The 71658-nt window shown below is 28.0% G+C and overlaps 1 protein-coding gene across 1 annotated transcript; it reads right to left on the bottom strand.

Annotated features, from left to right (window-relative positions):
- Window positions 1-11542: 11542 nt before the first annotated feature.
- Window positions 11543-60813, bottom strand: LOC107164935 (uncharacterized). Its single transcript, XM_015512951.2, has 4 exons — window positions 60204-60813; window positions 41414-41552; window positions 18714-19020; window positions 11543-12022 (listed from the first exon to the last, which is right to left on the bottom strand). The coding sequence occupies exons 1-4, from the start codon at window positions 60657-60659 to the stop codon at window positions 11902-11904; spliced, it is 1023 nt and encodes a 340-aa protein (XP_015368437.2). The 5' UTR covers window positions 60660-60813; the 3' UTR covers window positions 11543-11901.
- Between the last annotated feature and the right edge of the window lie 10845 nt (window positions 60814-71658).

Genomic DNA, 71658 nt, shown 5'->3' with positions numbered 1-71658 from the left:
TCTTTTTTATCCATGGCTTTTTTATCTAATGTATTTTTTATCTCCTAGCTTTTTTATCCATGACTTTTTTATCCGTGGATTTTTTTGTCCGTGACTTTTTTCCCCTAGATCCTTCATATACAATAGATGTTACAAAAAAGTAATTAGAAAAAAAAATAAAATTCTTTATCAGAATTTCATATCAAAATATTCCAATTTTCGTATACAAAAAACACACATACATTAATTCTAAAATAGTTTGACGCGTTTATAAATAATACATAGGTAATATCATAAAAAAAATACCAATTAAATAACACAACAAATCGTTTATTCGTGTAAAGGTACATTATGAACTTCTACAAGTGATGTGGTATAGAAATTTCAATATTTAGAGATATATTTGTGTTACTAAGATTTATCCTCAGAAATATCATCTGTTAATAATAAAATGGCTATACTGCATTAGTTCTAGGAATTCTATGTACATTTATAGGAATAAATGAAAATTGTTATGTTATTTAATTAGTTTTAATTTAGAATACTACCTATTAACGCGTTTATTTACAATATATAGGTAGTATTCTAAATTAAAACTAATTAAATAACATAACAATTTTCATTTATTCCTATAAATGTACATAGAATTCCTAGAATTAATGCAGTATAGCCATTTTATTATTAACAGATGATATTTCTGAGGACAAATCTTAGTAAAACAAATATATCTCTAAATATTGAAATTTCTATACCACATCACTTGTAGAAGTTCATAATGTACCTTTACACGAATAAACGATTTGTTGTGTTATTTAATTGGTATTTTTTTTTATGATATTACCTATGTATTATTTATAAACGCGTCAAACTATTTTAGAATTAATGTATGTGTGTTTTGAAAATATTTTCTATATTTTACAGGTAGTCTATTTTGTATGCGCTACAATAATGTACTTCGTATACGAAAATTGGAAAATTTTGATATGAAATTCTGATAAAGAATTTTATTTTTTTTTTCTAATTACTTTTTTGTAACATCTATTGTATATGAACACTTTAAATGTTTATGGTTAATTTATAACTTCATCCATACGATGAAATTATTCGTACATATGAGTGGTTATAACTACATTGTATGATATTATAGAGAGTTTGTGAAAGTCACGATTTTCGTATAAACTACAACAAAAGAAATATTAACTAACATCTATGCATATTGCATAACTAAATATAATGAGAACTATTTGTATGACAATTAGTTTTTTAAAACATTGTTCTTGAGTAAATGTAGAAATTGATGATTTGACTTATTAAAAAATGTTGCCACTAAGATAACAGTGAAAATAAACCGATAAAGAATATACCACCTTCTATACTATTTTATTTTAAGTACCATAATATAAATACTTTGATAATAGTCGTATGTATAGATGATGTAGACTATGGTAAATATATAATGATTTAAAAATCATATACAATTTTCAAAAATAAATATTTTATGACATGTCAAATTGTCAACTGTCAAAAATTTAAATTGTTTGGTTCAATGTAGAAAATACATATATGTATAAGGTTTTAAGGTATCTAATATTAAAATTTTAGAAGTAAAAAGAAATATTTTATTTTCAACTCAAGTTAATATGAAATTTTTCACACCCATAATTTAAGAAGTTAAATTATTAGTAGGGATTGGATTTACAAGTAAATTAGATTATTATGTTATATAGCAGTATAAAAACAAATCTAATCTAAATCTATGATAAAAAAAAAAAAAAAATGTTTAACTTAATATAGTGGACTTTACAATACGATTAAATAAATAAAATTATTAAAATATACATTGAATCATATATTATGTTGTAAAATGATTAACATTTAATTTAGGGGCCTATTACTAGAGCCACAACAAATCATTAGCATGAACAATTTTTTTGTCTTACTCCACAATGATTTACGTGGTCTTGCAATAACCGGGGTTATCGTTGGCTCTTTTGCAGCCCCATCAATAAAACCGACGTCCGTTATCAGTTCCAAGGAACTCACCGATTCAGATGGTTTTAACAAGCCACCTACAGATTCGACCTCACCGTACTGTTTAGAAATGTTGGAAATCGATACTGCTCGACTGCAAGGTATCGAATCCTCGAGACCATCAATCTCAGACGTTGGCTGATCCAACGGCGTAAATGGGACAAGTTCCATCTTGTCATTATCTGAAATGGTAGGCGTTATTGTTTCCGTATCCAACAATAAATTATAGTAACAATATGTCATACTTTCATTGAATATCAGAGTCGATCCTGCAGGCGGTTCATCTGCAGTCGAGACTGAATCCTCCAGCGTCGTCCATGAGTCACTGGACAGTGTATCCATTGCGACATCCTCGGGGCAGTCCTCGGTGATAGAAGATGTATGAATCACTGACATATTTGGCATTGAATTACATAAATCCAAAGGCCCATGACTTTCTAGTTCTTTTGGCTGATTTGTACGGATATCACTGAAAACCTGTAACATAAGATTGGTCGTGGATAGCACAAGCGGATCGCTGGCTGAAGACCTCTCCATCTCTGACACGGAGCTAACTCTTTCGAGCGTCTGCGAATCATCTGGACTTTCCAAAATGTTCTGTTTATTTCCCTGAAGATCGTCGGAAACTTCATGCATCTGATCATTTTTGGACGATGCGTTTTCTGTACAATCTCCTTCCGACATCTTCAATTCGCTGATAGACATTATCGTTAAATATTACGTTTATTTTTGATTAATTGAATTAAATAACACTTAATGTAGCTCGATAATTGTATAGGCACAAGAATACAAATATACTAAATAGCTTTTAATTATAAATGAACAATAACATATGATATGTGACCGTTACAACTAGTGAATTATGAATGATAAAAAATATGAATGTATTTATTTCAACACTTATTTTTACCATGGCAACAAGATCATTATTTATTATAATAATAATAAATACTAAAACTCTTTTACATTTTAACATGATTTATATTTTTTATCTTATTGAACCAAACTGTATAATATTAATGAGTAAATTTAAATACATATTTTATTTTAATATTTTTATACTACCTAAATACTGCCGTTTTGAATTAAATTAAAATATATTGATTGATTTTTGTTTTTCTATAATTTAGCAATTAGATGCGCCCATGCACCAATGTCCGCTTCATAAAAATAGATCATCTTAGCCTCGACGTTTATCGTGCAACGTCGCATTGATCTTACCAAATATTTGATAGATTATCACATTTATTACTACCATAGGTCGTATAATAATATTCCATCATAATGAATACTAATAATAAGCAATATATAGTTGTTAAATGTACAAATAGGACAAGACCCTGTGTATCGGTGGATATAATGATTTACGACAAACGTCGTTTAGGTTAAATTTTCAGACGAAACAAACACAAGATATTTGTATTTTTAAATTTTATTTTCGTTTCCAATGAATATCCCTGGGATCTCGATGTTTTTGACGAAACTAATAAAAATGATTACATATTAATATGGTATATGTTCTATGTACCAGCGAGGAATGAAATCCAGGCACGTATTTATGCCTGTGTATGTAGCCTGAGGTAAGAGTCCATTTTCTCTATTATAAATAAAAGGTATCTGGTCACTTCCCCGTATGACATGTCGTCCCCATCCATATTGTATTTATTTCTGAAATATTCAATCTATACCGAGATCGTGTAAATATAATAATATGTGTAATATAATTAATAAAATATAAGTAATAAAAATACAAAGAATTATCATAAAATATTTTAATGTTGTAGTTCCAAATAATGAGCGATTCCAATTAAGTACTCATCTAGATCACGTTCATCATATGTAGATACAATCTTTTCTATACGCCTAGCAATATCTCGATATTTTTTATTTTTTGCTGAAGGTTCCTGTCCAGCAATAAATTGATTAATTTTTACTTCAGTTAAATGTTGTTCTTTTTTAAGAACCTCAATAAGTCACCATATAGTAGGATGAGACACAGCTAACTAAGACGAAAATGCTCTATGCCAACCTTCAATATTATTGTTTGTTTTGGTAAACCTGCTTGTGTAGCATCATATTGGTTCGACAATTTCAAATCAAATATTGGAGGTCGCCGTATATTTCTTCGAGAGTTGGTCTCCCAATTCACATCTCATTAAAATAATCAATTAAATGGATTAATAACTCTTCATTGTCTACAAAAAACTGTTGAGACATTAATTTATAAAATTAATCCACTACATGTGGCACTGGAACAAAAGCTAAAGCCATTAGCTGTTTTATTTTCAAGCCAAAGTCTGCATCATTCATATATTTTTGACGTATTTCTGGAAGGTTTTGTATTTTTCACCAGAAAATGCGGTGATGATTTAAACGTGCCATCTATAAATCAATAATTGGAATCGCTCATAATTTAGAACTACAACATTAAAATATTTTATGGTAATTTTTTGAATTTTTATTACTTATAATTTTACATTTATTCGTATACTTATATTAGACGGAGATATGTCGTACGGGGAAACGTATTGGACGGAGAAATATCTTACGGGGAAGTGGTTACGGGGAAACGTGTGACGGGGAATTGGCAGACGGGGAAGTGTTTATGAATCAAAGATATTAATTACCCACAATGGAAGTAAAATTAACTTCGTTTTTATTACACAGTAATGTAATGTTTAAATTCACATACTAATATTTTAGTTCCTTTCAAGATAAACATTTAAAACTTTTATGAATTTTTCCTCAAAATAAATTTGGACTAATAATAGTATTATATATTATTGGTGAGTGCAATCTATTTAGAATCGTATTTCATTGAATCTTCGTCGTGACATTTTAAAATATATAATTTTTACTCGTCCATTTTATAATAATATTATATATTATATGTCTTTTTAGTTGTTACATTTATGGTTAGTCACAGTTCTATTAAATTGTTTTCAATTCAAATACAAATTTAGTAATGTAGATTTAAAATACTGTAGATAATATATTCTAAATCTATAATTATATTAACGGTTATAATTCTTAGATGCATAATATTATTTAATTGTATTAGTTTACTATAATATAGAGTTCAGTCATAAAATATCAAAAATAATAATAGCACTGTGGTATTATATTATATTTTTTAAGAATAGATGAACGATAAATTTAAAATGTTTGACTTTTCAAGGTTAACCATAGAGGATTCTGAAAAACTCATAACATATCTCTTTAAAATTATAGTAGTTAGTATTATGAAAAAAAAAAACAATGGAGATAAAAGATAAATTATAAACACATAATTTTATGATATATATGATGGTGACGTAGTAGGTGTTATGTAAATAAATAAATAAATAAGGCTGTCTTATAAAATAATAATATATTAACGTCAGAAGAATAACACAACAAAAGTTTTAAATAATTACTTTGTTGTAGAAAAATGAATAAAGATAAAATGTTCTAGACTCTAAAGTGTATTATATATTACATAAAAAACAAACAAATATATAGGTATATTTAAAAAAATATAATGACCTTAAAAGTATTTCATATACAAATATTTATCGAAATATGTATATATCAAAACCATAGTATTAAAATATTATGTTGGAATTGCGTGTATACTGAATATTTAATTAAATATATATATATATATATAATACCTAATTAATCAGCGAAATGTCATCAGTGGGTGGCTTTTTATTCAACACCGCACGTTCTGTATTCTCTTAGCACATAAACTTATTGTGCATTAGCTGTATAGATTGTATTTATTTCTACTGAAAAATAAAAGAAAAAAAAATATTGAATACTTAAATAATAGTAAATAAATTATCTCTTTTACCGAGAACCAATTCTTATATGATATAATATAATATTGATATTATTATATTACGTATCCTACTAAGTATGAGTGTAAGACGTGCAAACTATTTAAGTTGCAACAATTATACTATAGTCTATAATATTATGTTGTAACCGCTAAACCATTTTGATTTATAGATTATATGAAAACAGTTATTGTTATTTTCTTTATTTTTTAAAAATATTAACATAATAAAATTGTATCATACTATTTTTCCATTGACCGGCGCAAGGATTAGGCAATTTAGGTACACCATTATCATGATTTAATTATCACGAATTTAGTACCTATGGTTTATTTTTTCACGATGAAAATAACATTCCAACTATCCGTACGTGATTCGTTCGATTAACAATTGAAATTACACAATTAATAGCAAATACGATTCACGGATTTTAAATTAATGAAACAATATGTTGTTTTTGTAATTAAATTACAGCTAGTTTTCACAATGGATCCATTATCCAGATATTATGAAATACGAAGTTGATTGAATTGTTATAAAAATAAATTACTGAATTAAAAGGTTACCTAATCCTTACTTTGTTGGGCTCACCTACTAAAAAAAAGTATTTCTCATCCATGATAAAGTGATGATAATTGTGTACTTTGGATTTGACAATAAAATAACAAAAAAAAAACACAATCAGAGCCATTACTAGATATATTGCCACAGTAAAAAAGTTTCAACAATATTCACTATTCATCATCTAATACATAAATATGCAATAATTTTTTCACTGAAAGTGGAACTATTGATATATATATATATATATATTTTACGTAATTAATATTCACAATGTTTCCTAATAGCCAAAAATTGCACAATAGTTTTATAAATAAGCACGCCGTGGCTGTACTTTTGGCTGTTTCAGTATTAAGGGGAATTTATTCGTGATTTCACATACGACGAGTGCGATGAGTAAGAACAGGTTACTATCGAAGCTTTTTCCATTTTCTTTTTTCCAAGGGAAACAGTGTCGATGGACAACGGTTAAAAAAATTTTAATCGTTTCCAGGTTGATATGACGTATTATTATTTAGTGCGGCACTACACGGCGAAAATATCCAACTACCAGGCTGAACGTGCTTTGCGTAGGGATGTAACCGCGAAGGGTGTGTGAGTCGTGGCACATCAGCAGCAGCAGTGGCGACACGGTGGTGGAGATGAGAGGTGGCTTTTAATCAAATCACGATTCTCGTTCGTAATTTCCATATGAATATGGTCGTGCGCATAGACGTGACTGTTGTATTTGATGGTAGCACGATAAAACGATAAAATAACGAAACAAAAACAGCGGCATGAAAAAATAATATAATATTTTGTTTGATTTTTTGCTAGCATGTCTTTTAATATTTTTCCATTTTTGAAATGAAAAATAAATAATTATTACGATTTAATGCCTCCGTTTGCATTCAAAAGTAATGAAATATTTACAAATTCATAAAAATTGGAAGTTTCCAAAACATTCATTAAACTAATTTAAAGTTTTAAACACAACATCTTCTATATTGTATCCATAACAGAAAAATGTAATTAATTTCAAAATGGAAACTAAAATTATTACTAATAATTTATGTTTATACCTATATACATCAAAAGTTTGTGAGGAATATTTTTGATCAAATGTATGTCAATTTTTCATTAAAGCAAAACTTAAGGATCTCACATCTCTTATCAAGTGTAATACAATTATTTTAGGAGGAACGGCAGCGATTGGGTTTAATATTTGAAAACCTTTATTTCATCTTAAAAACGCGCAGTCATTATATCGAGTGTTCTACAAACGAAATTGGAAAATCCACAATACTCATTGAAATAAAATAAAGTATATTCTATAGAGTAGTTGAAAGGCTAATAATGAATTTGGTTTCTAATTAATTAGTTTAATTAATTTGAATTTGTCATTCAGTTAGTAAAATTTAATATATATTTACCAGCATAATAGCATGTACATATTACACAAATTTCAAAATTTTAGCTTTCAGCCACTATACAAGATAATTTTTTCTTTCTATCAAACATTTTTTTTTATACACAGTGTGTTCACCGATTTAGGGAACACTGAATTTCTTGGCCAGATTTGTTTGGAATAAATCGATTTTTTTTAGAAACTGATAGTATATGAACACACATTTTTAACTGTTAAATGGTTTAATTAAATAAATTACGTTTTAAATTTTTTCTATAGGTTTGAAATTTGAGAGCATATGTTCTTCTTAATAAATACTATGAGTGACTAAATAAACTAAAATAAAATAAAGAATAATAATATTATACCCATAATACAGATTTTCATGAATTCCATAATGATCTGAAATCTCATATTATCATATTTATGAAAGAAGCGAGCCAGTAGTTAACATCTAAGACAAAAATTATGCTGAAATTTTTCGATAAAATATCAAAAAGTAAACGTAAATTAGTTTTTCCAATTCAATTATTTATTTTAATTTCAACGATTTTATTTTATTTTTTTAATTTTCATTGGTATTCACTATTTTCAGGAAATGAAAATAAATATTAAAAAAAAAAAACGGATAATAGAAAGTAGACAAGGAACAGTGAAGTGGAGTAGACTGGAAATTGATTTTTAGTAAGACGCTAATGCGATTTCATCATACGCAGTTCTGCTGCTGTTGTTGTCTGAATGTATTACGAAAATGATTGGAGCAACCTGTCGAGAAAAACACGATATATTTTGATATTTTATAAGATAATTTAATCTTTTTTGTATGTGAGCGAAAAATCTCATGGTTTTAATACACAGATTGTACTAAAATTGGAGGTTTACGATTATATCTGTATAATACATTTTCTTATGCTTTCATTCAGTTTACATTAATGAAACGTTTCTTAACTATTTGTTTTGCACAATTTCCTGGTTATATAAATCATACAATATTAATCAAATAATGAAGTTATTTTTAATTTATTATTAAATATCCTATAGGTCTATAATAATTACATAGTAGTAAAATATGTTTCATAAAACTATTGTTTATATTTTTGAATAAAAATAAATGTCTTAAGTATTTATATTGAAACAGGGTTTTTATCTGTTGAAATCCATTATTTAAATTTAGTTTCTGGTAGTTTTGATTTTGATAAGAAATATTTTTTTATTTATTCACCAACTCATGTAACTGCTATCCTACTAGATTTTAACGAAGAAAACATCAAAGCAATGTTCAATTTTTCTCATAACTTAAATTTAAGTAATAAATTGTAAACATCTGTAAATATTTTATTATGTTTTTCTTAACCTTTATTTTTCTCTGTTATAACTGTAGGCTAATAACCCAATATGTTAGACTTAGAATGTTTATTCTAATTATATATATATATATATATATATAATATTAGTACCTTACTGTAATAATTTCATGAATTTAATGTTGGAAATAATTGGACAAGCGACTACTACTTTGTTGTAAATTTATTGTCGCTTTGGTCACTGTAAAATATGTGTTAAATATTTGAATTTGTATCAATACACGACTTCGGGTTAAGACAATCTGTCAGCCTACGATAAATATAAGTGTATTTTTAAATATTATTGCTTTAAAAGTAATTTATTTTATTATTAGTAATACACAAGAATGACTAGTTTTTTCAAAATCATTTAATTTTCTATAAGGTCTTTAAAAGTTTCAACTACTGACGTATGATATTTTTAAATTACTAATGTGTTTGTATAATATACTTTGTCTCCAATCAGAAAGTAGAAAACACATTTTTATGTTTTGTTTAAACTTATTTCACCGTTTTCTTGGTATATACTTAAATCGGGGCACAAAAATATGAACCGCAATATTCTTTCGTGACATAAAATATAATAAATGGCTACCACTGTTTACCGCTATTACCGATTTTCTTTTTTTCTTCTAATTACAATGTCTACCAAAGCGATGGTCGAAACTAAACAACTTAATATAATGCATTATATATAAATATATTGTATAAAGTAATAATAGCATCGTTAATGTTTTTTGAAATTACCTATTTTAATGATCATAATAATATGACGTCGTTTTAATTCTATAACTAAATTATATTATACATCAATCGAATTTCAATTGATTGTGATAAAACTACCGTCGAATTTTATCAAAAATTTAAGACGACACCTATAGTATAATATCACCGCATCCAATAGAAATATATACTAGTTATCAGTCTAAATTATTTTAAACAATCAGTGAATTTAAATTCAATTGTGGTATAAAAATAAATTCTGTATTAATATGTATTAGTAAATAATTAGTATTATAGGTTTAAAATTTAAAATTTTATCATATGAGAATATACCAAAGTAGATAACATCTATCTAACATCTACCATCTTAACGCTTTCCACTGTTATTAGAAATCGGTACGTGCGCTGAATACGTAGATATCAAAGTTGTTTAATATCTAAGAACGGTGTGTGTGGTGACTGGTGAATTTAACTTAATGTGATTATCAGTTAATAAATAGAACCATCGAAACCGTTTAGATAAGATCCAAATTTAATTTTTTTTTTCGAATTACATATTTTTGTGTGACATACTTAGGTATAAAAAATTAATATACCTATTATAATACCAATAATACAAAATATGCATTTAAAAAAATTCCTAAAAATCTATTCTTTTTCCACGACATAGTGGTTTGCGATACTAATTGGATTCTAGTTAAATTCGATTCAATTAAAATAGTGAACGTTTAAATATAACTTCTTATTATACACTATGTAAAATTTGCGTTACATAATATATTGTGAATTTTGAGTTCATATACATATATATATTATATATATATAAATTCCAATCGTCAAAACGTTGATAAATGATATAAAATATTTTTGGTCAAATATTTTAAATTAAATTATTTCATTTCAGTTTTCTGAATATAGGAATCATGAACGTGTATTTAAAAAAAAAATTCAAAGAACTAAATAATAATATGAAAAAAAACTCGATTTTTCATAAATATTTAATGGTATTGCATATAGGTACTATACATGTTTAATATTGTACGAAAAACAATTTTTTTTAAAATTAAAATGTATACTATTTAAAAAAAAAAATCACTCTGTATGAACACAAGTCTAACTCATCATCTCCATCTTCATGAAAACTAACCACTTTACAATATATTTTGTCTGAACCATTAAAATGTATTATATCGACAGTGTAAAATTGTACAGTGCTAATTTGCGTATTATTTTATTGCAGTGAAAAGGAGCGCACGCGCTTAACTACTACTTAAGTACGATTTTCCGGTTGAATGGTGAAGATATAATATTCAGAGAGGGAAATAAATATTGAGAGCCAGTTGGGAGGGTTGAGTTGTTTTTGAGAAGGCAGAGAGTAGCAAACTAAATGCAAAATGAACAATTGGCACATAACTACATCTTCACCACCTCTGACGTTGAAGATTGTAGAGACTTGTCTCGAGACGTGCATACGTACTCATAATAATATATTTTATAAATAAAGTATTACGTCTTGAATTGACGATTAACGCACATACACTCGTGGCGGCGGCTGTTCCACACGAAAACTTTATAAATTCGTATAAACTTTGCTGGAGTTCTTGGCGCGGGACCGCGGAACGACTGTGACGTATAGAAATTTATTATGATAATATAGGTAGATAACCATATTATTTGTATAAAATAAAACGCAACGTCGTTTCGAATGAACTTTTTATTGGATTAAAATATTATAGTAATAATAATAATAATACACAAAAAAACATGTCTATATATAACCATCTAACCATTATACTACGATAATAATATTATAATATATTATGATATACTAAACGTTGCGTGTTATTAGAAAATGCAATTTAATATTGTAATGGTTTTGTAGTAAATTGATGCAACTTGGTATTTTTTTTGATTTTTTTTTTTGTTAAAATTGAAATAAAAATAATAAATCATATACATAAATATATCAATATTTATATACATGAATATTCGTTGCGCACGTGTGTTTTAATCGTATAGTCGATTGGGCGAAGAAGAAGATTGCCGTCGTTTTCGACTAGTGTGGCTTGACCACTTTACTGGCCGGTGGCGGTATCTTCGTGAATCCGGCAGAGTCGAACACAGGTAACAGGTCACGTATACGGTGACCACTTGTAGTCACAAGATCCATCAGACGGCTGAAAAACAATAATATTTACGGTACTTCAGTAATACAACAAAACGAAATATATGATATAAAATTGGTTTAGTTTTGTATAAACTCGTTGAATTTTAATAGGGCAGACAGATATAACATCATCAATGATTCATTTGTGTTAGACATTCGGACCATATATTTGTAATATAATTACTTCCATTACCCCTTAAGGTACGTATATAAATAAATGGTGTATGGATAGTTTTAATTCCCTATCCAATTATCATACAATAAAATACCTTTAAAATCAGAATTGTACTGTGGGTTTCGAAAAAATATATTGAGTGGTATGCTCGCAGGGAAAATCCAAAATTATTTGTTAAATGTTACATAAAAGGTAAATAAATCTATCAAACTATAATTATTAACTACCTAGAATAATTTATAAACGTTTGCAACAAAATTTAAACAAACACATTAGTTTCCAATATTATTTCTCTTATTTTTATCATTATGCTTCTAAAAAAAAACCCATCTCTCAAAACACAAAAGGGTAGAGACATTTCAATATTTAATTAAAAGGTATTACTAATGGGCGATTCTCTCGTCATTAATGAAGGTACTATGTTACATATATTATTTATTAATTTATCAGATTCACTGATTGTCATATCATTAATGTAAATATTATTTAATAACTTGTTAAAATAATAAAATAATATAAAATATCAGTATTTAGGCAAAAATTGTGTTAAAAATAAATAAAACATGAATAGTAACTTTCTTCTGCAAGGAGTGTTTCGTAGGTATGTATTTTAATAATTAATGATTTAATAATATGCAATATAAATTACATTTCCAAATCGATGCAAAGATGCAAAGAAGCTTACTTCCCAAAAAAGCGTTAGTTGAAAAAAAAATAAACTCTCTGAATCTGAATCTAAAAATTCGAACCATGTGAACAATGCGAACAAAGAGAACAATGTACGTACGCGCCAAAACTACGAACGGCAACCAATTCGTTTAGGTTTAATCTCACGGATTTATTACGGGGTACAACAAGTGATGGTATTCCACAGAAACGGGAAACTACTATTATATTATATTTATGAGAAGAACGCTCGCATGATTCGCATAATAATGTTGTGTGACATCTCTCAAAAAGTAATTTCAACAATACACGTACCTATGCGTATTGCGTATGCGTATATATTATTATCATGCATACATTGGTTATTATAATATTTTGATATGAATTTAAATTTTAGGTAATAGGTATACAATATACATACATTTATTATTTTGTGTAGAACGTAGGTACATGATACAGTAAAGCGTGACACTGGTAGTTTGTTCTGACGTTACAACGCATTACAATATTAAAGAAGTCGGCATCGGGATTATTATAATAATATAGTAATAAGAATAAGTAGGTAAAACTCACGAGGCTTGCCAACTCACTTCTCGAAGTGACCCTATCCGACCATCCTGCCGACCATTTCTTAAACCAATAACTATAATTTGCAAATATTGCATTTCGCATTTGTATCGTCTTCTATAACGTCCTCTATCAAGAAAATAAAAATCTACAACTGCAAATTTACAAGGCATAATTTAGACATATATAATTTAAAAACAATCCAATTACTCTCTAATAATATCATTCAGTGGAATCTGAATGGACTTTTCAAAAACCTCGATGATTTAAAATAGATTATTAATTTACACAAGCCCATTGCTTTTTGTCTTCAGGAGGCCAATCTAAAATATAATGACTCCCCTCCTAAGCTAAATAACTATAAATACGTAACAAAAAACCATCAAATCTACCTCAGAGCTAACGGGGGGAGTGTGCATATTTATTAAAAATAACCTTCCATGGGAGGAAATACCAATTGTCTCAAATCTGGAGGTCATAGCAGTAATCATAACTCTCGTATCTAAAACTGACATCTGTAATATATATATTTCCAGCCAAACTCGAAGATTTGATGTCTATAATCAGACAATTACTTACCTATTTATTACAGTCGGGGATTTCAATACATACAACAGTCTATGGGGTTTTCACAAAACCAACCAAAGAGGAAGAATAGTCTAACAATTACCAATTCAAGAAAATAACTTAATACATCTAAATAATAACGATCAAACTAGAATTAATCCCGCCAACGGACATTTATCAGTGATTGACCTCTCCTTTTCAACTCCTATCATCGCCCAGAGAATACAATGGCAAGTACTGTCAGAAATTTACAACAGCGACCATAATCCTATCAAAATCTTATTTAACACACAACAAATCATTGACACACGAACAAGATAAGATTTAAAAAAGTCAGACTGGTCATTTTTTTCGATATACCTTTAAACCGTTATCAACGCTAATAACCCATTTGACAATAGTTCAAATACCGACGAGATCGTATCAGAATTCACAAAGTCCATCACGACTGAAAAATAATCGGATATTCAAACATAAAAATACTGGCCCCCTAGTAGGTACCTTGTTGGAATGAATACATCAAAAAATGCATAAAAAAAACCTGGCTCCCAAACTTTCTTAAAGACAAAATCAATAGCCGATCATATCAAGCTGAAAGAACTAAGAGCCAAAACCGGTTTTTTGGTCAAAAACAGCAAAAAAAATATCCTGGCAAAACTACAAAAACTCCATTAATGCAAAAACTGACCAGTCAATGATGTGGAACAAGATCCAATGTCTTCAAAGTCCTAAAAAATACAATATTATTAATTTGGTACATAACCAGGAGTTGATAACTGACGCACCCAGGACAAACACTCTATTACAAATATATAAATCACTAATCAGGTCTATCTAAATTAGATTTTGGTTCATACATAAAGGGAAACTCAGAAAAAACAATACACAATGCAGGTCTTCGAAAGACCATTGGAGCATATCGATCAAGTCCGATCCCAAACATGCTCGATCTGGCAGAAATCCCCCCTCTAGAAGTAAGAAGATTACAGATAGCCCTCAAATACGAGGCAAAGTTAGCATCGTCACCAAATCTTAACTTCACACTCAATTAACAAAAATTATCAACACTATTGAAGTATCACAATCTTAAGACATCCGATATACTCAAATCTCATTTCCCAACAACACCTCACTGGACTCATTAAATAGTTGCCATCACAAATTTATCAGAATTTAAAAAAGACTCCACAAATAGTAGAACTTATAAACAGCACTATTTTCAAATATTACATAATTTACCGGATGAAAAAATATACACTGATGCCCAAAAAGTCAAGTGGGAGTCGGAGCTTTGGTAATCTGGAACAACTTGAAGCGAATATATAGCGAATATATAAGCTTCCAAATGCTAGTTCAATTTTCACTGCAGAATAATTCGCAGTCTTCAAAGGTATACGATTAGTCATAGACTCAAACATTACAAAAGCAACAATTTTTGCAGATTCCCTCGGTGCGATAAACAACATAATAAATACACACAACACTAACGATATCAACATACAGGAACAAAATTTGCTTCAACATGGAAAAGAAGGAGGAAACACAGTTCAACTGTATATTTAATGAGCAAAAACGATCCTCCAATATGTCCAATATGCGGCACTGAATTATCAATAAAACACATAATGGCCGAATTTCGTTCATACTCTGAATCAAGACTGGCCTCAAACGTTCAAGAACATTTATCGGAGTAACTCAGCCAAAAAAGTTCATCACATTCGCTACCACCAAGTTAATCAAAGAGGCCGAACTACAAAATAAAATATGAACAATGTAAAATAATACAGTTTTAAATGTAAATACAACCCAATGTAGCTTAAATTTTGTAACCCAATGGCCTATGTCGCCAAGGTTATATTTCGTGTAAATAAAAAAAAAAAATAAGTAGGTAAATGCACGCACACATAATATTGATATCATACATACAGTCAACATCTCTCTATATTTTTAACTCAACTATCTATCCCCCCGCCACCGTTTCGTGTAGCCAACCACTATAAGTGTTGTGCGTTTAAACTATTGCACTATACAAGGTAATTAATCCGCATGTTAAACGCAATTATTTCCACTAACAATAAATTAATTCAAATTTTGATTTTTAAATATACTTAAAGAGAAAATTTTTAAGTTATTGACATATTTTTGCTTAAGGACCTAATCTGTAGTGATACAAACTTGCTACTCCCTTTTTTTGCGTTAGATTATCGAAAAAAAAAATTGTTTTGGTTATATTTTTTATGTATTTGCGCCTATTTTAGAGTATCAAAATATAATTTAATCAGTTTTTAAAATGTTTTTAGGATAATGGCCCTTAAAATTAAATTTACAAAAATATAAAAGACAGGTAATATTCATTTTAGTTTTTAGTATACTAAATATACTTGGTTCATTAAAAAAATCATAAATGATGATAGTTTAATATTAATGTGCACAATTTTCAAACCAATATATCCAAGACCATATGTTCTCCAATTCTATTATCACGGACCTATTCTTAGTACAAATAAAAATACCATTCTGTTGAATTTTTATTTTATACGTCAACATTTGCAGAAAAATTATTTGGAAAAAAGGGATTCTTGTTTGAAAACAAAAATTTTTACATCCACTCCTCACTTCTAAATAGTACAAAACAATTTATAAGTAAATTATTAGAAAACATAGTCTTTAGACTTCTTAAAAATTATAAAAAAATAGGATTTTTAACATTTTCATATTATATTATTTAAGAAAAATACGAAGGTGAGCATACTTGGTGCACTTTGTAAGTGTGTATGTGTTATTTGTAATATATTAATAATGTGTACCTGCAGGAAAACGCAGTGTAATATGGTATGCAAATGTCATATTTACACATAAAAAGTGTTTCCTATTAGATAACTATAATTATAATAGTATAATACACGCTAAAAGTTTAATTAATTTACAATATATTTAATGAAAGTATTTTCTTATAATTAATGCAATTATATACATTTTATTGTTGCCACATTAATACTATGTTATTAAGTTACGTTCCATCAATTATTTTGACTTCTTATAATGTCTTTATTTTGAGATTTTACTGATTTAAATAACATTATATTTTATGTATATGTGTTTTTTTTTTTAAATTTGACTCATAACCATAGCACGGGATATAACGTTTTTAAATTTATGTATTTATAAATTAACAAATAATTATGAACTCTCTGTACATGCATTTTGTATCATTTTTGGAAAAATTTATTTTTACACAATATGTTCAAGTAAAAATGATTTGAGACAATTGTTATAACAAATCTGAGGTTAGAATAGATAAGGTAAAATGAATGATACCTCCAAATGTGCTTAGATAATTTTAGTGTCAAATTGTATTTTATATTTTCTCGAGATCAATTGTATATCAAAAGTACCAGGCTACCCCAATAATAGTGTACTATATTTTTTATTCGTTAAACCTTTTGGCCTCTTTTAAAAGTCCCAGAAACCTCGGGATTCAATATGGACACACAATAATAATAAATTGAAAATATCATGATCATCGTTGACGTGTGGGGTCTCTATAGACTTTGCGAAAACTGACAGTCGTATATGACCCACATAACGTACAAATGTACAATGATCAAAATGCTTGCCCGGAGCCATGGTACAAAATCCAATAAGCTGCCTGTGCCATCAGTTAACTCGAAAACGATATTATATTGTTATTCGCATTATGTTCCAAAAACTGTTACATGCGTGCCAATTATTTGACTTACTTTATTTTTCTTATTCTACTGTAGATATATCAAATACTAGTGTATAGACATTATAATTAAAAGTATTTTAATGAAGGTGGTTTAACCAACATAATAATAGATATTAATATCAGAAAATAAACAACTGTAGATAATACAATATTATTATCCTTGAAATTATATTTAAGTTCATAAAATCATCACGGCTGTATAATAATAATACAATTCTAAGTCAAATAATGGAAATATAATATAAGATAGAGAAGAATAATTTTTGATATTTGAAATCTAAACAATATAGTAATTATTAAGGTATTTTTCAATTGAAATATTTCAATGAAACTGTAAAACATTAGTACATAAGTTATAAATTATTGACGTGTAAGCCTAAACTATAATATGTTGTTTCTTATAAATTTGAAACGTTTTAATAAAAAAAACATAAAAAATATAATTTCCAAAACATCATTGATAGTGTAAAATGGACAACGAGTTGTACATCCTATTTCGTATGTCCATGATGTACAATTAATATAATCATGGTTATTTTTAAGGTTAGGTATCTATTATTATAATGCACAAAATTAGTTTCAATCGACTAAACCGTTTTATCGTTAAATATTACAAAAAGTAATAAAAAATGCGATGTGAGATCATACAATAGACACTTATTCGCAAATGTAGAAGAAGATACATTTAAGTGCTTACAATAATAGTTTTTGTTTTTTTGGAAAATTTAATTTACTAAAATATTTTAATACTCGGAAGAAACAAATTTTCACAAATGTTTATTGTTACCATATATTAACGAGTAGTTAATTTGTTTCCAATTTTAAGTGTTTAGAGTGTAGACTATAGTGTTTAAATGGGATGGCACAGAGATACGCACGACCTATTATGTTCGTAATATTACTATCATAGCATCATTACAACATTATAGACTGCTTATAAAATGTATTAGATTGTGTCGGGTATCGTTTCATCTTTCATATGTAATAATAAAATACCTATTTGGCGGCAACGATTTCTTTTTCGGTATGACGGGGGTGGCAGCTTCCACCGGGAAAAAAGTGGCCCCGTAAAAGTCCAAACCGTTGTGCAGCAGCACGTTGCACTCCTCGACGGAGGCCAGTGTGACGCGCACCACAGGCGGCGCCGGATGGTGTTGCGTGTTCGCAGACGCGGACCCGCCCGCCGCCGCCAGCGACGACGCCGGTCCGGCCTGCAGGAGCTGTTGCTGTTGCTGTTCAACAGCTGTCTGCGACGTAGCCGCGTTCTTGCCGTCAGCCGCGGTCAAGGCCGCGTGGCGGTACCCTGAAATGAAAAAAAAAAATATGTGGTTAGAAGAACCCATAGACCATTTACTAATTGACCGACCCTCTTCACATTTCCACCGTGTCAAGATAGGTGGCGCATTTCGGGAGTTCAGTTACTCTGATACGGTACAATACATACAATATGCATTATGCATAATATGTATTATTAAACATGTTAAATGGGCTGCATCACTGCGCCATGTCACCATGCAAATTCCAATATATTTGGTATCGGATGTGCCGGCATATGAGTAAAAGGCTTATGGAAGAATCGCGCCCATGGTGTTCATGGAGTGTTGGTTTGTCGTTGGTGTGTGAAGGGGGATCGTCGACATAATATAAATAAAACATGAAATGTAGGAATTGTTCGCGATGCGCTTACATTTTTCCAAGAATTCAATTTCCAAAACATAATATGGCTATACCTACATGCTTACTGTTTTTAAAATTAATGTGGGTGTCTACTCTTAAACAAATCACCCTATCATTCATTCTCAACTAAAAATTCGTTGTAATAATATAACTGTAGTTTATACTTATTGCTTAACTCAATAATGCGTAACCAGGAGTTTAATAATTATGTAACCAACCTTTTAATGATTAGATTGGTTTTGTTTTTAATCGATACGTCAAGCTAACATAATATGAACGCTGACCTAACCTGCCGAGTATACATTAAATATAATTTTTGAAAGTTTTATTTGAAATTTATTCCTTTTGCTTTTAGAGAAAAATGTTTTACGGAAACGTATTTTTTTGTATTTGCGTGAAATGTAGTATATATTTAAAAAAAATTCCATTATGACGTGTCCTAAGTGGACTACCGTGTTTTTTGGTACAAAAAAAAAAAAAAACAAAACAAAAAATGAATTCTTTGCGTATATACAAAAACAACATTTTTCGACGGGGGAAATAAGTACAATGAAAAAAAAAACATTCAAGTTTTATCAAATCAATAACAAATTTTGATTTAAAGGCAACTCATAATAATTAAACATTTAGACACAGTTTTGAACAAAAAATATCTTATACAACCAAAAACTAAATTACAATTGTTAAGTAGAATATCGATCAAATATCACAAAAATATCACAATATAATTTGTATGAGATTTCAAATGCAAAAGAAACAATATAATATTGTAAATGATTGAACATGTATTTTGTATATTATGATGTGTCGAATCATCAACGATGTGAAATTTACGTGTTTTTATGAAATTAGTAATTAAATAATAATATATTTAATGATATTTTTCATGTGGGGTATAATATGGTTAAATATTAATGAAGTTTTAAGCTTATACAAGAGTAATATTAAGCATAATAATAATAGTGAATCTAGTGATCTTCGTACTTTAAGTTAAAAACGTTCATCTAATCGGTAAGACATAAACAACAAATTCTCGAATTCAACCAATAAAAAAGAAGAACATTATGTCCTATCCGATGAATATTTGATTTGTCTAATTTTTATTTAATTTTATATATTTATTAATTTTTTTAAGGGGGGAACCTGTGGCAACATAAGCGATTGGGAGTGGGGTGGAATGGTGGTGGTTATTTTTGTTTGTAGGTTTTTGAGTTGTTAGGGTTGTAACACGTGTTTGTGTATGTGTGGAAAGGATATGTTGCTAAAAATCCTGGGTGATCACCCATCCGGGAGCTAGCAACTACGGCCGGTACGTATGCTCAGTGCGTTCCCAGTGTTCCTACAGATTGAGCGTATAACATACCTCACCAAGCCACAATTTATCGATTTTACTACAATCTACCGATGTTATTAAATTTAAATTTAATTACGTTATTCTAACACTCATGCCAATTGGCAATAACAACAAATTTATAATTTTTGTAATTAAATCGATTATTGATAATTTTGTAATGTTATAATTAATTTTGAAGCATGGTTAGATCTTAGATACTACTATATGGACTTCCAGTGACGTACCTATGAGATTGAGGTTGAGTGAGCTACTAACACCCCCTCCGCTCCTGAAATATTTTAGAAAAACCAATATTATTTCCATGGTTTAAAGACGATGCAATAGTCTTAAAACGAATTTCAATGAATTTCAATGAGTATTTTTATTTTGTTGACTTATTTTATTGCTTAGAAACAAAACTTTAACCCGGAAAAACGAATACTTGGAGTCATAGATACTTCGATAACAATCTCCGAAAAATACGGTTACAGGCTTTTTTAAAAATAATTTGATCAATTTATGAGAATCGTCTCGTTGGTTTAGCATTATTAAATATGCATAGAAATATTTCTATTACAGATGATATAGTCGTCGAGAAATTTACCAATAGTGAATGAGCTGCCCGTTTAAAACTTACTTATTATTTAGTACAAACATTTAAAATAGCTACCTAATATACATATTGTGATTGTGACGTTATTTTATGATACATCAAATATAATTTTTCATTTTGACGAATAGCGATGTTTATAAATTTTTATTAGTCTCTTCTACTCTGAAATAAAATTTTTATTACGCGACTGTGGATTTTTAATGTTGTACAGTATATAACAGGGATATACGATGAAAGTTCACACGATGAAAAAGTTCCGATAATTACTTTAATTATAAAAAGGTTAAAATATTTTTCATTTTGTTTTATAGCAGTATTTAAAGCATTTGAAAAAGGATAGTTTGCAAGAAGCGAATATTGATGAGAGTCGTTTTAATTCTTATTTGTTTTAACGTAATTATTTTAGGAACATTTTTTCAAAATTTAGATTAATTATACAATAATTTCAACTGAAAAAGGTTAAAACAAATGATGTCTCTATTATGATATATAATAAATATAGGTATAGTTTTAAATTTTAGCACTAACATGAAGAATAAAAAAATCTGTTTAGATTTTAATAGCATTAACGTACTAGTGTACTACTCGTATTTTATCTTACGCAATTCACAAAATAAGTAGAAATAATAAAAGTAGGTTTATTTGTTTAATCTGCCAAATTAGTTGAAAAACTAAAAAATGTGAACGTATTCCTGTAGACTCAGACCGTTGCGTTTCAAGGGAAATTAGGCGTCTTGGTAGAATTGCATTTGGTGGTCCGTTGTTGATTGGTTCAATGATATCATATTATATCGTTTGAAATGTACACGTCAAATAGTATAACGATATCGTACATTTCATGAAATATATAATATATTTTTAACAGTATCATAATATAACGTGTGGAGACCATTGGCCGACAGTGTTTTTGGCGCCTGGCGACAGTCGCCTAACCGTATGCCGTCGTCTAGTCGGTCATGTAATTAGAACGACGCGACGCGGCGAGAGCTCTCAGCGACGACGGCGGCGGCAGCAGTGTCGAAAGGTTACGTGTATACGCGTGGTGAGCCAGCCAGCGGGAGACGCGACGCGTCGCAAGTGGAAAACCGTCGCCGGGTTGTGGGTACACGGGTGGTGCGGGTGGTCAAGGGATAAGGGATTGCGGAAAGGAAAACTCTATCATTGCCACCCGCCGACGGCTTCTGCCATCGCCGCCGCCTCTGCGACGCCCACTGGATTTTTAGAATTCAATTATCTAGGCACTAAATACATGTATAAATATTTTTCACACACATATTATTACAACCTCCCGCAACGCGTTCGGTGCACTGCGTGACGAGTAGTTAATTTCTATCACCATCCAAAGAACCATCAGCTGACAGTGAGTGGTGTTGCGTTGGTTATTCGTAGAATAAATTCACCCCTAGCGCCGTGATGGTAAAAGAAAAATATTAAGCCAGTTATGCTAGGCTTGCATTTGGCATGATATATTGATATTATGATATGATGCACAGGCACATTTTTCCTAGGGAGAATTAATGTTGGTATTTGAAGGAAAATTTTAAAATGATTAAAATTGTCTTCATATTTTATCAATTAAAAAAAAAATTCAAAAAGCTTAAGAGGGAAATGAAATTAAAATTAAGATATAAAAAGTTACGATGATTAGCCACAAGACAAACTTTTGTAAAGTCTCCGAGCAAGTCGTAGTACTATGCGTATTAGGTATAGGTTTGTTCTATTCATGTATTAAAATGTAATATTATCAATATCCATTGCCTTTTTTACAGTCACTCGTAAAACGGTAGTACCTATTCCTTAACAAAAGTATCTAAGATCCAAATTCGGTTAGACACTATTATACTAATATTCAAAAACCACGTTTAAAAGTGCACGTAAACAATGATACAATTTCCAAGGACCATCATGTACATTTTTTGTTACGGTTAGATTTATGTATTGTAATATATTATAATTGTATAGTATGCTAATTTATTATAACTATTACCGTAGAATATTGGTACATATAACTTATAACATTTAATTTACTTGGTAACTATAAATTACCAAACTACACTCACGCGTATAATGTAATAACATGAACCACGTTATTCTTACTTGACATTTTGGATACAACTTTGATAAGAAAATGATCTCAATGCATATGTATGTTCAAGTCTTAGGTGCAAATAGCGTTTAAGATTTGAGCTAGAGGGCTGAAAACCTACTATAATACTATAAAATTGTATGTTATTGCCTGAGAGAGATTAACCCCTAATACCCACCCCAAATTTGTACCCATGGTTAACCTGAATACGTATTATAGGCGAATTAAACAATAATATAATTACTGTGGTTTAATTGTTTTTACGAGAATGAACATACTATATTGTGATTACAAATTGTAAAACAGAGGTACCTATGTGACAAACTAAACGGATAATATCATCGTTGTACGACCCGTCCATTTTTCTTCTATGTATTATTATTCTATCCGAAGCAGCAGTCGATTTATTTGACGATATATTATACGTATTATAGCGACGCTCTCGATAATAAACTGCATGCTGTGCATATTATATACGGCGTATTGGCGTGTATATGATATAACGTCGTAATGGAGCTGTACATGTATAAATCATTTTAATAAGACGGTTGGTTCGTTTTTTTCCTACGTAATTGAACCGCTACTTCATAAGACATTTGATACAACGACTGCACGAAAATCAAGCTCAACAATATTGCAAGCGTATACTAGTAAATAATAGCATTAAACATTATTATATATTATTACATAAGTACCGAGTTATTATAGACCATAAAAAAAAAAAAAAAAAACATAATATATAATAATATTGCCAATATTATTTTACAGAAATACAATTATTTTTAAATAATTTGTGAACAAATAAAATTCAAAATGCCAAAATAATAGGTATGAAAAAAATGAATTATATCTAAGCGAAACAGATGAGTAAAAACAAATATTTTAAAGTTATATAAAACCAAGCGGTGCCTTATTTTATAATGGCCAATAAATTATTTAATATTTCCTCCTTATATAAGCGCTATTAGAAATAATTTAAAATATGGAACAAATCCTAATGATTTTTTTTTTGATTAGACAGAATGTTAAGAAAATAAGTATAATAATTAATTATACCTTTCATTTGTATTTTCTTAACTTGACTTAATTAATAAAATAAATTAAGCTTATATTTAATAATGTTCATATATCACAGTTGTGAAACTTTTGGAAATCAATGATTTTTTTTGTGGAGGGGGGGGGCAGATTTATGGAATTAGTAAATATATTCTGTCGTTCCGATGTCATCATATTAATGTATAAGGTGAAGTCTAAAACTCTAAAGTGATAACAACGATAATACATTATGTATTTTTTTAAATTTATTAAATTTAAATGATTATAATTATAAACTGGTAACTGATTAGTGATAAATATATTACGTGTTCAGTAAAAGTCATATATGGTGGAATATTGTACTTGGCATAAAAATTATTGATCGATTTCATAATTAATTATTAATTATATTGAACTTAAGAAATGGATTATAATTTATGAGGTACAAGTTAGATAAGAACATGTCATGCTTTTAAGTTTTCAAATTACCTTTACTTAAACTACTTATTAAAATGATTATGATATGGGATTACCTATAGACTATATAGTATATATTTATATTAATTATTATTTTTTATTGGAGGTAAAAATATCCCTGAACATATTTCCTCAATTTCTATGTCATATTATATAATCTAATGATTAGAATTCATTTTCTATCTTAATTTGAAAAACCTATATCAGATTGTATGGGCAAAATGCAATTGAAGTTGGAAAATAGAAAAAGGGACAAGATAGGGTTCTTAGAAAATGTATTAAAAAAGTTATTAAAATGTATTACCTACATAGAATGAAATCTTTTCAATACCGTATAAAGTTAGACTAGGCTTTTTGATCCAGAATTATTTCATGATTTGATTCAGTCTTCTGACAACTATTGAATTAATTTTTTATAAACCTCTATACTCTATAAAAATAGAACTAAATATAAATTATAATTAATTTTAAGTAATTTTTTTCAATATTTTTTACAGCTTATTTCGTGGAACATATTTTAATTTTATCTATCAAATAGCCACCACATACATTGATCATATTTTGTAATAAAAAATAACTAAATACAACATGATTTTATAACCAATTCAATGGATTATAAATATTTAAATTACAAACTAAAGTACCATAGTATTTTAAATAAAGTCAACATAATGATAATAATACATTTAAAAAATAATTGCATAGATTTTAAGCATAAAAGTATCACGAAAAAATAGTATGTTCAAATATTGAACAAAAAAAAAAAAAATAATAATAATACCAAATATAAAGTGAGAAATAATAATTTGTAGTTCTTTAGCATTTTTTTTTACAATAGAAGACATGTACCATATGCGTTCCAATAGCCTGACAAATATTTTTTTATCCACTTAGAACGCAATCATAATTTTTCGCAGTATTTATGAAATTTTCCATCGAGTACAAATTACAAATAAATTTTTTCTATTTCACAAACAAGTTGGTATAAGATACTTGAATGTTTACAGTTAAAATTGTATTTTAAATAGGAAAAAGCTATTGATTATTTTGAAAGAGTGAGGGTTATTTATGCCACAACGGTTTAATCATATAATGTTGAAATTAAAAATACTTATTATAATTAAAACGCTTTTGTTTTTTCTTGTTTTGAACAGTATTGAACTACTACCTATACAAACGGATGTGAAAAATTTTGTTTGACTACATTCATCTAAAATTAAATACAAAAGTTTAGAATTTATCGTCATCAGAATGAGTGAAATGTTGAAAAATTGTAACTATAAAAAAAAAAATGACAAAGAACAATAATTAAAAAATTTACACCTACGTATACTTTTACGATCTTTTTTATTACCTTACAGCATAAACGTATAATATCATATGAAATAAAAATATTATGATTGTATATAATATATGTTTTATGACTATAGGTGATTGTTATTCTCTCGAGATAAAAATAGCAACGCTCGCATAATATGGTTTTGTGGGAGTAAACGCGTTTACCTACAATACGTTGGTGGAGAAAGAGTTATAATAATATTACTCCACGTATTTGTAAACATTTCCAATTGAATCTATAGAGTATAGGTAGGTAAATACCGATGAAAACACCAGTGTGTAAATGTCATAAGTTATTTTACGACGATGACGTAGTTTATGTCCTGTCCATAGATAGACTGATCAAATAATTTTTTTTCTTGCAGTTACAGTGATTTTCGAAAATCTGTGTAGCTATGTGGTATTTATGAAATATCCTCAAGTAGCTGAAAATTCCCGAATGAAAACCGTCCAGTTTTATATTCTGTGCTTGAATAATAAAATACGATGGTAAAAAAATATAGTAAAATGTTGATTACAAATTATAACGGACAAATATGAAATTTTTAGTAATTATTATATTACTATACTATATTAGTTATAAAAACTTTGCAATGTATACATAATTAAATTTAAAAGCTAACTCAGATTTTCAGCTATTTTTTTTAAGTACTCATAATAAACTCTTTTGTCATTATTTAAGTTATTTGTATTATGCTTAATATAAAATTATAATATTGTTGGTATTGTGATTGTGGACATATTTTGTTCACTCAAGTTGAATTTTTATTTTGGCACTTTATCCGTTAAAAAAAAAATAATCTCAGCTTCGTAGGAACCAATAATTGGACAGAATGGAAGATATATAATATCATGTTATTAGAATTGGTTAGTTTTTTATTGTTAGTTAATGATAAATAATAATAAATAACAATATTAATAAACTAAATCCAGGTTTCATTAACATTTAATTAATCAATAGTGAGTTATCGGTCCCTCATACTCGTATATGAACAAGTCCATTAAAATACAGTGAACCATTAAACTATTACATTTTTCATGCAACTCGACGTTATTATAGTAAATTATTACATCTGTTTAATATTATAAAGCAGGTATCTAGATATTATGATAATATCAAGTAAAATTCTCAAAAAAAGCAGGCTGCTAGCTGCTGGTGGGCAATGTTTAGGATGGGATGTAGGTGGGAAGGAGTTTTGAATTTTGGGTGTAAGAACTGTAGTAGCGACGGCACAGTCGTCCCGCTGACAGAATCGTTTGGTGGGCGTGGTGTAGGGGTGCAGGTGAGCCATAGGGCTGACTTGCAGGGTTATGTCGGTCGTGTGAAGGGGTCGAGTGGCGGACCAGAACGAAAATACGAGCGCGGAAAAGGTCACGAACGTTACGGGAATTCTTTATTAGACCGACGGCCGGTCGTTAGTCTCGTGCTCTTTCCACCACCGTCTGTCCAGCGGACGGGTTTAAACAAATGATTCGTTGACGACGACGGCGGCGGAAAAGTACACGCGCACACTCTTCCACACGCCTTGTGGCTGTTGCGCGCGTTGTCGCCGCCACCACCTCTGCCCACGACGTACTACATAATATCCACTCTTGTGTGTGTGTGTGTGTGTGTGTGTGTGTGTGTGTGTGTGTGTGTGTGTGTGTGTGTGTGTGTGTGTGTGTGTGTGTGTGTGTGTGTGTGTGTGTGTTTTTATGAGTGTAGTATTAGATAGGGAGAGGGAAAGGGAAAGAAAGAAAGAGTGTGATACATGCAGTGGTATAGGTAATGTGGTATGTCCATATATATTATAGAGGTGGGAGAGAGAGAGAGAGAGAGAGAGAGAGAGTAGTGGTAGTTGGTCGAAGGTATTAATAATCGACTCTACTCGTACAACAACCCTACTTCCCTGCCACCTGAACCGTAGTTGCCACCGCACCTCACCGAAGAACTCGCGCGCGGACAACTGACGTGATAAACGATGTAGTCGACACAACGCGCGTGTACGCCACCAATGAAGAGCACATATATATATATATAGGTCCAATTGCGCGCGCGTACGTAAAATAAATCAACCCCCTTGCGGTAGAGTTCTCGCCGAATACTCTCGAACGGTTTCTTACACATACCGGTCCGACCACGTCCGATAAACGAGTATATACACATAACGACGGACGTAGGTACGTTTGGGTAATAGTAATAATAATAATAATATGCACCTACTAGCATTGCCGTGTACGATATATTGTATGTTCGAGCAAATGTGTATATAATATGCGTACCAGCTGAGCCACTGGGGTAAAGAAAATAACCAATGCGTTTACTCCCCCCCCTCCAAACACATTTAAGAAATTGGTGTCTATATATATATATATATATATATATATCTTAACCACCATCGTTTATTTTTATCGTTCGTAATGTTTGTGCGCAATAATATACATAATGCAAAAGATTTTTGGTCGGAGAATATTATAATGTTAAGCGGATGTTATAGCCGGTATAATAATTTATACAGCAGTGCGAAGCGATACCGACTCCGGTTGTCGGACGCGAAGGACAGAATAAATAAAAAGCAAATAAATAAAATGTTGGTTTAATCAGTATAAATGGGCTCGCGGCGGGGGTGCTGGCACTATTAATATTTATTTTTAATTCACCTAAAGTGTTTTTTTTTTGCAGACTGAAAATTATAATAATTACAATAATAATAATTATGATAGCGATTACAACGGTGATAATAACATAATATTATTATGTTTGCGTGTATTATTATTATATCCCCACATCACCGCGTTAACCCTACCATAGACATTTTCAAAACATAGTTTCCCATCCTTCCTGACTTAATGCTCTCTAACCCCATCCATCTACGCATAAAGAGTAACTAGTAATTTTTTACTGTCTACGATTGAAATTCGATATATATCACTGTATTTAGAATGTTCGTATCTGTCGTATATGACGTATGTTTCCGTTCACTTATAATTAAAAAAAAACTATGCCAAACGCACGAATAGGATAAATGAATTATTTAGGATCGGCGTGTGATACTGCTTTTTACTCACTTTAAAATGCTAGAAAACATATTACTATTAATTCACATTCAACATTCATTTTTACGTGCGTTTAGTTATTTTTAATTTAATTTTTTTGAAATAATCTTAGCTTATTTTTATACGATGTGCAAAAAATATTTTATATAATATTATGGCTACTCTAATCGACTATTATGCCTGATCAAATATAATATGATGTATAGAATTTTCAAATTATGTGTATTTTAATAGCATTTATTTAGACGTTATAGTACCTACGTCATATTTTCCAAAATAAAAATAGTATTTACAATATTTCCAAACTGTATAACCGTAATATAGTTATGAGATACAAATGTTTAAAATAATCTTACGAATTCTAAATAAAATTACACATTAACATTGTTCCTTTTATAGTAGTTGTTGTAAACAATTTGAAATAATTGTCAGATTATGGATTTATAATATGTTTGGTAGAATTTAAATACTACGACAATTAATTGTGTGGGAGATTATTGGTGATCGGTCAAAAATCATATTTATGGTATAGGAATATTCCATGTTGCACGAGAGGTGTAATTACTTCACCCCTACACAAGGCCATACGACCACAAACACCGCATAACACACCTCTCCATCAATGATAACAATACAGATCGATGTTGTATACGCTCCGTAAATTGATGACAACAATTTATTATGATTGATGTTGTTTTTATAACATTGTTTTAACTGTGACAAAGGGTGATTTTGAGGAAAATTTTAGAAGTTTCCGACTTAGTACTTATTTATATCATACCAGGAGCATAATAATGATATATACTAATATAATCTATACGGTTTCAACTGACTATGATATTATTTCCAAAAAATTAATTTATGATATAATAACCATACATTTATAGCTGGTTATATAATTATACCTTACACCTCTTAACCCCACTCTACCGGGCACACCCACCATTAACCCACTCACACAATCAACTTTTACGTCTTATAAACGGAAACATAATTTGTGTTATTCATCAAGTTTCAATAACCATATTGTTATATGAAACTATATTATTTGGTATGATGTGCTTTATTTTTATGATTAGGATGTCTTACAATTAAATATATTGATTTAAACTTTTAGCTTACAGATATTAATACCAAATCGCATACTATATCGACATATCGTAGGACTAAAATGGTGTTACAATTTTTTTATAATAGTTTTGTAAATTATTACACTTTTGATGATAGATGAAAACATGAATATTATTTAGTTTAGTCTACCTATACCATTATTTAATAATTTATCCTAGATCAGGTTATAAAAGAAATAATATAGATAATATTTTACAAGTCATAAAATAGTTATATTAACTATTATATAAGCCTTATAACGCATTAATTTAATGTTTTTCACTAGTAGAAAACAACTGAAATAATCGACTGTTTCCTAATTAGGAAAGAACATCCACCTACATCACAAACTCGTATCACCAAAGCACATATTATATTCAAAGAGTTCCCTTTATAATATGAACCAACACGCACGTATCTCATAGCATCAAAGTATAATCCTTAACGAAAAACAAACTTTGAAAATTATTAAATTGATCCTTAAATGGAATCTCATCAACAAACTCTATATTAGTCAATCTTTATTGTAAACATATTTTAAACTATTAGGTCTAAATAATATCAAATATGCACTTTTATTTAAAAAAATAATATGACTAATAACCTTAGCATTAAAGCCTGAATCCCTAAACATTTTAAATATTATTTTAAAAAAAAAATCGATGTGCAACTACTCGTGGTTGTTGTAAATGCTATGAGCTGGTTCCATAACTCTCGCCCTACATGCCACTTATACTATTTATTATTTTTTCAAAACATAAAATTGACTATCAAATAATTTATAAAATATAAACAGTATTATTAAGTTTCGGTAATAGGACATACAACACAAGTAAAGCCAAAATTTTGTATATGAACGCAAATATGGGATTTTATCGAGATTGATGTTGGACAATACTTGGGTTTTGAAATTTTATTACACTATATATTATATACCTATATGTATTTAATATTATAAAAAAAATGTTGACATAAAAAACTAACGATAATGTCCAAATGATGAACATTAAACCATAGTTTAAGATTTTATAGTGCCAAATTTATTGCTCAGTTCCATTTATTTAAGAACTTAGCTACTGATTTGCATATTAATTTTGGCTTTCATAGATATTTATAATTTTGCACAAATTATACAATGTTAAAAATGTTACAAAGGACTATATTGAAAATTACAGAAACAATGGTCAAACAAATTGTATGGTTTTTTTTTTAAATTGTTACATTATATTTGGAACGTTTTCGCACAGATTTTAAACAAACTTGATAATTATTGTGATATATGATTATATGTCATCATGATAAAAGATGATTTTCTTAGATGATGCTGCAACTGTTAATTTATCATTACTATTATTTGATTACATAATCTGTGGTATTGCTAATTTCTTAATGATATCTTGCTCAAGTCTGGCTGTTTATTGAGGTACAAAATATTTTATATCATATAATATAATTATAAGCGATTGGTTTTAATAAATTGGCTATGAATGGTTTAATTAAAAAATATTTTTTCCATTAATAACATTATACTGAATAAGATTAACTATTATAATTATTGAGAATTCGTATTTTTTAAATGCTATTCTATCAAGCTTTAATAAGCGTTGACTTATTATAATACCTAGAATTCTGCACTATTTAGTATTTTGTAATTAACATTATGTTGGTATATAATATTAAATCGTTTGTTCTTGTTTCATTATTATTATTATAATATTATGTATCTAACCTAAAATTATTAGACAATTTTATTTATTTTGTTATTTTTGTAGTACTATTAAATATATATACTATATAGGTATACATCAAATACATTACAGAACTTTATGAAGGGTGGTGCTTATTCGAAATAAGAATGATTTTGTAATACTAATTATTAATTCAATAGTAATATTAATATAATGTTGTCGTTTTTCAATAATAAAATAATCATGACACGGCGTTTAGAATAGGCTAGGTGCATGATGGTTTGTAATTTGAGCATCGGTATTTTTTTAGAACGATTTTGTAAAAGTATCTTGTAAACATGTGATAAAATGTGAAGTACCTAATTAAAATTAAAATAAAAACTTGAATTTACACAGATTATATATTTTAATGACTAAATTCATTTTTAAGTAATTTAAAATAATATGATATAATCAACAATAGCTTTAACAATAAATTGACACACCACGTATCATACAAAAATCAACGACTGGCCCCGTTATATAATATAAATAAAAAAAATAGTATACACAATTATGTTCTGGCTGTACTTCATAATAAAATTTGGATTTCAAATTTTCAAATGCACACAGAAATAATATCAACGAAAAGAACGATCTGGTTTCCTCATTGCGTTGCCGTGTTTTTCATCGCTACGCTTTTGTTACAAAACGTAAAATTTAAGTCGGATTAAAACGGATAATTGTTTAGTTTTTATTTGTAATTTTATCGTTGTGACAACCAGCCGGGTTGTTATTGTTAATAATTAATATGTGTTGTGTTGGTTCAGTGGTAGGTGCTGAATCGGGCGTTGTTACAACTTTCATTCATGATAATACATTATTATTGTGGACGATATACAGCCAAATCGTGTAATAACACCTGTGAGTTATTTACTTTTGTTGAACCAGAAAAATGTCATCAGGCATATGTGAGTGTCCCTTTTTTCTATTGTCCATCTACCACAGTGATTTTAATATACTCATAATATAGTTATAACACTAAAAAAATCATTGGATTGCATTTAAAAAATTAGTTATTGAGGTATAAGTATTTGAAAATTATATGAGCAAAAAATTAGTGGACCAATATTTTGGGGGTTACCTTCATTTATAATATATATACATTATGAACTTATTTAAATTTTATGCACGACTACCTTTCTAAAATAATATACCAGGGCTGGCCAACTTGTGGCTCTCATACCAATATTTACATAGTAACAACAAAAAATACGATAAAATTATAAAAATTATAAAATGCATTTATAAACATTTTGGCTCTTGATATCGTTGTATTTATTCATGTGGCTGGCGGACGTGTTCATGTTGGATACATATCTGTAATATACTAACCTAACAGAATACTAGTTTTAATTTCGACGTAAGCGATGTTGGTTTACCCGCATTAATCAAGGCATATCTATGTGCGTATATATATATGTAGTTCTTACTAACGTTTTGAAACGAAAGAATCACAACCGAAGCCAGTTACGAAACTCCCAGCGTGATTCGGTAATTTCTGTTCGATTCGGACTAGGTTTTTTTGTTGGCCTCATGCAAACTTATTTTTCGTAACGAAAAATACGAGGATGAATGAAGCCATCTAATATATTATTGTTGAATATATGTATGTATGTGTGTGTGTGCAATACAGAAGAGTAAGTGCGAGAGTAATTTTCCCGGGGATAATGGATTTGAAAAATCGTGACGACAATAGCCAGCACTAATGTCGAATTCGTAGTGACGGATATGACACTCCTCTACCCTCCTGTCATTCATCACTTCCATATACACCATATAATCAGCTACCCGCTGTTACACCGGCTGTATAATATTGAAATTCTTTTTACATGCACACGATGAGTATATCCCCACATCATAATATTATAACAGTACATGTGTGTAATATAGAAGACTGCATCCTGCATGATTGTTTAAAAAATATACAAAACAATCAATGGTAATCGATGTTATTAGAAATTCAATTGTGATGTGACTATGAAGATTTTAATAACCACAATTAAATAAATAAAACTAATCATATATATATGAATTAAAAATATTCCTATGTATTTTGTATCATAACTCTGCAGATTAATTAATTTAGCATTAGTAAGTATAATAATTATATTTGGTATATTATAATTGTGTTGGATGTAACGGTTTTGTTACAAGATTTCTTCCACTAGGTGTCTTAACAAAATATCGATGTATCATACAAAATCGTATTTGTTATAATAAATATTACTAGGTATAAAACCAAATCAGTAACGATCAACATGTTTAAAAAGATGTTCTGCTCAATGAAAAAAAAAAATCAAAATTTTAAGTTGCTGCATTAAAACAATTTTGTGAAAAATGCAATACGCTTAGTTACTTACTTTTACTTCAACAGAAAAAAAAATTTTATTTTTTCCATATCAAAACAAATATATTTTACTGTCATTGTGATCCGATTTTAGTATACCTTAAAACGAAATTCGGCTATAATATTTTCCTATCATAAACCAAACATGAATCCCCCGTGTACATAATTTTATTATCGCCTATCAAATAAGACACGCGAGTATAATATATTATTATAAAGTACTGCGTGAAATTTATCTCTTGTAATAGGATCTCTCTCAAAAAAGACTTGCACAAGACTTACTTGATTCAATAATAATATAATATTTCAGTATGCCTAAACACCTATGTTAAATTATATCCTACATATAAGTTTTAAATCAGACCAATAATCTCTGTTGTTTGATGAGCTCTTGTTCTAATGAAGTGGGATTTTAAAATTCCTCAAACTTTTGCACTCGACAATTATTTTATTTTATTTTATTTATATAAGGTATAAGGTTTACTGCGGACATTTTTTGATGATTAAAGAATAATTCTTGTATAATAAACATGCATTCAATAAAAATTATAATAGTTTATTAATATCATGTTTTTAACAAGCTTAAAATTTGACTCATTAGCATGTTTGTGATGCATGAGAACAATGTGAAGAATCAAACATGAGACATGATTTTAATGTAAATTATATTTTTATCATGCGTAAATATAGATAATATGATTGTAAGCTTTATTTAATAAACTAATTTAATAGGTAGTTTCAACATTTTAAATTATTTATCATAAAAATATATTTTTTTAAATATAATACTTTAAACAGTTAGCAAAAAAAAAACATTATTAATTATTTTATTAATTGATAAGATCATATACTGTGACTATATTACAAAAGTAATTTTAATTTAATCAAAAAGTTATATTGGTCTAATTGTTTGTTAAATCAATATAATATACTTAATAATCATATATTTGTATGGACATAAATATAATGTTATATAAATTGGGGAAATTCATGTGTATAATATACGAATTCCAACGCTTGCCGTAGCTAAGTTTATATATCTTCCAAATAGTTTACCGATAAGAGAAATTGAAAATACCATACCACAACCGTGGGGTGTGCGTATAAAATGATTATCTTATTACTTTGTGCCAGGCAGTTATTATAGCACCACGCATAGTTTGACTTTCCGCAATCGGGTTGTATAGTACTATAGTGTACTATTTGTGGTATATCGATATTTTTTACATCAACATTATATTTTCCTACCATTCTCTCTAAATCTCTTGAGAAATTCAATAAACATTCCATGTAATACATACAACAATGGACCATAACAATCTGTGTTCGATTTCAAAGACAGAGAGTTAATGTTTTTTAATACCCATGTTTTTTTTCTCTCTAAAAGATACAACTACTTAATCTAGTAACTAGGCCGTATTTAATGTGGAGAGGATCCAAGGGGTTCAAATCCTCTGACGATTCAATATGACGATGAACTGCGTAATATCCGATATTATTTTGTGGGGTTAAAAACTTATAACCAATTGCGCACCGACAGCTCAAGTATTCGCGATTACAATATTGTTACAGAGTTTTATAGCCCGCGGTGGTACAATACAAATATAATATAATATATATTATACGAGTTATTGCAAAGACCATAGTATACATTATAATCAAATACAGAAAAGACGCATCGAATTCCAATGCCCAAGGCGCTTATTTTACTATACACAATATTAGTGTACATACCGGACAGCTATAATTGCATTGTGTCTAAAAAAAAAAATACGTATTGTATACTAGATTTTTGATTTTTCCTAAAATTTTTTAATTGTAATGTAAAATAATTTGCCGACATAACTATAGCAAGTTAAATTCCTTAAGAAATAGTATAAAAATGATCTACTTCACTCAATAATATTCCAAAATAATTACATGAAAGAACAAAATTTAAAGCAGCGGGTAGGTCGTGAATGTCGCTCTGCTGTACCGTAGGTTACAAGTGGGTAACTGTAATGGATGAAATTAAATATGAATCCAATGATATTATATCATTGTATACGAAAAACGATTCTGAGCGGAGATGGTTTATATGTATAGGATATATTATAGATTATTATAAATTTTCAAATCTTAGATATAAAAAGTCGTTTAAATGTTTTGTAAATTTTACCATGTTTAGATAAGGCTAATATAAAAAAACCCCTAATTTCAAGTTGTTACGAATGATTTTAACTAAATTACAACAAAAAACTCCCAAAATTAAAATACCTATAAATAATTCAGAAATGGCTAAAATTGTTCGAATTTTAAACCGTTAGGAACAACATCTAAAATATAACAAAAAATATCTCTTGTCATTTTTCATTTTAAGCAATATTTCTGGTAGAAAACGTCACCTGTAATTATTTTATATTATAAAATCGTGAAATCGTACGTTTTTTCTTTTTTAACCGTTTTTATTTCGAGTACCGTTTCGAAAATCGAAAAATGACCTGTTTAAAGTACCAAATCAAGAACATTACTTTTCAGTAATGATGCTACGCTTGATACTTTTGAGCAAGTTTAGAGGGAGAAAAAGTGTTTACAGAATAAAAAAGAAAAAGAAATTAACATCATTATAAAACCAATACATTCCTCGCTCCAATCAGAACCTAATCGTTATATGAGTACATACATCAATTATTTAGTTTTGTACAACAGAAATCTTTTTATTTCCAAATTTTTATTTTGCTTATTTTTCCTATTCAAATAATTATGTATTTATTAAAAATTTTTTATTCTTTTATTCAACTATAAAAATTGTCCAGTGCATATTATGAAAATTCAAATAATTTATAAAATGTAACTAGGCCGATAATATTGAATTTTTAAAATAACGCATATTATTTTAGTTAAATAATATATAGCTTTTCTCAACAGTCGGGGCTTAAATATTGATGGTGGTTGGTGAAGGTTTCAGTGGCGTATTTACAGGGGGGGGGGTGTATATAGCGGATAGATTCCCCCTTGACCTTTTTTTTTTTTAAGGAAATTTGGTCGTCTCATTTTCTGTATTTTCTAAATATGATATTACTTTTAAGTATGTCTGATTTCTAAATGTTCTAGTCGTGGTTATTGTACCACTCTGATATACTAATCACCACTAATCGTTGGTGGCATATAAGACTATCGGACAACAAAAACATATACTTATATTATAATATATGGTGTTTAATAATATTTGGATTGTTCTGTGGAACATTATTATTATGTTACCTACAGTATTTTTACCATATATCGATTACTATTCAATGCAACTGACTGAGTGATTTATGAATCATAAAGCTATATTTGAAGACAAATATATTATTATATGTATATATGTAAATATTATATATTATATCTATTAAATTTAATATGTTTACACTTTTTTTAGAATTTGCGATTTTATACTTATTACATATAAATTATTTAATAGGTTTAAATTGCATTTTCAAATCAGAATCGCTTATGGTAGATATGGAAGATATTGTTTTATTCATCAAATATTTACCAACAATCTAGCATCACTGAGTTGAAGATGTGGAGAGTAAAGTTAGTGACAGAAAAAATTGTATTCACCTCTATAGGCTACATGTTTTAGATGTTGTGATAAAGACTTTTATCCAAATATTCATGAACTCTTAAAACTATTTTGTACTTTGCTGTATCAACTGTTTCACCTGAACAATGTTTTTCAAGTTTAAAAAAGATTAATTCCTACTTAAGAAATAGTATGACAGAAGTAGTCGATACAAATCATGTCAGATGAGGTTATAGACGAAATTCAAAAAAATAGATTTTGTATTATAACTATTTTTTTTCGGTTGTATTGTATATTGTATTAAACACACGATTGGCGCTAGTAATTAGAATGAATTTATAATAAACATAAATGTTAATAATTATTAGGCATGACGTACTATACAATTTTGTTAATTCTTATTTCGCCTTGATCCACACTAACCGTAATACGTAGGTAATAAGTTAGGAGATTTTAAGAATGTATATAATGTACGTATTTATGGTCTTATGGGTATATTATTAATTAATATATATTTCATCCCCCCTAGTAAAATTCTTAAATACGCCACTAAGATGTATGTATACTAACTTGTTATGATTTTGGAGTAAGACTCATTGCTCATTTGCCCTTGAGTGAAATAATAAGAATCAGTAAACATTTTTTTGGCGTGGGGTTGGTGGATATTGTTTCTTTGTATCGGGTGGATGGTTAGTATTTGAGCGAGTGAGTGTGAGTAGTGGAAAGGGAGAAAAGAAAGGAAAATACTCTCTACAAGCCTAATCCAACTCCCCCGCAAAGGCACCGCCACCGGACATTCCTATATTACACATATAGACTTTGTATATATATATATATATATATATATATATTATAATATGTGAGTGAGATTTTATGCGTATAGTTTTCAAAAGTATTTCGTTTTATGCTCTTTTTCTAGTTTTCCTATTGAAAAATGTACGTGAAAAACATGACGGTTATATGTTGATGTTTTACTGTGTGTATATATATATATATATATCTGTTTAGAAGAAAAGAAAACGGAAATATATTCAAATACGAAAACCAATATTTCCTGTATGCCTGTAATATATTTTATATATCACGTATTTACAAGAGGAATATGAGGAGCTATAGATAGAGGGGATAACATTTTAAAGTTCTAGAAACCAATGGATATTGACGAGTGTCAATCCAATAGATATAATATAACATAAGTTTTTGTAATAGTACACCAACAGCAAACTGGATGTGGTCAAATCTTTTTCATCTCCATGTGATGGATTATTTTTAAATAATAATTCATCTGAGTAAATTATTTTTCCATTATTTTTATGTTTAATCATTCGATTCTTTTCCCATCCATTACAATCCGTAATCCGTATAAATCTTAAATTGTATAATTTTTATCAATATTACCTACTGCAGCAATCAGTGTCGAGAGCAGTGAACAACAAACGTCATCTACACAATGCAATTTTAATTTAGAATGAAGTTACTGTTTATGATCAAAAAAATTAAAATAATACTAAAAAATTGGGTAAGTCGTGGATGTCGCTCTGCTATAAAGTAGGTTACAAGTGGTTTACTGTAATGGATGGAATTAAATTTGAATCCAATGATATTATATCATTGTATACAAAAAAAGATCCTGAGCGGAGGCGGTTTATCTGTCTAGGATATATTAAAGATCATTAAAAATTTTCCAATCTTAGATTAAAAAAGAAAATTTTATATATAATTTGCGAATTTTCGTGATTTTACGTATGTTGTCAAAATTAAAACTTTGAATGCTTATAAAAAAAAATCGTGACTATATATTTCTTTTATTTCTCAAATGCTATTATAACAATATGTTAGGAATCTTGTATTAAATTTTCAAGCTTTAATATCCAACAAATAATTTGTTTTCGATATTAATTTAAAAAAAACTAATAATGGTCGAAAATTGGATAAGCATATGAATAGTTCAACTTAAGTCGAACATTTTTGAAAATTTCATGGTGGATAGAATATTTTTATATAAACATTCGGTGAAAATTTCATGTATCGATTTTGTCGAAAACCTATTGTGCGTACAATTTCTCATTTTTCACTTAATTTTTAGTTTGTTTATCCCGATTATTTAGAAAAATATAAAGAATTTTTTACTTCTGACTGCCCAAAGTACCAACTAGATTCACTTTCTGATCGAACGAGGTACTTAAAGTCAGAGGTTAAAGTGGGGAAAAATTCCAGAGGGGACTGATGTCTCCATAAAGTCTTAAGCGTTCCATATATAATTTTAGGTATAATGTCTAATGTATAAAATCCTAATTTGTTAAAGGGGACGCTTTTTAACCGCCGTCAGAGGTAAGGGGACTGAGTCCTCCTGCGTCCCCCTCCACTTTAACCCCTGCTTAAAGTCGAGAATTGAAGCACTTTTACTGTCCCAAAACGTGATGACAGACACAAAAAAAAACACACACACATCATGATGTAAAATTAATACATTCCTCGCTCAGTCGCTCCGCTCATAATCTAAAATAAAATAATTTTTCCACAACTTAAATGTATATTATATTTTTTTTTTCAATTTATTCAATTTTAATTTGTCAAACTTTGTATTGCATGCGGTAAGCATTATTATGGTGATCAGCGATTTGATTAATTAACACTGTTGTTTTATGAGTTAAATGACTTGACGTTTAAGCATTACATCGAATTTGTTTTGGTAGTTTACATTAGTAATGTTTAATGATGTTCCAACTTGGTAAATTATTATTATTATCGTTTTGAGTAATACTCCCTCGGAAACTTTCGAATTACTACCAAAACCGATTACCCGTGTACGAGCATAATGTAAACACGAACTAATTATTTAATTAATTAATTTCATCACCTTTAAAATATATAACTGAGTATCATGTATTTAATTTTGTACTGTATAATATAATATTATGTAATACATTAAAACAATGTTTATTATTTAGTACATAAATAATTTAATTACAATTCAATATTTTAATTAATACATTATTATACTGTATAAAATCATTTATTAATATAATAATATGTTTGATGAAAATAATAATCATAACTTTTCTGTTTATAATAGTAATACTCTTTATCAATTTTTAGTATGTTCGCAAATTTAAAACGTATACTGAACAATAAAAAGCGCATGAATAACGCATACCTCCAAAGGGTAGTTAGAATTTTTATCTTATCAAAATGTATTATGTTATAATACCTACACATTTATTGCCCAGTGATTTTGAATATAATACCATAATATTGGATTCATAAAATAATTGAATTATTTCTCATACATGTATATGCTATTTTTATGAAGAATTAAAATAATTCTGTATATTATATGGTTTTAGTTTATATAAAAAATTACCGGCATGATAAAGTCTAACGACCTCGACGACAGTTTGAAATTTATACAGCGAATGGCGAATGTCTTCTTCGGGAATGTCTTCAGGGATCTCATAAACCAAAACTGAAAAGGTCTTTTGTGGTCTGCATGGTATTGGAATCTAAAACACAACGGTACAGTTACGGTGATGTTATGTGACAAGTAAGGGTATTTACGAGTTTGGTTACTGAATATAATCATTTTTCAGATAATTAAAATAGACAATAAAATAGACAATAAAATAAGCTAGGAGTGTAAAAAACACTTAATTATATTATAGTATAACTATAATCACTCACATTGAAACCTTTCATATCAAATTAGTTTTCACTGTTTCTTATCATTATAACGTGCTACCTAATGGATTAACGCTATTCAATATTGATTAAATATAGAGAGTATATTTTATTTTTACCTCGAATAGCGCACATTTTAAAGAACAGGGAGGTTATTTTATTTGTATTTGATGGTAATTTTTATTTTTTTATGGAAGGTACTTAAACTTAGTGGTTACAACAAAATAATATCCTAGTGGATAATTTAGACACATTCGGTTTAAATTTGAGCAAGTGCATTTTTATCTAATCCCATCTCAAAATCATATTTTAAATGCGTTGATTTATATAAAAATTTATTTAATTATTAATAAATTATCGTAATAGTTATTATTAATTATTATTTTAAATAATTTTAAATTTGTGTAAATAAACTTTTCATGTAATGCCTTATATAATAACTTAATGACTTAACCTCCCCTATCAAAAATTATATTAGTTTTTGTTTGGCCAACATATATAATATGTTCTATATAATAATCATATATTTATTCTATATTTTTTGTCAAAATTGGAATAAATTTAAATTATCTTCATATATTATATGACATATAATTAAAAATTATAAATATTCCATTGATTAGCAAGACAAGCATTTGGTTATTTTGTTTTGGTGCTGATTTGTTGGTTCAAAATATGTATACATAAAATATTCACTAGATATATTAATGATTTTTTCATTGAAATTAATGAGAAAGCAAAAATGTGTGTATACCTAATGACCATCTTTTGGTATGAGCATGCGAGTGAGTTATGCCCGCGGTGCTGCAAGTTTTAACTTCCAAATGGAGATCCAATTTCGTAGGTTATTATCATAGTAATAAGTGTCGTAATACATTATAATAAACTCGTTATGTTAAAAGAAAAATTATGTATACATATATTAGCTATAAATTATGAAAAAGAAAAAAATAGCAGATATGCTGCCGTCGAGGCCATACCGTAACCGAGGTAGTTGAAGGGATGCGCTGCTCCAGTGAGGAGGACGAACGATGGTGGTTTTAAAACAAAAAAATCTTCTTTGGGCGTCGCTGTTGCACAGTGGTTGTTTAGGTATGTTTGGGTGCAAAAAAAAAACCAAGAAAATAAACACTAAATGTTTACAGGCAAAGAGTGACAAAACGAAGGAGTGGTCGTGGCTCTAGAGTCGGGAGGATATCACATGCCACCCGGCTATTAATCATTTTGCCCGAATAATCCAGCGACATATTTATATATATATACATATGACTGCCGTGTCGTGCCAGCGGCGGTGGATGCGTATTTAGTTATAGCAATTTGTCATTTTCAAACGTTCCGTTTTTGCGTCACGTGCCCTTCTACTCACCCTCACAAAAAATCCTTCATCCACACCTCTATACACTTATTTCTGCAAAGTACCAACCGACTTTATTTAATTATTTATCGGATTCCTGTGACGTTAATTATTCCACACCGACTATAGATGCTTTGAGACATAATAATGTAATATTAATTACGAACAAATATTATAATAAATACGCCAATTAAAATAATGCAGTATTCGTATTAAAAGTAGGTACAGTACACTGTATCGAGTATAATTTCTGGCATAGGTTATTTTTATTATTTTTTTTTCAAATAAAACACTTATAATGTTATGTTGATAATTACTTAGGTTGTAATATCAAACATAGTCATGACATACAAATATACTTTGGAAAGATAACAGAAATATTATATTAAAAGAAATTGTTACTAGGTATAATAAAAACGATATACAATACGTTGATTATTAAGTAGGTATCCATTGCGGTATACGGGAGTTATATTATAAGGGAAAAGTATATCACAGATAAATAAATTTGATTCGATAAATAACCAATTTAAAAAAAAAAAAAAAAAAAAGATACTAACAGTGGCATTGAAATAAAAAAATGTATTACATAATTCTATTATTATATGCCTAAAATTGGAATAATTATTTTATTATCTACATAAAAAGAAAAAAACGACAAATATTAAATTAAGAATCTTTTTTGTTATCTTTTTTCAACAGTAAATCGCAAAAGCTTATCATAAGTAAATAATTCTAATATGATTTCTATTTTCCATTAAATAACTACAAATATGAATTTTTCGTTATTTTATTTTAAAATAAACTGCAAATAGTTATTATAGTTATAACGATGTGTATTTTAGTATCATTAAAAACATTATTTAATATCATGCATGCACCGTATTATATTACGATATATTATTTCATATTTAAATGTGAGTTTTAGGTCTACAAGTTTTGTTCAAAAGTACTCATTTAAAAACAATCGATTTTTCAAAAGAATTATAATGATTTGGGAGACTTGTATATTACTTACTTAAGACAAGACACAACTCATAAGTATTTTATTATATAATTAAAAAAAAAATTAAAATAAATAAGATTGTGTCTTGTTACTTAACTCCCATCTGGATACGTTCAGTAAATACAATAATATAATGTCTATTATATTACGTGGTTACGTGGCGTAAAATTACTACAATGGAAAACGAATAAAAAGTATTGCAAACATATTTTCTACATCCATAAAGTATAAAGTGAAATATTTACTTTAAAGAAAATCAATAACCATACTCTCAAAGTTTATTGAAAATGAAATAAAAGAGAAAGTTACAAAAGCCTATGTATAATATAAAAAGAAACCCTAATCCCGGAAAATCAGAAAAAAATAAATTATAATACATAATATATTGTGCCCCATTGATATATTCTTAAAAGTGTTGAGAATATTTTTATGAAAAGAACGTCATACTCGTATATGTTGTCTTAGTCTTACTAAAGTATAATATAGTCAATTTTGCATTTTTTACCTTTATAATTTTATAAATCCATTTTAAATTTTCGTTTCTATAAAAAATATGACTACCTATCTAATGTTTTACGTTTATGATATTTCAATTTTAAAACAAGTTATGGGCGTTTTTTTAACTGTAATTTGATCGTACGTTTTATTTTCCTCAATATTCCATGCATGATTGATATAGTATCATAATAATTAATATTTATATATTATTTATATGTAAAGATTTAGGAATAATTAAATTTTAAAATTTGATAAAACATACATTTTCTGTCACATTAAAAATAATAGAGTAAAATTATACGTAAAATATATTAAGTGATGCATGAGTAAATCGGAAAAACACGTACCTAATATGGATAGGTTAGGTTTATAATGTACTCTTCATCAACATTTTTAACTTTAAGATGTTGTAAGAATAATTGGGGAGGAGAATCTAGAAAACAGAATATAAGTCTACATTCTCGAGATTTAAACTTTTAGAATTGATTGGAGATGCACACGTTCCATTATCATTTCGAACCATCAAACAAAAATAAAACTACACAGAAAAAAACGACATTTTACTCGTATAATAATGAAAAGCAAAAACTTCAGTCGACGAGAACAAAAAAAAAAAAAAAAAACAACCATCTAAAGGATAATCTTTTAGAGTGATTTTGGCGAAAGGTAGAGAGTGAAAAAATGAGGGAAAAATCGCGTGCGAATTGTGTTTAATGGTTATAATAATCGTATACGGTATATACCTATAAGTGTGCGTGCGCGTATAGAGTCATTTAGTAAGAGAGGGAAAAAAGGAAAACAAACGCACACGAGATAATACAGGAGAGATAAGAACATAGGGCGGAAAAGAGGCCTCCTTCTCCTCACTCACGCACACATCCATTCCGGCCGATACGGTGGGGCGTCAGTGGCGTGGGTTAATGTTAATTAGCGAAACCAGTGGCGGCTACAACACGACGACCATGACCACAGTTGAAGGCACCATTGGCAGTGGCAGTGGCGGTGGTGGCAGTGGCGACAGTGGCAGTGGCGGAGGAGGCGTCGTTGGCCACGACAAAAGCGGAAAACGTGGCGAAATATCAATACGATATGACCCAGAATGGTGCGTACTCGTCAGACGGCAGCGGCGGTGCGTTGGCACTGTACACTGGCGCAGGAAGGGGGATGGCCAGGGTTGAAGTGGTGGACAGTGGCAAAGGTGTGTGGGTGGTAGCAATTTCTCAACCGATAAAATCAATGTTTTTTCCGACGGCCCTAGCTCGGTGTATCGTTTTGCATATCATAATATCATAATATCATAATAATGTAGAATATATATAAAATAATAATATAAATATATAATTATTAATAATAAGACAAGGAAATTCTACGGATAAAAATACGTAATATTGGTACATTAAACTCATTAAACGTTTGGTTGTATTTGTGGAATAATATATATTTATTAAACATTAAGCATTTATTTATATGTAATAAAAAATTGTTATGTATATTTAAGTAAATATAAGATGTATTATACTATATAAAGCTTAAAACCAAAAAAGGCTTTAATTTGTTATTATTACCTTTCCCTGTTTTTAGTTTAATATAAAAAATGATTTGCTATAGGTAAATAAATTCCACTTCACCTTTTTTAATTATTAATAAACATAAAATACCTAATGTACTGAATTCAACTATTAAACCTGTACAGTGTTTCTCGTTCTTCACAAGAGCATTTTGGTTTTAAACTAAAAAGTATTTGTACCAACTAAATATAAAATAAAATGAACCACTGTAATAGAGAACAAATCTATAAACATACGAGTACAGACTGTCAATAATCCAATGAAAACACTATAGTAAAATATCTGTAATGAAATTTGTTCCAATTTTTAGTCGGAGCATAGGCGTTTTTAATTCTGAGACTGGTCCTCATGATGAAAATTGCCATGCCTCGTGAAATAGATATACAAATAATTTTGTTTAGTTTAAAATGTAATTTAAAAAAATCTATTTTAAGAAACTATAATAATTATTTGAGTATTTAGATTGGCATCCCTCAATTATTTGTAAAATATATATTTTCAATCTTCTATACTCAGGTTGGGAAATGATTTTTTATGTTTATTTTTACTTTTCCAACATTCAGCTTTAAATACTATCATAATAAATCAATTCTACAATGTTAATATTTTTATTTCAATAAATATTAATTAAAATAATATCATACAAAGAATCCTTGATAAATTTATAGCTTCAAAAATTGAGAAAAAAAACATTATTAAGTTTAAAAAAGTGTTGGAAAAAACCTAACATTCTTAAATCTTGAGCATTATTGTTCTGAGTTTCAGTCCACAGGATAATTATTGGAATCATATACTACAAGTTAAGGTAATAAAAAACGTATAGTTACTATTCCTCCAATTCTCGTCAATCATTAATAATTTTATCGTTAACTCAAAAATACTAATTTCTATGACTAAGCTATTTTTTTTTGTGCATGTGTTTCGTTTTTGGTATAAAACATAATAATAAACGTAATGCCATTTAAGACATTATATCTTGAATTGTTAAATTAAAAATTGAAATATTACAATTTAAAACTAAGTATCATTATAATTTATGGATTTGATAGCGGATGTATACGATTTTATTCATGAGCACTGAAAAACTAAATTGAACTAAAGAACTATTGAAAATTATGCATCTTAAAGTTGATACTTATATTTTATAAAAATGATTTGTTTATTGATTGACATAATATATCATATTGTAAATTCCTGTCTACTGAATTTTCCACTCTTTTTAGCTTTGATATAATGGTTCATAAACGGAGAGTATTCAGTGTCAATATTCATATACAGTGTTCGGTACCAAACTCGTTAAAATATCTGGAATTTATAATTATTATTTGCGAGATAAGTTTTTGGATATTCAAAACTTGCAGTGAAATAAAACTTATGCGTAAAAACATGTCATCTCCAAGTTTCAACTCACACCATTTTATAACGATGACAATCTGCTAGTACAAGAATCGTTAGATAAAGATAAATTAAAAATATATTAAAAACTTTTTGAATTTTGAATAATTAGATCAAATTTACTGTCTAATAAATAAATGATTTGGTGATATCATTATTCTAATGATTGCGGAAACGTGAAAAAAACATTCATCACGGGAAATCATTATTTTTTGACGTGATTTGGGTAAACTTATTCTACGCGCTAGACCATAAATCTAACATAAATTTAGTGCCTGCAGTTTAATAAATTAGTTACTTTATTCTAATGCATTGTTGTAATATATAATTTTATATTATTGGCAGCTCAATATAAATCAATTTAACCGGATCTATACGATGATATAACAAAATAATATCAAATAAATACCAACAATATAGTACCAAATCATCAAATATCAAACGCCAAACGTCTTTGTTAAAATTATCAGTTAAATTGATAATATTAGTCGTTAAACGTTATAAGGAACACGATAAAAGTCAGTATTAACTTACTTTGGCATTGTGTAAAATAATATATGTTCTAACGTTTTAACATATGCCCCCTCCAAAATACATTTTTACACATCAAATTTTTTTTTTTTTAAATGTAAATGCTTCTAACTTATCATTATATATAACATCTGTATGATAACAATTTGTTGAAATATAATGTTTGTAGAATTTCGTTAGTTTAAATGTTTATGTTTCCCTCAAGACACTCAAGCTAATACATATATATAATTTTAAAAATAACATCATTTATGCTTATTCTACCTTTTTTTTATGTACAGATTGTATAAAATCTAGATAAAAAATAAAATAAATGTTTATTTATTGATTAGTTATATATAATACATAAAAAAAAAAAAGTATCATGTAAATAGGACTGTTAATTATGCATTTATCATTTATTGGTTATAATTTATACCATCGATTAAATATATATTTAATTTAACCATACATTTAATACATTACTATACACAAATAATAATATTATAACGAACAGAATCTTATTACTGACATTTACATCTGGGCAGTGTAGTTGGTCACTCAATGAAACTATTAATTTATTTAAATTATTTTGTTTTTGCTTTTTAAAATACTCTAATGTACCTCTTTGTTAATTTTTTTTTAAATTCTACAAGGGAAAAAATTCATTATACCGAAAGAGTCACTATATTCTATTGATATGAAAAACATTGCAATGACTTAAATTGACGAATAAATGTTCACATACGAATTCAACCAATGGCTCTAACGATCTCAACACTATACAATAATATAATAATCATAAAATATAACTATTGTGAAATGTTTTATTGATTTTAACTCTGTGTTCGGTGTTGATATTATTATGAGGTCTTTTTTTTTGTCACCGGTGACTCTTTATAGTGTTCACTACGTCATATAATATATGATATCTAGCTACCTAACGTATGTATAACATCGCGATACGTATTTACTATGTGGTCGTGAATAACTCGTATATAATGCTATACCGTGGAATAGTAATAGTAATAATAATATCATATAATATATACGGCGTAACGATAACGGAGTTTTACGACGAGACGCTGAAATAAAACACCAAGACCCGTACGGTAACGGGTGTACGTAAAATGTTTTATTTACCAAATTAAACCGATCGTAAGACGATATCCATGCGGCAAATAAACCTCGAACATTAATCCTATATAATGTATACTATTATAATAATTTTATACACTTTGAAATACGTTTTAACGGTGAATCGTAACGTGGTTTAGAGAGGAAAATAATAAAGTAATATAAGTTTTTGGAAAATGTGTCCATTTTTACGTCTGAAAGCTTGTATTAAAATACAACGTGCACAGTATATTACTATAAATACAATTTTACACAGACGTCATCTTTGATAATAATAATAATAGTAATAATATTATGTGCAAATGATATTAATTTGTCACGCGGCGTGTCACCGTCATATTATTATTATTATTATTATGCAGCTCCGAGATAGATGGTTATATTAAAAGTGATATACATTACCCAAGCAGAAAATTAATTTTTTTTCACCCACTCCCGTCAAATAGAAATTATTAACACGATTACAATTCGTAACATATCAGCCACGTATTATGTGTATAAAATATTTATATATAATATATTGTATAATGTATAGGCATCGTATGATATAGATATGTGTTATGCCTTACGAAGTGACGTGACGTGGTAACTAACGAGTTAAATAATGTGTGGTACCAATTTTCATATTCGGATGTAAGATGTATTTTCGTGAAAAATCAAAGATATACGTATGTAAAAAATATTGGTATCCGTAGTTTAAAAATAATTTATTCAATTAAATGATGATTTGTTATAATTGGTGAAATGTCTGAAAGTATGTAACTATAACGTCTTTGAAGATTCTAACACTGTGTTATTATAGCTAAACTGTACTATATTTATAAACATGGGTTCTATACATATTATACGTATTGCATTAAAAATATTAATTTGGTTTTCTACATAAGTATTTATATATTTTTTTTAATTAAAAAATTAAAAAATAATCTTATAAGTTTGTCTGGATTTTGACTAAAAATATACAGTATCTTTAATTTCCGCGACCTTATACTTTCTACCTGTCCGCCATACTACTACCTAACCTACCTATTTGCGTCGACTTGTCAGATTTTCCATGATCGAAAAATTAAAAGTAAAGTAAACGGTTGTTGAAATATAGTTTTATGTGTAGTACACAATTAATACAATTTATTATAAAAAAATGGAACAATATACGAATATTATTTCAGCATGATTTAGATTCTAGTATATTGTACTGGGTCACATGTGCTCAGGAAATTCTATACCAGTCGTGAATATTTATTACGGCATGGGAGCTATTACGAAGTTCGATAGTCTCTCTTGAAGTGTATTTAAACGTTATATTATAAAATAATAGTGTTATACATTATAATAATTATGTTTATCACATTAATTTATTATAAAAAATAAGATTTTAGTCAACCCTTCTAAAAATCATAAATATTTCAGAATGTCACTCAAGTCCATCCTATAATTTAGCTTGCGGAAAAGGGAGAGCACATTTTTTTGAAAATATCTGTACATATTTATAGATGTACCTTTATATAAATATAGAATTTTTAAGCATTGAAAGGCAATTGACTACAATATAAATTTCTATAAATGTAAAATAACGTCAATCGTTTACACATATTTTTTATGTGGCGATTCGTGTAGATGATACCGAGCTGGAAATCAATTTTTATTTTACGTAGACATTATGACTATACTTCATAAAGGATGGGTACCTATTTTACTGCACAATTTCGAAATAAAACTGCCACTTCAGATGGAAAGTTTTATTTTATTTTCGAAAATATTTAAGGTCTAAAAATAATAAAATATCTATGGCACATAATATATTTATTATCAGACACCATTTGTATATGTATATTTTAGGGGCACCTAGGTACTCAAATCGTCAATATGAATTTTATGATTTTGTTTATCAAATTTAACATATATAGTTGAAAATAATAAAAATAGAAACATAAACTCACTGTAGTCTGTAAGAAATAATAATTTGATACTTTGATTTCGTGCTAATTTTAATATATAAATAATTTTGATCTCGCATTCCATTTGATTATAATATACATTGAAAACGTACGGTTTACTATGACAGGGCTTAACGAATAATATATCAATGACAATGTCAATATACTTGTTAGTTGTTGGTATTGAAAAATTAAATATCCAAGATTGGTAGGTAATATATTCAAATAGTTTAATATATATAAAGCCGGAATATAGACCATTTACTAAGCAATAATTTTATATATCCAACTCCAACTGAACCATCATAATCATCATCAGTCCATTTTTTTAACGCTATAGCCTATAAGTTATAAGTAATTATATAGGCGAACTGAATTAATAATCAAAAAAGGAATTACAACAATTATGGATCCAATAACAGATAATATGAATTAGGTATTTATAAATAAATAATAATATTAAAGTGGAATTCCTGTCATAATTTGATATCTGAAAATGAAATAGGTACTAGATTTCATATTTACTTGATTTAACTCATAACATCAGTATTTCACGAAAATAAACTTAAACACAACATCAGATACACCTAACAGTTAATATTTTAAAAAGAAAACCATTTGGAATAATCTATTTCAAACTAAGAATAAAAAATAAATAAAATTGACATAAAAAACACGGAAAAATCCGGTGAGATTAAATTAAGAAAGAAAGTAATAATAGTATGTATTTGAATGCTCTGAGCATCTTTTTTACAGGAAGATTTCTGTTCAAGTGGGCATCTATATATTATGTCTATACCATGTAACACAAATTCTCAAAAACCGTAATGTATGTTCTGAGCACCTTTTTTACAAAGTAATTTCTACACACGTTCACAGAGTAACACAAAATCTCAACAAGTATAACACATTATAAATTGTGTATCTATATCGTCTGTCACACAAAAATTATGAAAATATTTTTTATATTAATTTTTATAATAATTATTTCAAGAAAAGAACACAAATTATTTAATAAACTTTTTTTATTATTATAAATAAAATTATGCAAGTTTCTTACTTCTCTAGTAAAAGGTATATATTTTACAATACGATCATGAATTAATAAGCAATAATCAGTTACACCTGTAAGGGATTCCGATGCTTAAATTTCCAATTGAACATCCGCTGCTGATGAGGTTGTTGCCGAATCGTTCTTTTTGAAGTATCAATAATTAATAATGGATGCGTTCGATAGAAAAGTGGATGGGCTCAATATAGGGTTCCGTATATATATTTTTTTCGTAATACGATTCTTAAAACGATATATACATATCATATTATAATAAAGTAAAATTATTTTTTGAAAATTTAATTAAGTTTAATTTTTTTAATTTTTTTTAAAAAATTGATGAATATACTTCGAATTACCGAGCGTTGGACTGAATATAATATCATAATATTATAATACCTATTATAAAAGTTATTATCTAAAAAAATTCTTGAAGCTCTCGGAAGTATAGTTGATTATGTCGTAAAATATAAATCGATTGTAGAATAAATAATGTATGAACGATTTAATACATTTTTGAACTCAGAATTTTGAAAAGAATTAGAAACGTTATTTCTATCCATGCATTTGTTGAAACTCACAATAGAAGATCTGTGATGTCGATCTAGAGTTCGCTGGTTATCAATATTTATCGTGGAAGTTTGAGCGTCATATCTAAAAATTTTGGCAATTATATTATATCACGCATAATTTAATGTATTTTTTGGTTAATTTATGACAGTTGAAAGTATAATATTTATCAATACAAACTAAAATTTATTTAACTTTAACTTCTTTTTCTTTTCTTTTTTTTTTTGAATCAACAAGGCTCTGTCCGAGAAGTCCAGCAATTAACAATATCGCCGGTTGCCGTTTCAGCAAACTGGACGCCATTATTGTTAACCATAAACGATGAACTTGGTCTATTATTTTATTATTATGGCGATTACAATCTGTCTATATCAATGCGTTCAATAACTTACGATAACAGAATTAAATATGTGTATACTATATATATATATATATGATGCGTTTTATCACCACAATAATCATATGGCTATATTTGTAGTTTTCTGTTTTACCACGTTCTGTAGAAAATATAACGAACAGATCGTCCAAAGTCTGTTCATTGATTTCGTTTATGTATGTGTGTCATACTGGGTACGAGTTAAGGAATGGCTCGAGATGCGTTTGTTAATAAATTCAAAGGCCATACGTCCTTGATAATATACAAATTGCCAAAGCTTGTTAGACCGCTCGACCGTGTGATCGCGAAACGCTACATTTCACCCATTTGTTGAGTTTCCGATTGGTTAGCATCAACTTCTTTAGCATTCAACCGTACAGTATATTATATAACATTTTGTAGGTAGGTATATAATGTTCTAAATGTTCTAAATGATTATAATATTGGCTTTAAGTTTTTTTTTTTTATTCTCTGCCGTGTGATCTTATAAACGACTCTTTGCCATAATAATAATTGTTTATTCTGATTTATCATATATAGCAATAGGTTTTATTAATAATTAGGTATATTATACTTTTAGGAGTAATATATTACCTATGTATTCAAAAAGTGAATTGAGCAAGAATTTGTATTTTTCATTTTGAGATCGCGGCTTGCACAAAAAAAATATGCACAAGGTAAAGAGAGCTGACAACTCATAAGTCGAATAAGTTATGATGGTCATTTTTCTTAAACGGCCTACAAATATTCACCAACATTTTTCGTAATAATATAATAATACGCCACTGAAATTACTGCCGCACCCACCGAAAATGTATTTTTAATAATAAAGAAATATTATTCAGACAGTAGAAATGACCACAGGATGCGAGCGACTATCTAATAATAATACCATGACAGACATTGTTCGCAAGAAAAAAAAAAAATTACATTTCATGAGACCGTTAATTTTATACTTGGTTTACTTTTGTCGTTATCACATCTCGTCGTAAAAATCATATGTTCACTATTATTAAATGATAAAACCTTCCGAAACCGTAGATTAGTGTACCCACTACACTTTTTACTCTTTTACTGCTGCACAATAGTATATATAATATAATAAAATGTTTTTATATTTGATCGCATTTTATGCTTTTAATCCCCCATTTTAGGGGAATCGTCTTTTTCTGTATTTTTTCACTTTTTCACAAGAACGACGACGTGCTTCGCTTACATTTTTTATCGTGAGCGTTTTCGGGATATAAGCCGCCATTCTAAAATATGCATCAAATTAATCGGTGGCCCGGGAACGACCTAAAAGCCTCTCGGGGTCCTCCGGCGTGCATGCATGTGTATATAGTAATAATAGTAATAATAGTAATATTACGTATAATGCAGGGCGATATTAAACCCGAGCGGAAAGTTTTTAACGTTCTAACTTGCCAGACCGTTTTATTTTATTAGCGCTCGTGCCTATACGCAAACCAAACTTTACTCCGGAAATCCTATATAACTTATCCATTTTTCCATCGATTATTATATGCTTTGCGTGGTTAGCATGTATTGTAAATAACCACTCACGTATCCCATACGGCCTGACACCATCATCGTGGATGCGAAAGTACAACGACATATAAAATAACCTACCTGTACAACGTCACATAAAATCTATATTGATTTATATTTTATAGTAGTATTTGTAATAATTTCGTACTCCGAGATTAATTTTATGGTATTAATTTATATTTTATAACGCCATTTTTATGTTTGTTGAAAAATATAATAAAAATATGATATAAATACATACTAGGAGGTGATGGAAAATATGATTAAGTTTACATTATATTATAAACTCATTTTTGATTGGAAATAAGTAATAACAAAGTACTTAATACAAATTATAACTATAATTATTAAACGCGTTATAATAAATTACCTATGATAATTAAATTTTAAAATGCATCTGAGGATAATTTTATAAAGTATAAGGTATTTTTATTCTTAATGCAAGTATTGAATATAATTGTTATCACAGATAATTATAGATTCACACAATTAATGTGAAGTAATTGGGAACAAATTATTCGAATAAATAATAATATCATTAGAAACAAAAAACAATTGGTTTTTTTCAAACTAATTACTATAGGTATCATCGTTAATATAATGCGACTTATTGTAATTTTAGTTACAGCAATTAAGACTTTCAAAGTAATAATTTCAGCTCATAGTTTTTCACGGAAGCAGTATATTGACATATTTATTATTATGATAATACTAACTGAACAAATGTCTATAATATAATACAATGTTTAATAAATATCCTTATCCTATAGGAAGTAAAATTTAATTCAAAAACCAACATAATTGGTCCTAAAAAAATATTTGAGTATTATATTTATTTTTTAAATTAATTACATTTTTAAAAAACCCAAAACTGTCCACATTGATAACGTCATATTATCATATTATTATAAAAGCTAATATGGTACTTAGAAGCGATTCTATGAATACCCAACATGTAATAAAACATATTTAAACTACCTATATGTTTACAAAAACACTGATTCTGAAAGAAAATATTTGGTAATTTGATTTATATAATATTTTTTTTAATAACATTATATTATTTTTAATATCTAAACAAATGTGAAATGTATTTTTATGAATAAAACTATTGTATACTATAAAGTGATTGCTATAAATTTGTGTTTGATATTTTATAACCTCTAACATAAATAATAATATTACTAAACGAAAAGTAATAGTTAAGCCATTTTTAAATAAAGTGAATAGGTATAACGTAAACAGTATTAAAGTTTAAGAATTAATGGGATTTTAGATTGGCTTATTAAAATTCGGTTGCATACAAAATTGTTTAGATATAGTATAAAATAAAACTCTCAAGGCATTTAACAATTTACAAATAAAATACATTTAACATTTATAGGACTAAACCGTTATTCACATCAATGTTTGATTATATGAACCAATTTTATACCAAATAACCTAATAATTTGAGTTTATAATACATTAAATATTTTTTAAGTTATAATTGAAAAAAAAATCAAAAAAAATACTAACATTTAAAATGGTATATTTGTATGTGTTGTAATTTTATGTTTATCATGTAGTATATTATAAATTATCATATTACAAAAAATATTTCTTTATTATTATTTTTAATTGTTTAATAAGCAACATACGGATTTTCATAAAAAAAAAAATTAAAACTTTTTAAGTGATTATATTTTTAAACTTATGAAAAAAAAGAAATCTATGTTTAACATTTAATTTATAGATAATTATGCGCAATGGTGTGTAATTTCAAACTTTCGACTTTATCGAAGATCAATACACGCAATAAATATGTGTTCAATTATTTTTTCTCATCGTCCATTTATTGTGTGTAAGAGATGTGCATTAAGAGTCTACTTGGATATTTTCCAATAAATTGTCGATTTAAAAAAGTAATGATGATAATAATATTATTAAAGTAAAACATATTTATATTGGTGAATTAATTTAATTTTTATATGAAGATTAATAAAAATGTTATTAAAACAATTTGATTTTAAAAGGTTTCTTTGTTATAGGCATCATAAAATTTACTAGAAAATCTGTTGCTGAACACAATGCTATTATATTATATTATATTATATTATATAGCATTAATGTAATATTACCCTATACTTGAGAAAAATCGGGCGAAGTGGGAAGAGCTTTTAACTACATACTATGTTTCTACAATACATTTTATATCTATTATTTATTACATTGTTGACATGGATATTAATAAATAATTTTTTTTTTCAATTATTTAATTTATATATTTTTTGATTTTACAATATTTTATTCAATCTGTTTAAAAAAAGAACAATAGCAACTGAAGAAGTAATAGATAGTATTAAAAAAAAAAAAACTTAAATTATATATACCTAGTTAAATATTTACGTGTTATTATGTTAATAGTCAAACAATAATTTAAATTTAAAATAGTATGGTCACGATTCATATTGAATCCTTCAATGAATATTATTACCTATATAATATGAAAAGCTATGAAAAAGATGGTAATTTTAAATTTTTCGGATTTCAGTTCCATTTTATTTTTCTATGAGTAATATTTTAATAAAACCTATTCATAGCTTTATGAAAAAAAAAAAAATGTTTTTCTGTTTAAACAAAAAAGTCTTTGAAAGAAATATACAAAGGAATGATAGATAGAGAACATTTTTAGATTGTGGCGATTCCTATTCAATGCCGGGTAAACAAACAGATACAATACAATAAACTTTATGTCATTTTTCTTACTGTAATAGTTGACGGGTAATTTTCTTTCACACGCCCACGATATTGGTGTTTACTAGAAAAATACCCTTGTGTTCGTCAAGGCGAAGTTATCGACAACTACAGCTGATTGAATAGCAAATTATGGCGAAAGAAGTAGTATCTATAAATAATGAAAATCATCCAAATACACTGAGTAAAATTATACTTTACTGTCAAGTTTTTAATTTTCCAACGATCTTAGGTTAACTTATAACCACGTACGTTAATATTTTTAAACTGATTTGTTATTTAAACATTATTACTTACGGGATCAGTACACTTTCCCGACATTCAATTGCCAGACACCTCAATTTCCCGACTCCATTTGCCCGACAATATATTCAAAAATATATTATTATTATTATATTATATATTATTAGGTATATATTCAAAAATTCATACATTTGTCCGACAGGCGGCAATATCAAGTTATATTATACATAAATGTGTGTCAAAAATTATTCAAAATTATACATATAACTAATAATAATTAATAATAATACATTTGTCCGACAGTCGACAATATCAAGTTATATTATACATAAATGTGTGTCAAAAATTATTCAAAATTATATAACTAATCCTACAGTCTAAAACCTACTGTCTATATATCGCCTATCTATTTGGGAAAGAATAATATCTTATCGCAAATCACGAACTATGATCATAGTTCGTGTCGCAAATAGTAGTTCATACAAGTCTACTCGCTGTCTGTCTATCACCTATCGGTTAATTGGGAAAAAAATCTTATCGTAAATAGCAGTTTAGTATATCGACCACATTATTACTTTATGTAGTTTTGTTACCTACTTTAATACTTTAACGCAGAACAATATTATTGTCTGTTTAAAAAGCTATAATAATAAAATAATGAAAATAAAAAAAAGGTACCACCTATAATAATATTACGTACTTACAGTAAAAAAATGCGAAATGTAATGTCAAGCAAATGTATTGTCGGGCAAATGTGTTGTCGGGCAAATACATTGTCGGGTAAAAGTAGTATCGGGAAAATGGTGTCGGGCAATTGAGGTGTCGGGTATTTGAGTGTCGGGCAAACATATCAGACCCATTACTTACATCTGTTTCGTTTACTTTACTTACTAACTAATTATGTAATAATTTTAAAAGAGTCATATTATGACAATATATAGATATTAATTATTAACTTTACTACTCTGACACACGAATTACATTTTGCTTAGCTGAAATGTTGTTTGTACTCTATGAAAATAAAAAACGCATATTGATTAGTTCTTCGTATCGTAAAAGTCGTATCAACAAAACTTTAAGTTTGAAATGTAAAACTAAATAAATATACTATTTAAATAATTTTTGTACTTGTGTTATTTTAAATTCAAAAGTTAATTTTTGATGATTTAAATCATGTGCTAAATACTTTTTTTCTGCAGATTTGTATTAAATTCATAAATATCTCATTACAGTAAAAAAATAGCGGTTGTTGCTTTCAAATTAAGAAATAAGCAAAAAAGTTTTTCAAAGTAGATGTTTTTAATTTTGGTTTCAAATTTTCTTGTTTATTTTATGCACTAAAGGCTATTTAAAAACCAAACCTTGTAAATTACTTCCTGTTATAATATTATGTACAGTGTACATAACTTTAAATTATAACCATTAAAACTCTGTAGAGGACTTAATAGAATCTTTTAAAAATTACTTTTTATTAGTAAGTTATAACTCTTTTTCTTTGAAACATTGAATAAATTAAAATAAAACTAAGATATAATTAAAGTATTGTAAATTTATAAATAATACGACAACCATGTTTGTTATTTAAAAATAATTAGTTTATGCTTTATCATACTTTTATAAGGGTATATTATGTTATTTGTTTAGAGATAATGTGATTATAATATTATTTGTATAACTACGAAAACTAATTTGTGTAACATAGTTTATAAACCGTATAAAGTAATTTATTGTGGCTCGACTGATTTTTATTTGTTATTTCTAGTCACGTTCTGTACTTCTACATGCAAGTAAACTATAAAAGAACTAAGTTTAATGAAATAATACACTGAGTGAAACGTCATAAAATTTCGTTTCTATAAGTTAAAAAAAAATAAAAATGTTTTTAACCTTCTTCATTCTTTTCTAGAATTGCAAAGCTAAAATTATGAGTTCAGTTGTTATTGTTTATGTGTTTTTAAATAAATTAAAGATAATAACATTATTAAACGTAATTTGAAATTATATTATAAGTTACATACTTATTTTTGAATTTATAATTGTACTATAAACTAGGCTACCCTTGATAATATAGTTTAATACGAATATTTCTTTTTTATTCTCAACAACATTAAGATGATAAAGTTTTTGTAGAAATAATTCAAAATTAATTTATCGGACAAATATAGATCTTAAATTAAAAACTCAATACAAATATTAATCCAGTCTGTGATAATCAGGTAGTCATTATTATTATTACTATTATTGGTAAGCCTCGATTTCTGGGCGATTGGATAAAATTTGTACATTTCTATCTTAATAACATTTTATATATTATAACTCTATACGTTATTTTATTTCATAATCAATATTCTGATAGTGTTAATCTCATATTGGTTTTGAAAATTAGTTATATATTATGTTATTTATTATATTATACTAAAATTATTTACTAATGTTAAATTATTGATAACGACAAAACATAAGTTAACATGCTTAGAGGAAAAATGTATTTTTTTAAGAAGTACCTATATTGTATATAATACTTCAATGCCAATTATTACCACTTACCTTCTTGTAGAACCTCGAATTGGTCACTTTGTGAAACCCCTTGCGGAACGTCACGTGATAGTCGTCTTGTTCAGCGAACTTGAATAGTATGCCGGTGGCTGTCCTAGTCACCGAATACGGTCCTCTGTAGTTCATCTTCTCGCATATGGCCGTTGCCTTCTCCAGGTTCAGCTCGTTGCTGGGTGTAATGAGGAACGCACCTTTCGCCAGAAAATGTCCAGAGTCGGACAGCTCGGATAGTCGGTCGTCGTCGTCATCACCGTCGTCGTCATAGTCGGTCCGCATGCGGCGATCTACGGTGGTCGTGGTACCACGCCGGTTGTACGTGCCGTAGCCCGACGATACGGCCGTGGACTTGTCGACCGCGGATTGCGGCGACGACGGCAAAGGACCTCCAGCTGGTGATTTCTGCATGCCACCGCCGCCGCTCGGGCCGGTCATCGAGGAGCTCATCATCGTCGTGGTTGTTGATCAATAAAAATAACGAAAAATTTGTCAAGTATATCGTTTTCCGAATAATATTATGTAAATGACGACGCGCTGAAACGGATTGTGGTGAACTACAGCGGCCAGAACGTCCGTCCTTTTATAAGATCCAATTTTCAGTCGCCGTCAAGTAGGGATTTTATTATTATTGTTGGGTATCATCATTATTTTTATTCCGTATTAGCGTTTCACGGCCGACACCGTGAGGTAATCGGTATTTTTGGGTGCGTCGACGATGGCGGTGTTTTATAACAGTATTAAATAATAATAGTAATAATAATAAAGACGATGACAGTAAATTCACTGTAGACATGGGCGCGACATTCAATTGGAAGACTATAACTCCTCCACAGCGGATGCTGACAATACCGGGGCAATTGAAAACAACAAAAAAATAAAAATAAAAATACAGAGAAATAAAAATATAGGAGTGTACCCACCTACTGCATATTGTGTGCACACTACCGTTAAACGGACGATAATTATATTTCGTTGATACTACGTCATGACTTACTTATTATAGGTACTCGTATATACGAGTTAAATATGTTCATGATGGTTTCTCGGAAATATCTCGCTCGGCTTTGAACACAATAATTACGTATAATATTTAAGATCATACGCCAGTGTGGGAAATAGATAGGTTAGGTCCGAATAGGTATTACGGTATAACTGTGTTTTTGTTAAAACAGCAGTACAATAATATATTTTCATTCCTGCTACAAGGTTAGGTCGACGTGATAGAAAATTATATACCTTACTCTAATCAAAACTGGGAATTATAATATCTATATATACATATATAAAGGAATTTGTCCTCTTTAACCTGCTTGAAATTTTCAGGATGGATTAATATTATAATTTCACCATGCTATAAGAAATGATTTTTAGAAATTCAACCCCTAAAAATAAAATAATGTGGTTGCAAGTATACAACAATGGCGCCATCTATCAAGCAATATAAGATATTATTAATATTATATTTATTTATTTATATTGTTAAATTATTATTATTATTGATTAGAGGTTTTCATTGGCAATATAATATGGGTATAAGATATTATGTATTATTCAGTTAATTTTTTCATTTTCATTTTTAAAAAATGTCATCTATTGAAAAAATTACTGTGAATAGAATGTTAACATCTCAAATATCTGTACCAATTATCGGTGATGGTGCCTGCCTATACCTTTCATTTATATAAGACTCAAGAAAGATGCCAGGAGATTCAAAATACAATAGTATTCCGTATGTTTCTGATTATTGGAATATCTTTGTTAATATATCTTACAATTCATATGGTGATAACTTTTCCACTGCTGAGGATTATGTTCATGGTATAGAATATCCTACTATCTACGTTGGTTACTGTGAATGGTTTGCAGCTGGAAATATTTTTCCATATGTATTTGAAATTTATAATAATAATCTTATGCCAAATTTGGTGTAGATACATTGCCAACAAAAAGATTGCGTCTAACCGGAAATATTAATAGTGGGCATTTCGATGTTTATTTATCTAATTTTAAAATTCTTAATTTTTTTCTTCAGAGAGCGATTTGTCTATTTGTTATAATGTTAGTGTTACAGACAATTTAATTAATAAAAGTAAGAAGCGTTGCCGTGCTAGATGTACAGATAGACCTCAAGATAACCAAGTCAAGGAAGATAAAAAAAAGACGAGAAAACCATTTTTTTAAGGTTCAAGGCGAAGTATACCATTTTTATGGCAGTTTGGTTCAAAATACTCAGGAAAATCCAACATTTTTACAAATATATTTTGTTGGCGAAGATGAAAAAGAAGTTCAACTTAGATGCTCTCTTTATACAAAAGTTAAACGAGCATTAGTCAAACAGCTACAGAACATGTTGTATACTGAAAATAAGTGTATTTAAGAATTTAAAACCACAGTAGAGAATGCAAGTCAACATTCTACTAATTTTAAGGTGGTGATTAACGCAGATAGAAATATTCAAAATTGGTTGTCCTATAATGCTTCTAAGAAATTTTAGTCCATCAAAATTGCGCAATGGGACACGTCTAAAGATTATTGGTTTACAAAAGATTTGATGGAAGCTATTATTATAACTGGATCTGCAAAAGGTGAATCAGTTCTTCTTCCTCACATACCAATTATACCATCAGATTTTCCTTTCCAATTCAAAAGAATGCAGTTTCCTGTAAAAGTATGTTTTGCCAAATCAATAAATAAATCACAAGGGCAAGCCTTGAAGTTTTCAGAGATCGATATAAGAGTAGATTGTTTTTCACATGGTTTAATTGTATGTGACATGCTCCAGAGTCAGTATGCTCACGAGTTAAGTTATTTTGGCACCAACAGGAACTACAGCTAATGTAGTTTATAGAGAAAATATTATATTACCGATAAAAATCAGATTAATAAACAATTATTATAATATGACATCTTTTAAAAAAAAAATCTTATTTTAATTTAATCTTACCAGATACCAACAACTAATAACCCGGTGACGATGGGTAATTCAGCAAGTTAATATAATATTACGAATTTCTTGGAATTGGTCAAATGGTTAATCGGACTTACTTCAAAGAAGTTATAATTAAATTATAAGAAAAAATCCGTAGAAAACATCCAGATCAGTTCCAAAATCGATCATGGTTCTTACTCCACGACAACGTGCTAGCTTATTAAGTCTTATCATTCCGTGAGTTTTTAGCTGATAATCAATTTCCTATTGCACCTCAACTCCCTTAATCACAAGACTTGTTTCTTTCACTACTTGTGATTTTTTTTTTAATTCCAAAAATTAAAACTTACCTCAAAAGACAAAGGTTTGATGATATTGAACCAATAAAAAAGAATGCGACGGATCAACTCAACCAACTGAAAGTTCGAAGACTTCTAACACTGCTTCAAAAAGTGGCAGGAGAGATGAGACAAGTGTATAACATCTGGTGGTGAATACTTTGAAGGAGATTAATATTGAAATATTATTTGTATATTTAAATAAAAAAAAAAATCCTGGTATTTTTTGATCATATCTCGTACCTATTTCTTATATTTATTGATAATTTGACATACGTGCATCTTAGAAGTTTTTTAAACAATTATTTGTATGCTATTTTTTCAATATAAATACATAATTAACATCAGTTTTTTCAACCTGACTGATCGCCAATGTATTTTATAAGACAATATAGTATTTTCATGAATGCATTAAAACAAATTAAAGCTTTAGTTTTTTTAAGTTAAAATATGATATAATTTTTGCCTGAAATCACGAGAAATCGAGTTATAAAAAAATAACGTTTTGCGGCAACACATTAATTTATGCCTACATATACTACGTATATTACGTCTATATTAATACTACAATACCATATATAATATTATATTATTTCCATCACGACCGGTATTATCAGCAGCATCACAGTATAATTTAATTTAGGTCAAGTTTCCCATAACATTATCAGAGTATTATAATATTCTAAAGAATTGTTTTTCAATATTTTTTCCCAAATGTGTAATTTATTTATCATATATTTACACGACCTGTCTCATATATCCTCTTACTCGTATATAAACGAGATTCTGATGATTAGAATTAGATTTTTATTGATTAATTGCGAGTTTCCATAAAGACTTTGATAATAATTTTAAGGCAACGCAGCTCAGAAAGTCCAAAAAGAATTAGATTTTAATTGTCGATCGCCACGAACATTATACCTGATGCAAGTTAATATCATAAGAAATATTTTACTAGGTTGATCTCAAGTTGATTATAATCTAGACTGACAATATATGACTTCAATTGTATTTCTAATCGTGTACAACAATAATAAAAATATAATCGTAGGTTTATATTGTTCAGTTCAACGTTGGGAAATTATTGTAATGTCAATGTGTTTCTTTCTTAACATTTAAACAAATAATGATTTAACCAACCAAAAAAAGCCGAATAAAATATTGCATTGAAATTATTATTATAGAGGTGAATAATTTGTACAGTGTAAAATTTAATAACATTATGCCGGTTAACTCTATTCATTTATTGTTATCTTAAGAATTTATTATATTGTTTAAATTAAATTTGTTTTGTTTATATAATATGTTAAACCTTCTTTGTTAAACATTTTGTAAATATCTTTATTGTTTTATCAATATTTCCATAAAGGTTTTTGGGGCTTCAAAACTTTCCAAGTATGACCCATGATTGCAAACTTTATTCAACAGACTATCTAATGGAAACAATTTCATAATAATACACACGTGAAAACTCCAGTGACGTTTCAAAATTTTTGAATGTACATATTAATCATTTTCAAATCTTAGATATAAAAGGAAAATTTTTTATGAATTTCTAGCACAAAATTTACGAATTTTCGTGATTTTTACATAATATGTTGTAAAAATTCAAACTTTGAATGCTTATAAAAAAAAATTGTGACTATGTATTTCTTTTATTTTTCAACTTCTATTGTAAAAATATGTTAGGAGCCTTGTATTAAATTTTCAAATCTTAGAATTAAAAAGAAAAACTTTTATGAATTTCTATCTAAGATAATTTGAAGATTGCCGTAACTTTTACGTATTTAGTCAAAATTTGAACTTTAAATGCTTATAAAAAAAAATTGTGACTACGAATTTTTAATATTTTTTAACTTCTATTGTTACAATGTGTTAGAAGCCTTGTATTAAATTTTCAAGCTTTTCTACCGAACAAATAAATTTTTATCGATATTTATAGAAAAAAAAACTAATAAAGTTGAAAAATTAAAATGTCAGTAAACAGCTCAAAACAAATCTAAATATTTTGAAAATTTTATCAAATATATAACACGCCTATATAAAAATTCAGTCAAAATTTCAAGTATCTATGGTAATTTGTTTTAGAGTTACACCAAAATAAAGAAATCACTAAAAGTGATAGTTTGTTTTTCTCAATTATTTAGAAAAGTATTAAGAATTTTTTACTTTTGACCCCCCAAAGTACCAACTAGATTCACTTTCTGATCGAACGAGGTACTGAAGTCAAAAATCGAAGCATTTTTACTGCCCCAGAACGTGATAACAGACACAAAAAAAAAAAAAAAAAACACACATCATGGTAAAATCAATACATTCATCGCTCCGCTCAGAATCTAAAATATATACGAAAATATTAACTTAGTTACCTACTGAATAATAACAATCATTAGTATTTTAATTATTATTTATTTTATCAATATCTTTAAAAAATGGAAAAACGTTTAAAAAAATACTTCCATGACATTGTATAATATTGAATGCGCTTAATAATTATTTCATTGACCATTTTTTTTCAGTTTTTAATTTTTTGTTTAAATTTTAAATGTTTAAATTTTAATAAAATATAAAATGTTTCCAATTAAAGAAAAAATATTTTTAGGCTCCTAGTAATTATTGATTAATTGATACTTAATTTTTTTTTTAATCCAATTAATATTTATTTTGATGATTGTTCTTATAATAATTATTGTTTTATAATATGTATAATAGTCGTAAATTCGAAATTATATAGGAAGATACTTGTAACAGTTGTAACTTAGTAGTAAAAGTACCAGAATACGCATTGTTTTAACTATTTATATATACCTACTAAATTTTGTTTATAATATTTACTATTCACAAATAGTCACTATAGAACCTATATTTTTTGTTCAATTTAAAATAGTGACAATTGTTTGTATTTTTATTCTCATATACTGAGTGCGTTTCTCACCTCTTGGATTTTCTTATACCACATTACATGTTCGTATATTTTTTCGCAAACTAGTAAAAAAGTGTGAAAATGTAAAAAAACAAAGAGTGGAGAAGCGCACTTGTCCATTTTAACATTCTAAAGGTTCATTTCTACAGGTCTGTTTATGTTGTCGGTTACTCCAACCATGGCATGTTGCTATTATCGTTTTTTTTTTTTTTTTTTTTTTTTTTATATAATATAAATATATATATTTATATCCAAGATGAAACAGAAAAAAAGAAAACTTTTTCAGTGATGTATTCATCCGTAACCCGAACTAATAGTATACTAGTATTTTATAAGGACAGTAGCAATATAAAAAAAAATTAATTGGATGAGAAAAGATAGTGCTTATGTATACAATTTATATATAATTAAATATAACATATTTATATCGAAAAACTAGAATTTCTGGTGAAGGAAAAAAAGTCGATCGTTAACTTTGTGAAAATTAGAGTAAAACGTTGTAGATTTAACGGTTACGTAGGACGTAGCATATTAATCAAAGCGACCTGAAATGATGAGATGTTGTGCATTAATGAAATATTGATATTGGGCGATAGGCTATAAAAAATCAATCACCGTAAACATGTAATTTATTCAAAGGAAACTCTATAAATTGTATGTAAAAAATAACAAAAATAAAAATAACTAATTAGTATAAATATTAAATTTGATGCTAGGTAATTTTAGTATAATTATTTTTCAAATGTATTGGAAATAATTCAATTAATTAAACTATTGTTTATTATTAATAGTACAATAATTATTAAGAATGAACCCATAAAAATGTTTAAGCAATTAAAATAATCAATGAAGAACAAAATAATTGGAAAAATTGTTTATAGAGACAAACTAAAATTTGTATCAAAGACGTTATGTAAATTAATAGAACACAAAACAAAATTTTATCTATTATATAGATATAGGCAAAAGTTTTTTTTTTTTTTTTTTTTTTTATCAAATATATTATTTGATATTAATATTTAAGCTATTTAAGTGGATAAAAGTCAGTGTTGATTTTTTTTTTTTTATTTAACAAATTTTACAATTACGCCTCAACTACCGGGGTCATTGATGTTTCAAAACACACATTATAGTTTACTTAATTTTACGACATAATAAATAGTAAATAGGTTATTTAATATTTTGTGTGATATTCTAAGTTTTGCTAATGATATTATATTTTATGCAGAAGGTTGGTCACTTTGAGAAATTCTAAAAATGATGATATTCTACCTTCGTTTAGTACAAGTATTTCACACATATTGTTGGGAAGCATACGTTTGTATCTGGCGTCTTTTGTGAGGAGGCATTCAGTTAAAATATGTTTTACTGTGATCGCAGTGTTATATAAGGTGCATATCCGTTGTTCCTTTTTGTTCATTAAATGTTCATGGGTGTATAATGTGTGGCCAATTCGTAGTCTGTCGATGATGATTTGATGTCTGCGTGGGAGTGACATATCGTGCATCCAAGGGAAGGTGAAGGATTTAATTTCTCTTAATTTGTTGTTTTGTATTAATCTCCATTATCGAAGACATGTTTGATTGAGGTTAGCGTATATTTGATGTTTCGTGTTGAAATGGGTTGTAATATTCCAGAATTCGGTTTGTTCTTTGGTTACTCTTTTGGCTATTTCGTCTACGATTTCATTACCTGGTATACTGTTATGTCCACTATGCAGGTACCTGATTGGTTATGAATAGAATGTTCAATATATGGGTGTAAATAGGGTTATGTTTTTTTGGGATTTAATAAGTTTTTGAGAGCACTGAGAGAGTGGTGTATATGACTATCTGAGGTGGTGGCTAATTCTGTGGCTTTTAAAAGAGCTAGATATTCTGCTGTGTAAATAGAGTTGTAAGCTGGGATCTGAATCAGGTGCTGTTTGAGATTTTAGTTGAATTAATGCGATTTCAGTTCCTATTCAGTGTTGAATTTAATATATTTTTAATAAAAATGTTATTTAATTAAAGTAAACAGATGTCACTTAATTTAATAATTTTTGTCATCACCTTTTTACATTTGCATAATTGAAAAAATAATAACACACAAGTAATATAGTTTTAAATATAGTTATATAATTTAATATAAATTGCTTGAATTACACCCGACGTTCTATATATTAATATATATATTTTTTTTACATTTACATGTTTGATTAAAACAGACAGTTCATTAAAAATGACACTCTGATTTAAACTAAAATGCAGTAAACTATAATGTTTCATCAACTTATATTACTTTTTTTTATAACATTTTTCTTTTTTTTTATATAAATTCTTTAGTATTATGTATGTATTTATATATTATATACCTACATATATATATATATAAACAGTTTTTGTATTTTGATATTGTTTAAATTAATGCTGTTTGTCGTATGGATTAAATTAAAATGTGTTTCACATATTATAACATTATGCTGATAAATTCTAGTTAATCGATATTTAATTAGGGAACTCTATTTACCTACAAAACGGTATAGTAAACTGAGTAACATTCGTCATATATGAAAAAAAAAAGTTGGATATTATTTTATTCTACGTGAATTCTCTTTAAAGATATTATAAAACCTACCCTTTTTGATTTTCATGAATAATTTATAGTTAAATATAAATTGTGAAAATATATAATTTTTACCTGTAAATGTTTTTTTAAATAATTGATTTTCAGCAAAGCAACTCACAATTATCAATAAATATCATAAATCACTAAGCACTTATATTACATTTTTTTTTTTTCTAATTTGGAACCTACATATTTCATTCGTTTATTTATTAATTTATCTTACTTGACTTTAATTGGTTATTTGATAAATTTCTCAGTGATTCCCATAAATAAACATTATAAAACATAAATAATAATATTAAAACAAGTAGGTATAGCTTCATCGTATTGACCAGAAATCTAATAAAATCAAATTCATTTTTTTAAATTGTTCAATAGATACAAATTCACTATGGAATTTTCATAACCAGCCTACGCAGACATGTTTAATGTAATATATATAGACCCTCCAATTTCACTGAAATTCACAATGAGCGTTTTTTTTAAAATATATTTATTTCATTTTTCATTACTGCAAGACCAAACGAAACGTAATTCAGGCAAAGCACGTAAGCAACGCTAGCAATTAATTATTTTTAAATTCGCCCGTAAAAGTATCGTGGTTGTTGGAAGGGGGGGCGAGAGACATTTTCTTTCCACGCCGCGCTCGTGGTTTGACGGGCTGGGTGGTGGACAAAAGAGAATTGAGAAAAACTGTCTGCAAAGAGAAAACCCGTAAACTAAACGTTCCTCAAGTAATTACTGTCTAAGGCGAGAATTAGACCGATGGGAATTTAAAAAAGAAAAAAAGCCGAAGAGAGAAGAAAGTTTACCGAGTAAGAGCACTTGCCGCCATTTCGTCTGTCCAAACGAAAACGAAATATTGCCTGTATACGCAAACAGTAGTTTTCTTTTTTTTCTCCTTGGGTACCAAATTAGATTTTCCAGTACAACAAATGACCGTATAATTCGTCTTCAACGCGGTTAAGTTACTATGTATTTTAGTGTACAAAAAAAAAAAAAAAAAAAACAATAAAAAACCATGCCACCATAACATAGGACAACAGTAGACAAGCAGTGGATTTATGAAAAGAACACCTATTATGGGTATAATATAATAATTTAATTACTATAATACTGATAAGTGATAGGAAGGGAAATTAACGTTAAATACATCACCTCATTTAACTAATTATTTGATATACAATTATTAGTCTTATACTCTTATCATTTAAAAATATTTGAGATTTAAACATTGTATTATTTTTAACAAAACATGAAAACAGTCTTTTATATATAGCCTATTATAAATAACTGATGATATATTTTTTCAACTTACATTCAATAACACATTTAATAGAATTATTTGATATTAAATTATCAAATTACCTGACGTGTTACTATGATAAGACTACTATCATAAGAACTGCTTATTGAAGTACGTATTTCAGTAATACAGAAATTAATCAAACTAGCATTCCATTTAATATTATACTTATATCTAAATGTTATTTATCAATTTTATTTTGTTGATCTTTATAATATATCTATATAACTATATAAATTATAAATCTTGAAAATATAACTTATTTTTTGCAAAATGCTACTAATAATAATATTTAAAATAGGTCTAAAATAATATGACCACAATGCAAAACACTAACTGCCATAGCATTAGAAAATTAATCTAAATTTGTGTTTCTTATATTTCCCTAAGAAAGATATTTTGTTTGTAAATAAAACAGACTACAGAGCTTATTCTTTTGAAGCAACATGTTGAAAAAACGTATTCATTTGATAAATACAATTGCTTTGTAGGTACCATTATTTGTGATAAGAATATCGAATTGTATATTAAGTCAAATTATTCCTACAATTTACAATTTCCTTGTGTACATCAGAGTTTCAGTTAATATGTTTTCTTTTTATATAAACTTAATCGATTCGTTTTATATTGAATCCAATGAAAAATTTACATTGATGATAAAAAATAACAAGCAATAACGTAATGGTGTACCTACCTACCTACTTTCTTTAAAGCACTTTTTTACTTGTACACATAAACATATTTATTCCAGGATATTAAATCATTTTAGGGATATAACTGTATTGTGAATAAAAAAGTGGGTAAGTGGATGTTGCTCTGCAGTACAGTAGGTTACAAGTGGGTTACTGTAATGAATGGTATCAAATTTGAATTCAACGATGTACCTAATATCATTATATACGAAAAACGATTCTGAGTGGAGATGGTTTATCAGTCTAGTATATGTTATACTATATTAATTATATTGTTAAAATTTCAAAAAAAAAAAAAAAAAAATTGTACGTTTTTTCTCCTTTAACCGCTTTTTTTCGAGTACCATTTTGAAAATCGAAAAATAAACTCTTTAAAGTACCAGCTCAAAAATATTACCTTTCAGAAAAGATGCTAGACTTGATACTTTTAAGCAAGTTTAGAGGGAGAAAAAATATTTACAGAATAAAAAATAAAAATAAATAAACATCATTGTAAAACCAATACATTCCTCGCTCCGCTCAGAAGCTTAAACTAAACAAATACGTAATTCAAAAATTTAAATGTATACGCAAGAGTATCGAAGTGTATAGTTAGTGTGCATTACAGGAAGATATTCTACTCCAAGTTTATTTACTTATAAAGCATTAAACTTA

The sequence above is a fragment of the Diuraphis noxia genome, unplaced genomic scaffold (assembly GCF_037042655.1).
Source record: "Diuraphis noxia isolate RWA-SAM2 unplaced genomic scaffold, SU_Dnox_SAM2 contig0003, whole genome shotgun sequence".
NCBI classification, from domain to species: Eukaryota; Metazoa; Arthropoda; class Insecta; order Hemiptera; family Aphididae; genus Diuraphis; species Diuraphis noxia.
Note: the sequence above shows the minus strand (reverse complement) of the source record. Positions and strands in the feature narration are given on the sequence as shown.

Bases quoted from the DNA above. Each gene is read 5' to 3' on its own strand.
- LOC107164935 (XM_015512951.2), bottom strand. From the start codon at position 60,659: ATGATGAGCTCCTCGATGACCGGCCCGAGCGGCGGCGGTGGCATGCAG. The intron at 41,553-60,203 runs GTAAGTGGTAAT...GTTGTGTTTTAG, and splicing joins ATTCGAGGTTCTACAAGAAG to ATTCCAATACCATGCAGACC. The intron at 19,021-41,413 runs GTAATTTTTTAT...TTTTCATTTCAG, and splicing joins CGTTAGACTTTATCATGCCG to GGTACCGCCACGCGGCCTTG.